This window comes from Sorex araneus, chromosome 2 (genome assembly GCF_027595985.1).
Source record: "Sorex araneus isolate mSorAra2 chromosome 2, mSorAra2.pri, whole genome shotgun sequence".
In the NCBI taxonomy this organism is placed as follows: Eukaryota; Metazoa; Chordata; class Mammalia; order Eulipotyphla; family Soricidae; genus Sorex; species Sorex araneus.
This window is the reverse complement of record NC_073303.1, coordinates 221,621,629-221,693,717: the sequence shown is the minus strand read 5'-3', so window position 1 is coordinate 221,693,717 and position 72,089 is coordinate 221,621,629. Positions and strand designations below refer to the sequence as shown.

The 72,089-nt window shown below is 37.0% G+C and overlaps 5 protein-coding genes across 5 annotated transcripts; 2 read left to right on the top strand and 3 right to left on the bottom strand.

Annotated features, from left to right (window-relative positions):
* Nucleotides 1–5,612: 5,612 nt before the first annotated feature.
* Nucleotides 5,613–6,545, bottom strand: LOC101552864 (olfactory receptor 6C74-like). Its single transcript, XM_004601861.2, has one exon. The coding sequence runs from the start codon at nucleotides 6,543–6,545 to the stop codon at nucleotides 5,613–5,615; it is 933 nt and encodes a 310-aa protein (XP_004601918.2).
* A 12,088-nt stretch (nucleotides 6,546–18,633) lies between these two features.
* On the bottom strand, nucleotides 18,634–19,575 carry LOC101553128 (olfactory receptor 6C74-like). Its single transcript, XM_004601862.2, has one exon. The coding sequence runs from the start codon at nucleotides 19,573–19,575 to the stop codon at nucleotides 18,634–18,636; it is 942 nt and encodes a 313-aa protein (XP_004601919.2).
* Nucleotides 19,576–37,819: 18,244 nt separating this feature from the next.
* LOC101540176 (olfactory receptor 6C76-like) lies at nucleotides 37,820–38,758 on the top strand. Its single transcript, XM_004601578.2, has one exon. It carries the CDS (start codon nucleotides 37,823–37,825, stop codon nucleotides 38,756–38,758), a length of 936 nt encoding a protein of 311 aa, XP_004601635.2. The 5' UTR covers nucleotides 37,820–37,822.
* A 5,317-nt stretch (nucleotides 38,759–44,075) lies between these two features.
* LOC101553394 (olfactory receptor 6C2-like) lies at nucleotides 44,076–45,014 on the bottom strand. Its single transcript, XM_004601863.2, has one exon. The coding sequence runs from the start codon at nucleotides 45,012–45,014 to the stop codon at nucleotides 44,076–44,078; it is 939 nt and encodes a 312-aa protein (XP_004601920.2).
* Nucleotides 45,015–64,212: 19,198 nt separating this feature from the next.
* On the top strand, nucleotides 64,213–65,163 carry LOC101553654 (olfactory receptor 6C2-like). The gene has a single exon (XM_004601864.2). It carries the CDS (start codon nucleotides 64,213–64,215, stop codon nucleotides 65,161–65,163), a length of 951 nt encoding a protein of 316 aa, XP_004601921.2.
* Nucleotides 65,164–72,089: the final 6,926 nt, after the last annotated feature.

Here is a 72,089-nt window from a genome sequence, read left to right as displayed (position 1 = left end):
AAGCATGATATTAGACAGAGGGGTTCCAGATTAGTGGGGCCCAGAATCAAAGGCAGAAAGCATTTATGAAACAGTGTTCTCTGATATAACTACCTTTTTATCCTTTTGCAGGGGTGGAGTAAAGGATCATAAATGATGATTCTTGGATAACAGGGTTGAGAGTTCAATGCAAGGACCTTGATACTCAGTTTCTGGAATACCTCAATGATATTCGGCATTTCAGGACTGCATAAGATGGTGCTCAGAGGCCTCTAGGGCTGTACCTGATGATGCTCAGGTTTTCCTATAGTGCAAGAATCGAACCCAGATCTTGTACATACAAGGTTCATGCTTTATTTTCCTGCCTCAGTATCATATCCTCTGGTATAATATTGTGATCATGCTTTTGGGGGAAGCATAAACTGAGTAGAAATTCCTTGTCTTTAGGCCTTTGTGGCAAGAGTAACTGCTCTAGTCTAATTCTGATTTGGACTCAATTTCAAAATAATAAATTAGGAGTCATGCTAGTAAAAGGAAAATTTGCAGAGAATATTGACTATGGGGTCATGCACAATAGTGAGGCTGAGTGGAAAATGGAAAAATGATTGCATCTGTATCTAAAAGCAGTCCAGGAATTGTTGTGGAAAGAAGGTAGAGAGAAGAGCTAAAGCAATCCTTGGGAAAAAGAAAATGGGTGGCATCACCTTCCCCAACTTCAAACTATACTACAAAGCAGTGGTAGTTAAAACAGCATGGTATTGGAGTAGAAACAGACCCCCGCCCTCTCCATGGGACCCTGGAGTCCACAAATTGCCTCCAGCTTCTACTTTAGCTCCTTAATGAATACAGAGTCATGCAAAAGAATCTTCAAACTGAACAGCTCTGAGCAGCTTTGAGCAGCTCACAGAGATGCCTCCAGACTTTAAGCCAGGCCAACTTCTCCAGGGTGCCTCAGATGGGGGTAGATGTCATTCCTCCACCTGCCCCCCAAGAACCCTGTCAGTCACCAACTTCCATAAACCAAGGAGAAATGCAGGTACGTGGGTTCAGTGATTGCAATCTCCAGGCCTCGAGGGATAGGAGATGGGTCAGTCCTTTTCATCCCCACGTCCCCATGAGACCCTGAAGGTCATGCCCACAAACTGCCTCCTGTTGCTGCTGACGCTCCTTAGTGGCCATGATCCAGAGACACAAAAGAATCACCAAACTGAGCAGCTTGCTGAGGAGATTTCTCCAGACCCTTATAATCTGGAATTTTGAAGTTCCAGGAGCATGCGGCTGTATTATGCTATTCATAACCAGCAATACAAAAGAGAATATGGCAGGGATGGAGTGGGGGGGACTGTCTACCATAGAGGATGGAAGTGGGGTGGGATGGATGGAGATACTGAAGTTCTTGGTGGTGGAAGATGTGCACTTGTGGAAGTTTAAGTGATCAATCGTTGTACGACTGAAACTTAAACAGGAAAGCTTTGTAACTATATATCATGGTGCTTAAAAGAATAATGATGTAGCACTGTAGCACTGTCATCCTGTTGTTCATTGATTTGCTCGAATGGGCATCAGTCATGTCTCCATTGTAAGACTTGTTGTTACTGTTTTTGGCATATAGCGATTTAATTACATATAGCGATTTAATTAAATGACAAAGTGAATTTAATAGATGTGGAAACGATAACAAAAGTTAAAAAAGGGTTCCCATCTGATCCAATATTGCACAGTTTAGCATATATCCTGCCCCGCTTTGCCAAACACAAAATAGTAATTTAAAAAAGCTATGTACACACTTATGTTTAGGGTTGAACTTAGTATAGTAGTTGGAACAAAGAAACAACCCAAATATGACACAGGTCAATATATAAAGAATTAGTATGTATTTCTATTTATTTGTAAGAAAAGATAAAATCTTCCAGTTTATTGCATCTTGGATGGAATTAGATGGTTTCAAGTTTACAAAAATAAGTCAGATGGAAAAGGGGAAATGCTGACAATTCCACTCCTCTGGAATAGGTAGGACTATAAACCATGTTAATGGGTGGTACCAAATTAGGTCTTAGGTTACAAACTGAGAGGACTCAACAATGATTTGGACTGGAAATGATATTATGTCATTGATGGAGGGTCTTGGGAACTTGGGGAGTCTTGATGTCTGGTAATTGTGTACATCAAGGTCATATACATTAATACTATAGTCAACGTGTTACCTAAATTATAATAACTAAAAGAATAACTTTTTAAATGGAGAGTGCAAAATATGGAAACACGATTGCTATGGGGTGATAATAGACAACTGAAACAAAGAGAAAATACTAATAACTTATTAGAAAAATGACTTTTACAAGAAAAATATAACAATGCATAGAGATAAAAAGAAATGAAACATATTAGTCAAAGATATATGTTTAGAAATATATATCAATATATTATTATCATGTATACTGTTACTAAACCGAAAAATAATTAAGTGAAATAGTATCAGATCCAGTTGAAAATTGTATTTAGCAGGAATCATTGGTAATTTTAATTGGAATTTAAAAAGTATTATCTTATATATTGTGAATATGCCTCAGTATCACTAGAGCGATGGCACAGTGGTAGGGCGTTCGCCTTGCACACAGCCAACCCAGATTCGATTCCTCAGCCCCTCTCGGAGTGCCCAGCAAGCTACCCAGAGTATCTCACCCACATGGCAGAGCCTGGCAAGCTACCCGTGGCATATTCAATATGCCAAAAACAGTAACAATAAGTCTCACAATGAGAGACATTACTGTTGCCCACTCGAGCAAATCGATGAGCAATGGGATGAAAGTGACAGTGACAGATCAAAAAGTATAAATATATCGAGAAAATTTCTGATTAGCAACACTAATAAGGTATCATTAAAATATTTTATTAAAGGTGTTATAATTTTACAGTCATCATTTACCTTTTGGCAAAATTGTTCTTTATTTGGTATCATATGGTACACAAGACTTGGAGTGAAATATCTGAGTAAGGCACAGCTGCTAATTTCATTAAGTTTATATTCCACATGTGCAAGAGATCATTTACAATTCAATAGTTAACATTGCTGTAATTTTATATATTTACATGCACCTTTATTTAATATTCACATAGGCTTATTTTTTAAAAGATAAGTGAGTCAAGTTAAAGAATGAATAGAATCATTCAATAAAATATGAGGTATTTGTAAGAAAACACGCAACCCGGAGATTCTTCTTCCAGCTATTTATTAAGAAACCTTCTCATGCAAACAGAAAAAAGGACGAACGAAGCATGGACTAAGGACGAACTAAGGAAAAGGAACCAGGGGGACACCCTAGCTAGGCAGCTTCCCTCCTTATATACCTCTAGCTGCTTGTTTTCGCCCACGTGTCTGCATCTGATAGGTTAGTTACAGCTTATGGGCGTGGCAAGACATCCTGTTTCCTTATTAGGAATGGTTTTCGAAGCACACAGGTGTTGTTTACCAAGAAAGGTGCAATTTACAAGCACAGTGCAACTGTTGTTGCAAAGCACGGTCCCGTGGAGGCTCTCCACAGGTATTAAATATAAAAATATAAAATAATTTTACCAGTATAATTAACATATATGTATTTATATAGGTCTCTTTTATGATCATATAAAGACATGAACTCATGCTGAATAAAAGTGTGACCTAAGAGAAGGTGGTCTTTCAAGAAAGATTAGAAGAACAAAAATTGTTTTTTTAGAATGCCATGTAATATCAGGACAGAGCTCCAGGTATGTTAAAAGGGAAGCTTGAGAGAACCACAAAATTTGATAATTCTCTATTAATTTAAATACAAATTTTAATAAACTAGGCATAAAATTTAGTGTATTCATAGGGTCAGGATGACTTTCTAGATCTTTTAAGATTACTTACTATTCTCACAGTTTTTTTTTATGTTAATCAGTACTAAATTTATTAAAAAGCAACCTAAAAAGGTATGTATGCCTGAGAGATATAGCATATATGCTAAGAGCCTTGCATACTACAACTCCAGGTCAAATCCCTGGCACCATGTATGTGAACCAGTACACCATCAAGGGACACTACTATAAGGTGGGGTCCAATCCTCTCTCCAAATTTTAAATAAATCATTCTTATTATTTTCAAATATATTTACCTATTCATTATATTTTTAAGGTTAGATGGACATTTAAGATGAAATATTATATTTACCTGCTTTATAACATTATGCTAATTGACAGATTCTTCAAATTAACTTTCAGGATAAAGCCTGTAGGATAGCATGGGGTTTGTTCTTTTAGCCTTGCCACAGGGAACTTCGTTTATCCTAAAGCAATGTCCTTTCTATATGGACACAGGAAGACAGTTAATATTATGCTTTGTAACTCGGAGCCCAATTGACTCCAATAATATTTACTCTTGGGCATCTGCTTTCTCGAATCAGTTGCCCTTAGTTCCTAGCACCCCCAAAGCAGGGTCCCGACAAGGGACGGATGGACACAGGGCAAGCTGTGAGGTACCCTGGCATCGAAATGGGCCAGGCCAAAGCGTCACAATACTCAACTATAAGTTGAGAGCATGGTCATAGACAAATGCTGTCATGATGCAAAACTAACGATGAGACTAGGACCCTGATAGGGTTAAGACTAACCTGACCTGAGGACTGTGGTCTAGAAAATAAATATAGTGAGATGTCCTCAGGAAGAACCAAACTTTAAGTTTGATACATCTCTTACTGTTCTCATACAGAATGACATTGCTAGAAATATTAGAAGTAAATTTATTACAATAATTTAAGTGGATTACTAGCTGAGGAAGGAAGAAAGGAACACTCCCTGACACACACTTGTTTGGATCCCACCCTTGAGCAGATCTCTTAGTAATTTGGAGTAATCTCCTTAGATGAGACTTTTGTTAATCTCCTGAAGAAATGGTTTTACCCTTCTTTGTTGATTTGTTGATATTCAACCCACCTTTGTGTCACCGCACTATGTGATTGCTATATAAACTAAGACTGTGGGGGAAGAGAGACAACACAGACAGAAGAAGACATAGCAAGGAGAGGACAGAGGCAAGACAGAAGCAAGGAGAAGACGCAGAAGAGGGGAGAAGACACAGGAGAAGACACAAGAGAAGAAACAGCAGAGAAGACCGAAGCGAGAGAGAAGACACAGAAGCAGAGACAGAGAGAGGTGGGAAGAAACCAGAGGAGAGATTACAGAGACAGAGATAGAGAGAAAGAAGAGAGCACAGCGGCACACACAGAAGCAGAGCACAAGGAGGAGCCATCCCGATCCGGTCCACACACAGAGAGCACCGAACTCGAGTGGTGCATTCGCAAGAGAACTGCCCCGAGAGCCAGAGAACAACCACAGAACACAACACACACACACGCACACATCATCAACCCCTCCCACGTGCGCGCCTTTGAATTTTTTGCAAAAGCCCTCTATACAAATCGAGGGGAAAGTCATTTTCTGATACACCAGGGGAAATTTTGGATATTTCTTACATCTGTCTCATTGTTTTCCTTCAATTGGCTACTTAACAGTGTTCAATCGCTAGCAATATAAAAATAATGGAATATGTAAAAGTGCATTTGGCATAGACTGCAATTTCAACAAGCTTAATACATTTTATAAAAACCTACACTATTATTTTAAGCACTAAAGAAATACCTCTTTACTGTATCCTTCAGGGCTTGTATCACTTGCTTGTTTCTCAGTGTATATATGAAAGGATTTAAAACAGGTGCAACTGAAGTGATAATGACTGCAACTCCTTTGTTTAAATCTACCCTTTCCTCTGCAGAAGGTTTAATATACATAAAAATACAGCTGCCATAAGACATAGAGACAACAATTATGTGGGATGAACAGGTAGAAAAAGCCTTCTTTCGCTGCTGTGCAGAAGGTATCTTCAGAACTGTTCTTATAATATTTAAATAAGAAGACATTATGAGTGCCAAAGTAAACAGGAGTGTGAAAATAGCTAAAATAAAACTCAACAATTCAATGACGCTTGTGTCTGTACAGGAGAGCTTTAGGAGAGGAGAATAGTCACATAAAAAGTGATCAATAGTATTGCCATCACAGAATTCCAACTCCAAACCCATAATAAGTCCAGGAGAAATTGTTAACAAACCAGCCAACCAAGAGGAAACAAGCAGTTGCATGCACACTCTGTTATTCATAATGTTTGTATAATGAAGGGGTTTGCAGATGGCTACATAGCGGTCATAGGACATGGCTGCCAGCAGAAAAAACTCTGATTCGCCCAAGAATATGGTAAAGAATAGTTGTGTCATACAATCATTATAAGTAATTGTTTTATCCTTAGTCACTAAGCTGTACAGGAATCTAGGGATACAGACAGAGGTCAATGATATTTCTAAGATGGAAAAATTCCGAAGGAAGAAATACATCGGTGTTTTGAGATGCAAATCCAGCAAGGTGAGCAGAATGATGACTAGATTTCCAGTAACACTCAATAAATATGTTGTAAGAAGAAAAATAAAGATTACAATTTGCCAATTTGGGTCATCTGTCAGTCCTAGAAGAATGAATGTTGTCACCATCGTATGATTTGCCATGATGAAATTCCTTTTACTAGTATTAGACCTGAGGGAAAAAAATAATAAAATCCATTTTAGAAATCATTTCACATGAGCTTAGGTATAAAAGTACTATGAGAAACCAAGTAATTAAATGAAAATATGTATTTTATTCTTATGATTTTAATAATTATATCTTGCTGTCTATACCTCAGATTTAGTATCACCTCCTTCCTGGTTCTTTTAGACTTTACAAATGAATGATTACTATCATTTTCTATTAGAGCATATGGAAATTTCAGTGGTTTAATGCTTTGTCCAAATTACTGAATCTTACTGTAATTTTACTGAATCTGTAAGAAATTCTTTTCTGAAGTTAGTTTAATTTGCATCTCAATTGCTGAAATTGTCTTCTGCTCAGTATCTTTTAGTAAGATATAACTTTCCTGTATCCTTTACTTAACATACAACTAATCAGGACTAAATTTAATTAGTTTTTTTAGTTAATGATTTATTTCTCGTTATCTTTAGGTTTCTTGTTGCTGCTATTAGAATTCTTAGATATTATTAGAATGTTTTATCTTTATAGTAATTGAAGCAACATGCTTATGAATATATTGACATTTATGTTTTGGGGTATTGCATCTCTATCACCAAAGTGCCTCCACAACTATTTTATGTCGTCCTAGTCCATATCTTCTTCTTTCACTAAATCCCCTCTTGCATAGGTTGGTAATCTCTGTTCCATAATCAAAGTTCAAGAGTTTGTTACCAAAAATATTATTCATTCCCTTGATTGATTTCTTTTCCTTTATTTATAAGCTATGACTGATATAATATTTGTCCCTTTTCTTCCAACTATGTTCTACCTACATTGTAGCAAACTGCAAGATTTTTACTCTCAAAATGAATATATAAATACTATATTAAAGTGTTATATAGAATTGAAATAATATATGCTTTCTTCGGTATTTGTAGCCACATCTGTAGAGTTTAGGTTTTATTCCTGGTGCTATACTCAAGGGATCACTCTTGAGGAGGTAGGGTGGCAGGCAATTGGAAGGTCTTAAAATGGTGCTCAGATGTAGGATAACATAGCCTCAGGTTGTTTAGGTTTATTGGGAACTTTCCTCTATGTTTATTTGTAACTTCTTTCTTTGTGTTCTATTGACTTTAAATATTGTTTTTCTCTTCTGCTTGAATCCTTTACATAGTTTATTCAGAGACCAGTCCTTTTGTATAGGCACAGGAAGACTGTAGCAAATGCTATGTTTTTGTAACCTGGGAGTCATTTGACTCTACATGATATTTTTCCTCCTGGGCATCTGTTCTCTCTCTGAGGTAAGCCTCAGCTGTCCTTACTTCCTAGCACCCCCAAAGCAGGGTCCCCGATGAGGGATGGGACGGACCCAGGGCAAGCAGTGATTTAAGTGCTACCCTGGCATCGAGATGGGCCTGGCCAAAATGCCTAATGCTTAACTATAAGTTAAGAACTTGGCCATAGACAGATACTGTCATGATCCAAAAAGTAATAACAAGATTTGGACCCTGTTAGTGTTAGGGATGATTAATCTGGCCTGAGTGCTACAGTCTGAGTCTGTGGCAAGATGTTGCCAGGAGAGCTGCCCTACAAGCCTCAATGTATTTCTTACTATGTCCATACAAAAATAACTAGTATTATGATGTTAATGAGTTCTTGGACTAAGGAAAGGAGAAAAACACCTTAAGAGGTATTTTGCCTGCTGGCAGTCAGGAAGGGCTTTGGAATGCCCCTAGGTAGTGTTGCCTTTGAACCTGCTGACCCTTAGGAAGGGCTTTCTTATGTTGATTTTGCTACTTGGTTGTGTGTAGCCTGGAGGGCAACCTGGAGAGAGACAAGTAGAGGGAGAGAATAGTAGAGGAGGATCCAGAGTGAGAAGAGGATTGAGAGAGTGAGAGAGTGGGGGAATGAGTTGCTAGGAAGGGAGAGCTGGAAAAGAAGCAGAGAGAGAGAGAGAGAGAGAGAGACTGGAGTGAATGGAATAAACAGAAACTGATCAATCAACCACCTTGGCCTCATTTCCTCCTCGGTCTGCCCCATGGCCTGGGCCACTCCGGCTGGGTGATCGGTCAGGACTGAACCCCCGAACCCTGGGGGAGGCCGACAGGGAGAGGTGCCAGGGTTCTTCCCCCAGTAGCCCCCAGCAGAAGTTTTTTACACTCAGGTTTGCATAGTTGAATGAATGTAAGGCAAATCATTTCCTCTCTCTACTATCTCTAATCCCTCCAAAATAAATTCACTAAACTCTTTAGTTTGGATAACATCAGTATTTTATTATGTAAGAAATATTTCCTGAAACAATAGCACAGTGAGTAAGGCATTTGCCTTGTACTCAGCCGACCCAGGTTCAATTCCTCTGCCCCTCTCGGAGACCCTAGCAAGCTGCCAAGAATATCTCACCTGCATGGCAGAGACTGGCAAGCTACTTGTGTCATATTCGATATGCCAAAAACAGTAACAACAAATCTCACAATGGAGATGTTACTGGTGCCTGCTCCAGCAAATTGATGAACAATGGGATGACATTGATACAGTGAAGAAATATTTCACATTTAATAAAAATCTTTTACTGGGTATAAAACACTGTGAACAGATCAATTTTTTTTTTTTTTTTGCTTTTTGGGTCACACCCAGTGATGCTAAGGGGTTACTCCTGGCTCTGTACTCAGGAGTTACCCCTGGCGGTGCTCGTGGGACCATATGGGATGCTGGGAACCAAACCTGGGTTGGCCGGCAAACACCCTAACATCTGTGCTATCGCTCCAGCCACTCAAAAATTTTAAAAGCTTGTTAAGAATAGATTTCATGTTATTCTCTGAGAGAACTTCTAGCATTTCAAGTACAGACATTGAAACATATCTTGAGTCACACAAACATTTTTAGAATTACTAATTTAACAATTTAGTCGACGGTCATAAATCTAAAATGCAATAGGTCATATAATTGCCTTCTACATGAAGCAACAAGATATCAAAAGTACTTACTTTACATGAATTCCACAAGCTTGGTTTGGTGATACATTATGATTTCTTTTTGTGTCACCAACAAATAAATTGTTATAAAGTATTTTTTAAGGAAAATATATATTTAAACTCAAACAGTTTCTTAGTTGTCTCACAATTAAAGGAGACAGTGTTCACATTAAAACACAGTAATAATGAATAATAAATTTCAACATCTATGTAACTCTCCTCTATCTATCTACCAGTGTCTCACCATTTAATGTACAGGTATGATTTCAAAAATTTTCTGATACCCCTACAAACTAAAATGATTAATATTTAAATTCAATGATGAAAATATGTCTTAGACATTTATTTAGAACCAAAATGATAGTCTTTTTTTCTTTTAAATTTTGAAAAAAATTCTGGTTTCACACCAGAGACTTTCATTCTTCTTCAGGTGAAAATCGTTTTCCAGAGTGACGATGATTCTACATAGCCACAGATTCATTGTTTTCTTCTAATACGGAAGAATGAATTTATTCACCCACAGTACAGGGTTTTGGGACTCTTGAGGAAGATAAAATAATTGACCCATTTCACATTAACTCTGAAAACAAAATAATAAAGTAATTAAAAATCTAGTTATAACATCCCTAGGGAAACAAGAATGCTGATGTGAGAATAAAGTTTAATTTCTGTAATGAGGAGTAAAAGAACTTAAACTAAATTTTAGGCTCTTGAAGACGTCAGTTATTTATTGGTAGGGGAAGGGGAGCAGACGTGGCAGTGCTCATGTCCTACTGCTGACTCTATGCTCACAGATCATGTCTTGAGGGATGCCTTAGCTGCTGGACTGTGTTCCCAGTTCCAGAGTGTTAGACCACGAATTGGTCCAGAGTGAAGAAAATTGGAGATGCTCAGCAGTTTATAAATGCATAAATAATTTGATCAAGTGTAATTATTTCTTATATTTTTGCACAAACTTCAAGTTTTTTAGCTTTGGTATGAGAAAAATCTGTAGATACAATAGAAACTGTTACTATATTAGAGTACATTAGTATAATAACCAGGGAAAGAATGACTTTTCAGATGACAATTTATTATATTCTATTATAGAAATGGAACTAAGTAAAAATTCTTTCAAAAAAACCCCATCTTTAATTTGATCAGTGTGCCTTTACAGCACAAAGATCATTTAAACTCTCATTAATCCAAAAGATTATTTAAACTTGCATTGAAAACAAAACTAAAAAGTGAATGTTTCAATCGATGCATTTTTAAGAAAACTATAATTAAAAGGTATAAAATTTGATGACTTGGAATCATCGATTCAATAAAACAACTTAAACTGGCAAGAGAAGCTGGAGACTTTTTTTGTGAAAAAAGGAATATTGGTAACTTACTATGATAAATGCATGTATGACATGTGTTTTCCTTGTTTGATTTGGAGGTCAGACACAGAAGGGCTCTGGTTTCATTTACTAAAGTGTTGAGAGTTACTCTCCAGAGGTCCCAGGGTACCACTGGGTACTGAGATCACACCTGCTGTTCCTGTGTGAATGTCATGAACTCCAATGCTTTGGGCCAACTCCCTTACATAGTATAATATGTAGTTTCTTTGTTGATTAAGTGTACATTAGAAAATACTTAAAATCAAAATGAAAACCAATTTTTAAAACCTTTTTGTATGTTTCTTTATTTTGGAGCCTCACCAGCTTGTGTTTGGGAATTTCTCCAAGCTCTGCCCTCAGAGATTCTTCCTGGAAGTGCTCAGGGGACAACATGTAGTGTCAGGTATCCAATTCACCTTGGTGTTGCCAGTAAGGAAAAAACTTTTTCCACTATGCTATTCCCCCAGCCTGTTTACACTCTTTATGTATCAACTATATCCTCTTCCCATGGATCCTGCAAAAAGCAGTGAAGGAGAAAATGTTTGTTCGGGTTTTGGTAAGAGTGTTTGGGTTTTGGCAAGAAAACATGTGTTAAATGAGGATTTTTTCCAGTGATACTTGAAGGCAAATAAATTGAGAACAGCAATGACAGATGGATTGAGAACCTTTTTGTCAAAATCTAGTGGTTCAAAATTAGCAGAATCATGTCAAAGCATATATCATTTAAAAAATATTTTAGTTACCATTATTTACAATTTTCATTGTCAATGGAGCTAGAGCGATAGCACAGTGGGTAGGGCATTTGCCTTGCACGCAGCCAACCTGGGTTCGATTCCACCATCCCTCTTGGAGAGCCCTGCAAGCTACCGAGAGTATCCTGCCCGCACACCAGAGCCTGGAAAGCTCCCCATGGCATATTCGATATGCCAAAAACAGTAACAACAAGTCTCACAGTGGAGACATTACTGGTGCCCGCTCGAGCAAATGAATGAACAACAGGACAACAGTGCAACAGTGCTACAGTGCTACTGTCAATGATAAGGATTCATGAACACAACATTCCAGTACCCAAACTTCCATTAGAGTGACTGTTGTCCTTCACTGTAGTCTAGTCCCCTTCCTCCCCCACTGCCTCAATAATCAGCTTCCCAGCCCAGCCTCTCACGTCTCACTCCCACTGTAAGTTCAGTTCTGTAGTTTAATGTCTAGATTCTGTTCCTTTGACTTACTATGCTTCTTTATATCACACGTATGAGAGATATCATTCTGTACCTGTCTCCTTCTGGGTGATTTTACACAGCATGATATCTCTAGATCCTTAGAAGTAAACTGCATGATTATGTCTTTTCTTATAGCTGAGTAGTATTCCATCCTGTATGTGTGTGTGTGTGTGTGTATACATTACCTTACTCTGTTATCCCATTGTTCATCAATTCACTCGAAGGGCTCCAGTAATGTCTCCATTTGTCCCAGCCCTGAGATTTTAGCAGCCTCTCTTTACTCATTTTTCCCAATAATTGGAGGCTCTTTTCATAGTCGGGAGAATGAGACCTGTTAATGTTACTGTATTTGGCATATCAAATATGCCACGGACAGCGCCAGTCTCTCCATGCTGTCAGGATTCTCTCAGTGGCTTGTCACGTTCTACGAGAGGCATATATATAGCATATATGTATATTTATACATATATATATTTCCCTTTATGATGATGTGTCACGTGGCCGCTATTAATTCACAGGGTCCAGGAACACGTTCATTCATGCATGAGGCTCAGCCCGAGCATGTGGAAAGGGGCCTGGAGCTTGGTGGCCGTGGGGTAGTGGAGGTCGGCTGCCTGGCTGGTTCCCTTGGGTCAGGGAGGGCTCTCACCGCCCAGTTCAGGGGCACCCCAGGTGTGGAGTCTGATGGCATGGTTGTGGGGGCCTCATTTATGCTCCCTTCCGAAAGAAGCAAAGAAGCAGCCATGAGTTCTGGAGGGTGGTCCATGAGGAGATTTTATATATATATATATATATATATATATATATATATATATACACACACACACATATATATACATACACACTATATATATGTATATATTGATGTATATATCTATGTATATATGAAGGAACCAGCAAAGGAACCCAGGTGTGCGGGACCTGGGGCAAAGATCTCCAAAGCTTCTCTGATCAGGACTGGGCCTCTTCCACCCAGATTCCCCATTTTCCAGTAGCTAGGCTGTCACAACCAAAAATTTCCCACAGTGCCGTGAAATCCCACTAACGGCCAACATTCAGAGAGTATAAAACCAAGCTCCCGGAGACCTGGGAGCCGACATCTTATAACCTAGTTCTCCCTCTCAGAGAACCTGGCAAGTTACCAAGAACTTCCTGCCCACATGGGAGAGCCTTGTAAGCTCCCCCTGTTGTTTTCATATGTCAAATACAGTAACAATGATGGGTCTCGTTCCCCTGACCCTTAAAGAGCCTCTAATGCTGCACTGCTGGGAAGAACCAGTAAAGAGAGTCTGCTAATATCTCCAGGCTAGGACAAATGGAGAGGTTACTGGGCCTGCTCAAGCAAATCGACAATATACTGGATAATAGTCATAGTGATAGTGATACACACTACACACACACACACACACACACACACACACACACACACATATATACACGTATATATATGTATATATACATGTATATATATACACATTACTGGGCCTGCTCAAGCAAATTGACGATCAACGGGATGATAATGATAGTGATAATGAGATATATATATGTATATATATATATACATACACACACACATACATACATACATACATATTTCTCCAAGTGCTACCTTCAGAGATTCTTCCAAATAGTGTTCAGGGGACAGCATGTAGTGTCAGGTATCAACTATAATAATAGTTTCTTTATCTCCTCATCTATTCTTGGACTCTATTTTCATGTCACACTTTTCACAATAGTCAAAATTTTGAGGAGTATGAGAACTGAGACTTTGGGTCTTGGGACCTAGAAAGTCGAGGACTAGAAAGAGGAAAGGTTGGGACTTTGGGGGCTTTGAGGACTAGAGGGTCTGGTGAGGTCTAGAAGGAGGACTAGATGATGACAATGACAGGAAGTGGAGGACTGTGAGGCTACAATGAGATGAGGAAGGAGATAAGAAGGAGAGGACTTTGAGGTCTACGAGGAGACTAGGATGAAGGAACACTGATGACCGGGGCTACGATCAAAACTACCACTAGGACTGTGCCATGATGGGAGAGATCTGAGTATGCCAGCGAGGAGAGATCAACAAATTGACTGCCGACCATCCTGAGGCGCTGTTCCTGTTTTTCCATTCCCCTGGTCCTTTCTCCATCCATCACAGTTGTGGACTGACCTGGGGAGGTGGTTTTCATCGCCAAATGCTGGAGTCTCAAGAGTTGCCATGCGCCTATGCACCTTTTTCTGGAAACTCACAATGACAGACTTGCACAGCTGTCTCAGATTATGAATAACAAAATTTAAGAATTAAAAAAAAAAGTATTTGACTTACCTTCACTACCTCAAAAAGGGTTTTTAATAGATAAAAATATGGGTAAAGCATGATATTAGACAGTTACAGATCAGGGGGGCCCAGAATGAAAGGCAGAATGCATTTATGAATTAGTGTTTTCTGACATAACTACCTTTTTATCCTTTTGCAGGGGTGCAGTAAGGGATCATAAATGATGATTTTGGCTAACAGGGTTGAGAGTTCAAAGCAAGGACCTGAGATGCCTAGATACTCAGGTTCTGGAATACCTCAGTGATTTCAGGGGTTTCAGGACTACATTGGATGGTGCTCAGAGGCCTCTAGGGCTTTACCTGATGATGCTCAGGTTTTCATATAGTGCAAGAATCAAACCCAGATCTTGTACATATTAGGTACATGTTTAATTACCCTACCTCAGCATCATATCCTCTGGCAGAAACAAAATAGTGATCATGCTTTGGGGGAAAGAGTAAACTGAAGACAAATTCCTTGTCTTTAGGCCTTTGGGGCCAGAACAATTGCTCTTATCTAATACTGATTTGGACCCAATTACAAAATAATACATTAGGATTCATACTAATAGAAGAAAACTTTGCAGAGAATATTAACTACAGGGTCATGCACAACAGTGTGGCTGATGGAAAATGGGAAAATTATTGCATCTGTTTCTAAAAGCAGTTCAGGAATTGTTGTGGAAAGAAGGTAGAGAGAAGAGATAAAGCAATCCTTGGGAAAAAGAAAATGGGTGGCATCACCTTCCCCAACTTCAAACTGTACTACAAAGCAGTGGTAGTTAAAACAGCATGGTATTGGAATAGAAACAGACCCCTGCCCTCTCCATGGGACCCTGGAGTCCACAAACTGCCTCCAGCTTCTACTTTAGCTCCTTGAATAGATATAGAAACATACAAAAGAATTTCCAAACTGAGCAGCTCTGAGCAGCTCATAGAGTTGCCTCTGGACTTTAAGCCAGGCCAACTTCCCCAGGGCGCCTCAGATGGGGGCAGGTGGAGAGACGACACCTGTCCCCCAAGAACCCTATCAGTCGCCAACTTCCATAACCCAAGGAGACATGCAGGTACGTGGGTTCAGCGATTGCAATCTCCAGGCCTCAAGGGATAGGAGATGGGTCAGTCCTTCTCATCCCCCCGTCCCCATGGGACCCTGGAGTTCATGCCCACACACTGCCTCCTGCTGCTGCTTAAGTTCCTTAGTGGCCAAGATCCAGAGACACAAAAGAATCACCAAGCCGAGCACCTTGTTGAGGAGATTTCTCCAGACCTTAATTATCTGGAATTTTGAAGTTCCGGGAGCACGGGACTATCTTATGCTTTTCATAGTAAGAAATACCATAGAGAGTATGAGGGCCCGGGGGACATTGTCTGCCAAAGACGGTGGAAAAGGGGTGGGATGGATGGAGATACTGACATCTTGGTGGTGGAAGATGTGCACTGGTGGAAGTCTGAGGGATCAATCATTGTAAGACTGAAACTTAAACAGGAAAGCTTTGTAACGATATATCATGGTGCTTAAAAGAATAATAATGTAGCACTGTCATCCTGTTGTTCATTGATTTGCTCGAGTGGGCATCAGTCACGACTCCATTGTGAGACTTGTTGTTACTGTTTTTGGCATATACCCATTTAATTAAATGACAAAGTGAATTTAATAGATGTGGAAACAATAACAAAAGTTAAAAGCAGGGCTTCCCATGTGATCTTCCCCTGCTTTGCCAAACACAAAACAGTAATTAAAAAAAACAATATACACACTTATGTTTAGGGTTGAACTTAGCATAATAGTTGGGACAAAAAATCATCCCAGGGGCCAGAGCGATAGCACAGCGGGTAGGGCGTTTGCCTTGCACGCGGCCGACCCGGGTTCGATCCCTGGCATCCCATGTGGTCCCCCGAGCACCGCCAGGAGTAATTCCTGAGTGCAAAGCCAGGAGTAACCCCTGAGCATTGCTGGGTATGACCCAAAAAGCAAAAAAAAAATCATCCCAAATATGACACAGGTCAATATATAAAGAAGTTAGTATACATTTCTTTTTATTTGTAACAAAAGATAAAATCTTCCAGTTTATTGCATCTTGGATGGAATGAGAGGGTTGCAAGTTTAGAAAAATAAGTCAGATTGAAAAAGGAAAATGCTGACAATCTCACTCCTCTGGAATACGTAGGACTATAAACCATGTTCATGGATGGTACCAAATCAGGTCTTAGGTTATAAACTGAGAGTACTCAAAGATGATTTGGACTAAAAATGATATTATGTCATTGATGAAGAGTCTTGGGCACTTGGGAAATCTTGATGTCTGGTAATGGTGTACATCAAGGTCATATACATTAATATTACAGTCAACGTGTTACCTACACTATAATAACTAAAAAAATAACTTTTTAAATGAAGAATGTAAAATATGGAAACTTGGTTTGCTGTGGGGTTATAATAGACAACTGAAACAAAGAGAAAATACAAATAACTTATTAGAAAAATGGCTTTTACAAGAAAAATATAATAATGCATAGAGATAGAAATGAAACATAGAGCCAAATATATATGTTTAGAAATATATATCATTAAATTATTATCATGTATACTGCTACTAAACAGAAAAATAATTAAGAGAAACAGTATCAGATCCAGTTGAAAATTGTATTTAGCAGGAATTATTGATAATTAGTTGGAATATAAAAAGTATTATCTTATACATTGTGAATATGTCTCAGTATCACTGGAGCAATAGCACAGTGGGTAGATTGTTCGCCTTGCACAAAACCAACCCGGGTTCGATTCCTCAGCCCCTCTCGGAGTGCCCAGCAAGCTACCGAGAGTATCTCGCCCACATGGCAGAGCCTGGCAAGCAACCCATGGCGTATTTGATATGCCAAAAATAGTAACGATGAATCTCACAATTGAGACGTTACTGGTGCCCACTCGAGCAAATTGATGAACAACGGGATGACAGTGACAGTGACAGATCAAAAAGTATAAATATATCGAGAAAATTTCTGATTAGCAACACTAATATGGTATCATTAAAATATTTTATTAAAGGTGTTATAATTTTACAGTCATCATTTACCTTTTGGCAAAATTGTTCTTTATTTGGTATCATATGGTACACAAGACTTGGAGTGAAATATCTGAGTAAGGCACAGCTGCTAATTTCATTAAGTCTACATTCCAACATGTGCGAGAGATCATTTACAATTAAATGATTAACATTGCTATAATTTTATATATTTACATGCACCTTTATTTAATATTCACATAGACTTATTTTTTAAAAGATAAGTGAGTCAAGTTAAAGAATGAATAGAATCATTCAATAAAATAGAAGAGATTAAATATAAAATATAAAATAATTTTACCAGTACAATTAACATATATGCATTTATATAGGTCTTTTTTTATGATCATATAAAGACATGAACTCATGCTGAATAAAAGTGTGATCTAAAATAAGGTATCTTTGAAGAAAGATTAGAAGAACAAATTTTTTTTTGAGAATTCCATTTAATATTAGGACAGAATTCCAGATATGTTAAAAAAGAACCTTTAGAGAACCACAAAACTTGATAATTCTCTATGAATTTAAATACAAACTTCAAAACTGTAGATGTAAAACTTAGTGTGCTCATATGGTCAAGATGACTTTCTAAATCTTTTAAGATAACTTACTATTCTCAAAGTTTTTTTAATGCACTAAGTTGATTAAAGAGTGACCCCAAAAAGTAAGTATGCCTGAGAGATATAGTATATATAGTAAGAGCTTTGCATAGTGCCAACTCCAGATCAAATCCCTGGCACCATGTACATGAACCAGTACACCATCGGGGGCACTACTATAAGGTGGGGTCCAATCCTCTCCAAATATTAAATAAATCATTTTTATTATTTTCAAATATATTTACATATTCATTATATTTTTAAGCTTAGATGGAAATTTAAGATGAAATATTATATTTACCTGCTTTATAAAATTATGCTAATTTTCACAGACTCTTCAAATTAACTTTCAGTATAAAGCCCTCTATTCAAATTAGGGGGAAAGTCATTTTCTGATATACCAGAGAAAATTTTGGATATTTCTTATGTCTGTCTCATTGTTTTGCTTAAATTTGCTACTTAACAGTGTTCAATCGCTAGCAATATAAAAATAAAGGAATATGTAAAAGTGCATTTGGCATAGACTGCAATTTCAACAAGCTTAATACATTTTATAAAATAATTAACTACTATTTTAAAGTATTAAAGAAATACCTCTTTACTGAATTCCTCAGGGCTTGTTTCACTTGTTTATTTCTTAGTGTATATATGAAAGGATTTAAAACAGGTGCAACTGAAGTAATAATGACTGCAACTCCTTTGTTTAAAGCCACCCTTTCCTCTGCAGAAGGTTTAATATACATAAAAATACAGCTACCATAAGATATAGAGACAACAATTATGTGGGATGAACAGGTAGAAAAAGCCTTCTTTCGCTGCTGTGCAGAAGGTATCTTCAGAATTGTTCTTATAATATTTAAATAAGAAGACATTATGAGTGCCAAAGTAAACAGGAGTGTGAAAATAGCTAAAATAAAACTTAACATTTCAATGACCCTTGTGTCTGTACAGGAGAGCTTCAGGACAGGAGAATAGTCACAAAAAAAGTGATCAATAGCATTGTCATCACAGAATTCCAACTCCAAATTCATAATAATAACTCCAGGAGAAATTGTTAATAAACCAGCCAACCAAGAGGAAACAAGCAGTTGCATGCACACTCTATTATTCATAATGTTTGTATAATGAAGGGGTTTGCAGATGGCTACATAGCGGTCATAGGACATGGCTGCCAGCAGGAAAAACTCTGATTCACCCAAGAATATGGTAAAGAATAATTGTGTCGCACAATCATTGTAAGTAATTGTTTTATCCTTAGTCACTAAGCTGTACAGGAATCTAGGGATACAGACAGAGGTCAATGATATTTCTAAGATGGAAAAATTCCGAAGGAAGAAATACATCGGTGTTTTGAGATGCAAATCCAGCAAGGTGAGCAGAATGATGACTAGATTTCCAGTAACACTCAATAAATATGTTATAAGAAGAAAAATAAAAATTACAATTTGCCAATTTGGGTCATCTGTCAGTCCTAGAAGAATGAATGTTGTCACCATCGTATTATTTGCCATGATGAAATTCCTTTTACTTGCCGGAGACCAGCTCCGGAATGAAGACCACCGACTCAGAGATGATGTGTTGACCAGCAGCTATCGAGGCTGAAGGCCCCGTTTATTCTCAAGCAAGCAGTTTTATATTATTTACATACCTTGGCCCAGGCACGTAGCCAAGTCAAAAGATGCTCTCATGAATTAGACATATTTTGTGTTTGTCTCAAGATGTTCTCATTAAAAATACCAAGTCAAATTATTCCCAAGGTTACTTAGGGCACGAAAGTATGTACGTGCAGGATGTGCCCTGCTTATCTTGCTGGTAGGTTTTACCTTCAAGGCCCCTCTTTCAAGAGGCCCTCTGCACAGGACTCTCCCAAGCCCCCAGTGCTGGTCATACAAAGTTCATTGTCCCACGCTGGTCTCTAGTCTCTAGTCTATGTGCTCCAAGCAATCCCACTACATTTACTAGTATTAGATCTGAGGGAAATAATAATAAAATCCATTTTAGAAATCATTTCACATGAGCTTAGGTATAAAAGTACCATGAGAAACCAAGTAATTAAATGAAAATCTATATTTTATTCTTATGATTTTAATATTTATATCTTGCTCTCTATACCTCAGATTTATTATCACCTCCTTTTTCATATTCTTATTTTCCTGGTTCTTTTAGACTTTACAAATGAATGACTACGATCATCTTCTATTATAGCATATGGAAATTTCAGTGGTTTAATGCTTTGTCCAAATTCCTGAATCTTACTGTAATTTTACTGAATCTGTAAGAAATTCTTTTCTGAAGTTAGTTAAATTTGCATCTCATAAACAAATATGTTTAAATTGTCTTCTGCCCAGTATCTTTTAGTAAGATATATGTTTTCTGTATCCTTTTCTTAACACACAACTAATCAGGACTAAATATAATTAATATTTTTTAATTAATGATATATTTGGGCTGGAGCGATAGCATAGTGGTAGGGCGTTCGCCTTTCACTCGGATGACTCGCGTTCGATTCCTCTGACCCTCTCAGAAAGTCGGCAAGCTACTGAGAGTATCTCGCCCACACAGTAGAGCCTGGCAAGCTACCCATGGAGTATACTATATGCGAAAAGTAGTAACAATAAGTCTCACAATGAGAGACGTCACTGGTACCCGCTCGAACAAATCGATGAGCAACAGTATGACAGGGGGAATGATATATTTCTCATTATCTTTAGGTTTCTTGGTGCTGCAATTAGAATTCTTTGATATTATAAAAATGATTTGTCTTTATAGTAATTGAAGCAACATGGTTATGAATGTATTGACATTTATATTTTGGGGTATTGCATCTCCATCACCAAAGTGCCTCCACCACTATCTTTATGTTCTCCTATTCCATATCTTCTTTCACTAAATCCCCTCCTGCATAGGTTGTTAATCTCTGTTCCATATTCAAAGTTTAAGAGTTTGTTATCAATAAATATTATTCATTCCCTTGTTTGATTTCTTTTCTTTTATTTATAAACTATGAGTTATATAACATAATATTTGTCCTTTTTCTTCCAACTATGTTCTACCTACACTGTAGCAAACAGCAAGATTTTTACTCTCAAAATGAATATATGAATACTATATTAAAATGTTACATAGAATTGAAATTATGTATGCTTTCTTTGGTACTTGTAGCCACATCTGTATTGCTTAGGTTATTCCTGGTACTATACTCAAGAATCACTCCTAAGGAATTGGGGTGGTGGGGAATTGGAAGTCCTTAAAATGGTGCTCAGCTTTGAACAATACTCAGTTGAATGTAAGGCAAATCATTTATTTTATTATCTCTCTATTCCCTACAAAATAAATTCACTAAACTCTTTAGTTTGTATATCATAAGTATTTTTATCATGCAAGTAATATTTCCTGGAGCGATAACAAAGAAGTAGGGTGCTTGCCTTGCACGCTGCCAACCCAGGTTTGATTCCTTCGTCCCTCACGGAGAGCCCAGCAAAATACCGAGAGTATCTCGCCCGCATGGCAGAGTCTGGCAAGCTACCCGTGGCGTATTCAATATGCCCAAAACAGCAACAATTCTCACTGTGGAGATGTTACTGGTGCCCACTGGAGCAAATCGATGAGTAACAGGATGACAGTGATACAGTGATGAAATATTTCACATCTAGTACCAAATTTTTTACTGGGTACAAACAGTGTGAACAAATCAAAATTTTAAAAAGCCTACTAAGAATAGATTTTCATGTTATTCTCTTAGAGAACTTCAAGCACTTTAAGTACAGACATTGAAACTTATATCTTGAGTCACACAAATATTTTTAGAATTGTCATTTAATAATTTAGTCGAAAGTCACATATCTAAAGTGCAATAGCTCACATACTTGCCTTTTACATAAAACAAGATATCAAAAGTACTTACTTTACATGAATTCCACAAAAGCTAGGTTTGGTGATGCATTATGATTTCTTTTTGTATCACCAACAAATAGACTGCTATAAAGTATTTTTTAAGGAAAAAGTATATTTTCTTCACTCATACAGTTTCTTTGTTGCCTCACAAAAATAGACTGTGTTCACATTAAAACACAGTAATAATGAATAATAAGTTTTTATTTATTTTATTTTATTTATCTATGTAACACTATCTACTGTGTCTCACCATGTAATGTACAGGTATGATTTCAAAAATTTTCCTAATACCCCTACAAAATAAAATGATTAATATTTAAATTCAATCCAATGAAAATATCTCAGACATTTATTTAGAACCAAAATGATGGTCTTTTTTTCTTTTAAATTTTGAAAAAAATTCTGGTTTCACACCAGAGACTTTCATTCTCCTTCAGGTGAAAATCATTTTCCAGAGTGACGATGATTCTACATAGCCACAGATTCATTGTTTTCTTCTAATACAGAAGAATGAATTTATTCACCCCGGGTACAGGGTTTTGGGGACTCTTGAGGAAGATAAAATAATTGACCCATTTCACATTAACTCTGAAAACAAAATAACAAAGTAATTAGAAAATCTAGTTATAGCATCCCTAGGGAAACAGGAATGTTGATGTGAGAATAAAGTTTAATTTCTGTAATGAGGAGTAAAAGAACTGAAACCAAATTTTAGGCTCTTGAAGACGTCAGCTATTTATTGGTAGGGGGAGGGGAGCACACGTGGCAGTGCTCATGTCCTACTGCTGACTCTATGCTCACAGATCATTCCTTGAGGGATGCCTTAGCTGCTGGACTATGTCCTCAGGTCCAGAGTGTTAGTGCATGAATTGGCCCAGAGTGAAGAAAATTGGAGATGCTCACCAACTTATAAATGCATATACATTTTGATCAAACATAATTATTTCTTATATTTTTGCACAAGCTTCTAGTTTATTAGCTTTGATATAAAAATCTGTAATTACAATAGAAACTGTTACTATATTAGAGTACATTAATATGATAACCAGGGAAAGAATGACTTTTTTTTTACTTTATTTATTTTTTTATTGAATCAGCATGTGGAAAGTTACAAAGCTTTAAGGCTTAAGTCTGGGTTACACAATGCTCAAACACCCATCCCTTCACCAGTGTACATATTCCACCACCGAGAACCACAGTAAACCTCCCCCTCACCTCACCAGAAAGAATGACTTTTCAGATGACAATTTCTTATAGAAATAGAACTGAGTAAAAATTCTTTCAAAAAAAAAATCTTTAAATTGATCACTGTGCCTTTACAGCACAAAGATCATTTAAATTCTCATTAATCCAAAAGATTATTTAAACTTGCATTGAAAACAAAATTAAAAAGTGAATGTTTCAATCGATGCATTTTTAAGAAAACTATAATTAAAAGGTATAAAACTTGATGACTTGGAATCATCAATTCAATAAAACAACTTAAACTGGCAAGAGAAACGAGATTTTTTTGTGAAAAAAGGAATATCAGTAACATAATATGATAAATGCATGTGATGTAGGCAGGTAGATAGGGAAAGGCCCTTGGCAATGAAACAGATTAACAAAGTCTCTGGGAAGGAGAATCCTGAGACTGACCCACCTTGTGGATACAGAAAATAAACCTGATAAGACCTTCAGCAGACCCTGAGGAGGTTGGACCCCTCCCCATGAAGTTCCTCAAATTCCCTCGACCTCTCCCTTAATCTGATTAAAATGTGATCCAGCCTAAAGAAGACCATCACCACTCCCAACCTCCCTGGTAACCTCCTTAGCAACGGACTTTTACCTGGGAAGAAGCCCCCACGTGGGGGCAGGTTGGAGAAACCCTATAAAGGCCACCTTGAACAAAGGAAGTGCGCGCATATGCTGCCTGAGCCCATGTGCTGCTTGTGCCCACGTGGCCGAGCACATGTGGTGCCCAAGCACATGTGTCGCCCGTATCCCCCCCCTTGAGATGTGTACTTTCATGCTTTCGAGTCCAGTGCTAGGATGTGTGTAGAGCTTCCTCCACCCTTGGAGAAGCCCGCGTTCTCTCTTGAGCGCGTTATTCCTACTGTTTTTTCCTTTCTACTTAACCCTTCCTCCTTCCCTCAGAACCCTCTAAATAAAATCTGTTACTTCACTGCTTGTCTACTCCTGAAATTCTTTTCCGCAAGCGAAGACAAGAACCCAGTAACTCTGGGTCCCGGGTGGTAGAGGTGGCTGGGGAGAAAGTGACCGTCTTTTTCCTCCCCGCTTCACGTAAGTCACCCATGGGACCCACCGACATCACATGTATGACATGTATTTTCCTTGTTTGATTTGGGGTCAGACACAAGTGCTCTAGTTTCATATATTAAAGTGCTGGGAGTCATTCTCTAGAGATCCCAGGGTACCACTGGGTGATGGAGATCACACCTAGTGTTCTTGCATGAATGTCATGAGCTCCAAAGCTTTGACATAGTATGGAGCTCATGAGTATCATGAGCTCCAACTTCCTTACATATATGATATGTGCTTTCTTTGTTGATTAATTACACTTTACAAAATACCTATAATCAAAATTAAAAAAACAATTTTTAAAACCTTTTTGTATGTTTGTTTATTTTGGAGCCTCAGCTGGTTGTGTTTGGAGATTTCTCCAAGCTCTGCCCTCAGAGATTCTTCCTGGAAGTGCTCAGGGGACAAAATATATTGTCAGGTATCCAATTCATTTCGGTGTTGCAAGCAAGGCAAAAACCTTATCTGTAGGATGACATTACTTTGTCCTTTTTTCCCCCTTGCCCCAAGGAGCTCATCCCGGTTTTTTCAGGAGTTTAGGCTTACCCCAGTCACACCCATCAAGGTGTTCCCAAGTCACTCCCATCCCTTTGTTTAGCTTGTAATCACTTCTATATACTCTCTTCCCCAAAACAGTTAATCCGCTTTCCCTTAATCTGACTCTGCTAATTTGTAAGGTCAGACCTTCCTAGGATACTGAATATTAGAACATTGCCTTTCTCCCCTCTTTATGCCTTTTGAATAATTTACTTTAAAGCAATGTCTTTTTTGTATAGACACAAGAAGACAATGTTATGTTTTTGTAACTTGGAACTTAATTGGCTTCGAATATTATTCCCTCCCAGGCATCTGCTTTCTCCATTTAAGCCTCAGTTGCCCTCAGTTCCTAGCACCCCAAAAGCAGTGTCACTAAGAGGGACGGGACGGATCCAGGGCAAGCGGTGAGTTATGTGCTACCCTGGCATCGAGATGGGCCTGGCCAAAGTGCCTAATTCTTAACTATAAGTTAAGAGCTTGATCATAGATAAATACCGTCATGATCCAAAAGTAATGATGAGACTAGGACCCTGCTAGGGATAGGAAAAGACTGATCTGGCCCGAGCACTGTAGTCTGAGATCGAGATGGCCCCAGGAGAGCAATTCTATAAGCTTTAATGCATTTCTTATTGTGTCCATACAAAATGATTAATATTATGAATTCTTATATGTTTGCTGGATGAGGAGAGGAGAAACAGACTCATGGGACTCCACCCTTGGTTGAGTCCTCCTGCTGAAAGGGAGTCAGTCCTAGGAGAAGCAGCCCCTGAGGGAAAGGAACCTCAACCCTATTGATGGTGACCACACCTATGTGTACAGCCCAACCCCCTCATGCTGGGGAGATTTAACTAGGCTGTAAGAGAGGGTTGGGGGGCCAGATCCAGAGATCCAGAGAGAGAGATCCAGAACTGGGAGAGATGCAGAGAGAGAGAGAGAATGAAATAAACTGATTGAGCAACCAGTTTGGCCTTCTTCCTTCGGTTGCCTGCCCTTGACCAACAGTCACACACAGCAGTTCCAGGGCACCGAACGAGGGCAGTGAGACAGAGCCACCCGGAGAGCCAGCAAGTACACAAGCCCCTCGGCGTGCTTTAGGTTTTTACACTTATCCACTATGGTATTTACCACAGCCTGTTTACTCTCTTTATGTATCAAATATATCCTCTTCCCATGGATCCTGCAAAAAGCAGTGAAGGAGAAAATGTGTGTTTAGGTTTTGGTAAGAGAACATGTCAGGTAAGGTTTTTTTCCACTGATACTTGAAGGCCATTCAAATGAGAAAAGTAATGACAGATGGATTGAAAGTCTTTTTGGCAAAAACTAGCAGCTTGGAAGTTGGCAGAATCATGTCAAAGCATATATCATTTAAAAAAAATTTAGTTACCATTATTTACAATTTTCATTGTAAATGTAGCTGGAGCGATAGCACAACAGGTAGGGCATTTGCCTTGCAATCAGCCGACCTGGGATTGATTCCAACATCGCTCTTGGAGGGCTCAGCAAGCTACTGAGAGTATCCTGCCCACATGGGAGAGCCTGGCAAGCTACTTGTGGCATATTCAATATGCTAAATAAGTAATAACAAGTCTCACAATGGTTACTGGTGCCTGCTCAAACAAATCGATGAACAACAGGATAACAGTGCAATAGTGCTACAGGGCTACTGTCAATGATAAGGATTCATGAACGCAACATTCCAATACGGAAACTCCATTAGAGTGTCTGTGGTCCTTCACTGTAGTCTAGTCCCCTTCCTCTTCCACTGCCTCAATAATCAGCTTCCCAGCCCAGCTTCTCATGTCTCACTCCCACTGTAAGTTCAGTTCTGTAGTTCAATGTTTAGACTCTGTTCCTTTGACTTACTATGCTTCTTTATATCACACGTGTGAGAAATATCATTCTGTATCTGTCTCCTCCTGGGTGACTTTTTACAACATGATATCTCTAGATCCTTTCATTTAGGAGTAAATTGCATCATTTTGTCTTTTCTTATAGCTGAGTAGTATTCCATCATATAAGTGTGTGTGTATATACATATGTATATATATACATATATATATCACTGTATCACTGTTATACAATAGTTCATCAATTTATTCGAGATGCACCAGTAACGTCTCCATTCGTCCCAGCCCTGAGATTTTAGCAGCCTCTCCTTACTCATTTTTCCCAATTATTGGAGGCTCTTTTCAAGGTCAGGGGAATGAGACCTGGTATTGTTACTGTATTTGGCATATCAAATATACCACGGGGAGCATGCCAGGCTCTTCCATGCTGTCAGGATACTCTCAGTAGCTTGCCAGGCTCTCCCAGAGGCATATATATAGTATATATATATATATATATATATATATATATATTTCCCTTTATTATGATATGTCGCATGGCCACTTTGCTGTCGCAGGGTCCAGGAATACATATTCATGTGTGAGGCTCAGCCAAGTATGTGGAAAGGGCCTGGTGCTTGGTGGCTGTGGGGGTAGTGGAGGGCAACTGCCAAGCTGTGTCCCTTGGGACGGGGAAGGCTCTCACCCCTCTCACCCGCCCCCCCCCCCATAGGGTACCCCTGGTGTGGAGTCCGATGGCATGATTGTGGGGGCCTCATTTATGCTCCCTTCTGAAAGAAGCTGCCATGAGTTCTGGAGGTTGGCCCATGAGTAGATTATATACATGTATATATATATGTGGATATATATGTATGTATATATATGTATATATCTGTGTATATTTGTAGGAACCGGCAGAGGAACCCAAGTGTGGGGGACCTGGGGCTGAAATCTCCAAACCTGCTTGGATCAGGACTGGGCCTCTTCCACCCAGATCGCCCATTTTCCAGTAGCTAGGCAGTCACACCCACAAATTTCCACCCCCCAACAGTGCTGTGTAATCCCATCAATGGCCAACACCCAGAGACTATAAAACCAAGCTCCCAGAAGCGGCCGCATGACATCTTATAGCCTAGTTCTCCCTCTCAGAGAACCTGGCAAGTTACCAAGAGCTTCCTGCCCCCAGAGAGAGCCTGGCAAGCTCCCTGTGGCATATTCATATGCCAAATACAGTAACAATGATGAGTCTCATTCCCCTGGCCCTGAAAGAGCCTCTAATGTGGCACTGCTAAGAAGGACAAGTAAAGAGAGGCTGCTAATATATCAAGGCTAGGATCAATGGAGACGTTACTGGGCCTGCTCAAGCAAATCAATGATCAACGGGATGATAGTGATAGTGATACACACACATATATATATGCATATACATATATATACACACACACACACACATATATACACATACACACACATACATACAAATTTCTCCAAGTGCTACCTTCAGAGATTCTTCCTAATAGTGTTCAGGGGAAGGCATGTAGTATCATGAATCAACTATAATAATAGTTTCTCTATCTCCCCATCAATTCTTGGACACTATTATCCTGTCACACTATTCACAATAGTCAAAATTTTGAGGAGGATGAGAACTGAGACTTTGGCACTTTGGGGACTAGATAGTCGAGGACTAGAAAGAAGAAATGCTGGGACCTTGAGGGCTTTGAGGACTGGAGGGTCTGGTGAGGTCTAGAAGGAGGACTAGATGATGACAATGACAGGAAAAAGAGGATGTTGATGCTACAATGAGATGAGGATGGAGATAACAAAGGAGAGGACTTTGAGGTCTACAAGGAGACTAGGATGAAGGAACACTGATGACCGGGGCTACGATCAATTTACTACTAGGATTGTAACATGATGGGAGAGATCGGAGTATGCCAGCAAGGAGAGATCAACAAACTGACTGCTGACCATCCTGAGGCGCAGTCCCTGTTTTTCCATTCCCCTGGTCCTTTCTCCACCCATCGAGGTTGTGGACTGGCCTGGGGTGGCGGCTTTCAGTCACCGAATGCTGGAGTCCCAAGAGTTGCCATGCACCTATGCACCTTTTTCTGGAAACTCACAATTACTGACTTGCACAGCTGTCTCAGAATATGAATAACAAAATTTAAGAATTTTTTAAAAAAGTATTTGTCTTATCTTTATGGTCTCAAGAAGAGTAAATATAAAGGTAAAGCATGATATTAGACAGAGGGGTTCCAGATCAGTGGTGGCCAGAATGAAAGGCAGAATGCATTTATGAAATAGTGTTCTCTTACATAACTACCTTTTTATCCTTTTGCAGGGGTGGAATAAAGGATCATAAATGATGATTATTGGTTAACAAGGTTGAGAGTTCAATGCAAGGACCTTGATACTCAGGTTCTGGAACACCTCAGTGATTTTAGGGGTTTCAGGACTGCATTAGATAGTGCTCAGAGGCTTCTAAGGCTATACCTGCTGATGCTCAGGTTTTCATATAGTGCAAGAATCAAACCCAGATCTTGTACATACTAGGTCCATGTTTTATTATCCTGCATCAGTATCATATCCTCTGGTATGATACTGTGATCATGCTTTGGGGGAAGAGTAAACTGAAGACAAATTCCTTGTCTTTAGGCCTTTGGGGGAAGAACAATTGCTCTTATCTAATATTGGTTTGAACCCAATTTCTAAAGAATAAATTCGAATCATGTTAATAAAAGGAAAATTTGCAGAGAATATTGACTATGGGGTCATGCACAATAGTGAGGCTGATGGAAAATGGAAAAATGATTGCATTTGTATCTAAAGGCAGTCCAGGAATTGTTGAGGAAAGAAGGTAGAGAGAAGAGCTAAAGCAATCCTTGGGAAAAAGAAAATGAGTGGCATCACCTTCCCCAACTTCAAACTGTACTACAAAGCAGTGGTAGTTAAAACAGCATGGTATTGGGATAGAAACAGAAACCCCCCCTCCCCATGGGACCTTGGGGTCCACAAACTGCCTCCAGCTTCTACTTTAGCTCCTTAATGGATACAGAGACATACAAAATAATCTCCAAACTGAGCATCTCTGAGCAGCTCACAGAGTTGCCTGTGGACTTTAAGCCAGGCCAACTTCCCCAGGGCGCCTCAGATGGGGGCAGGTGGAGAGACGACACCTGTCCCCCAAGAACCCTATCAGTCGCCAACTTCCATAACCCAAGGAGACATGCAGGTACGTGGGTTCAGCGATTGCAATCTCCAGGCCTCAAGGGATAGGAGATGGGTCAGTCCTTCTCATCCCCCCGTCCCCATAGGACCCTGGAGGTCATGCCCACACACTGCCTCCTGCTGCTGCTTAAGTTCCTCAGTGGCCATGATCCAGAGACACAAAAGAATTACCAAACTTAGCAGCTTGCTGAGATTTCTCCAGATCGTAATTATCTGGAATTTTGAAGTTCCGGGAGCACGCGGCTATCTTATGCTGTTCATAACAAGCAATGCAAAAGAGAGTATGGAGCGGATGGGGGCTGGGGGGTGGTTGTCTGCCATAGAGGCTGGAAGAAGGGTGGGATGGATGGAGATACTGAAGTTCTTGGTGATGGAAGATGTGCACTGGTGGAAAGTTGGGTGATTAATAATTGTACAATTGAAACTTAAACAGAAAAGCTTTGTAACTATATATCGTGGTGCTTAAAAGAATAATAATGTAGCACTATAGCATTGTCATCCCATTGTTCATTGATTTGCTCGAGCGGGCACCAGTAAAGTCTCTATTGTGAGACTTATTGTTACTGTTTTGGGCCTATTGAATATGCCACCTGTAGCTTGCCAAATAGAATAATAATAAAAAGGCAAAAGAAAAATAATAAAAAATAAAATTAACATTCTTAATTAAAAATATTATGGAGTTCATGCCTAATTCAATCAGCTTAATCATTCGCTGAGTAAATAGCAGTATTTCTACATTAAAAAAAAAAGAAAAGAAATAGATCCACACACCAATGGAATAGAGTTGAATATTCTGTCACAGACTCTCAAATATATGATCACTTAATATTTGATAAAGGAACAATATATGTGAAGTGGAATAAGGAAAGCCTTTTCAACAACTGGTGCTAGAAAAACTGGATAGTCACCTGCAAAAAAAATGAACTCTGACTTCTGTCTAATGCCAAGAACAAAAATCAGATCAAAGTGGATTAAAGACTTCAGTATCAGAGTCGGGCCCGTGCTCGGCTCCGGCCGGCCGGGTTTTCGGCCCGGGCGCCCATGCCCCTGCAGAGTCGGTGGATGTGGAACAAGCGGGAACCAGAGACAGCTTTAGGAATTGGGGTTCCAGCAAGTGCCTGCACCCATGTATGGAGACTGTGAATTAAGCCTTTGCCCCACGCCGGCTAACGGAGGAAATATGTAATTTCTGGCAGAATTTTCCCAGGACTTTATACAGAAATCCAAAACCGCGCGGACGCAGCAGCGTCCGCACGACTTAACATTTATAATTGTCATCAATGTGAAAGGGTTCCATTTGAACAGGTCAGACTTGGGGGGGAAACTCCAAATAATAACAGTAAGTTTTTGTTGAAATATTGAAGGTTCTTAATGTAACAGCCACCTCTGGACTATGAGCTAAGCAAAAGCCCCACGCTGGCCAACGTGGTGTGGAGTACACCATACTATGAGGCGCAGGAAGGGGGATGAGGGGGAAAAATTAAAAAAAAAATGGAAAAGGAAAAAGAGAAAAAAAAAAGAGAGAGAGTTATGTCAACTATAGTGAGTTTTGTGTTGAATTATGGAATATAATCAAGGTAAAGAAAAAATGAAGTGAAATTCATTAGTTATACAGTAGGGGGTAGGGGGTGGGGGCGGGGGGTAAACTGGGGTTTCTGGTGGTGGAATTTGGGCACTGGTGAAGGGATGGGTGTTTGAATATTGTATAACTGACATATAAACCTGAGAACTTTGTAACTTTCCACATGGTGATTTAATAAATTAAAAAAAAAAAAAAGACTTCAGTATCAGACCTGAATCCAAAAGGCACATGGAAGAAAATGTAGGCAGAACCTGCCATGACATTGAAGCTAAAAGCATCTTTAAGGATGAAACACCACTGACCAAGCAAGTGGAAAGAAATGTAAAAATGGGACTACATTAATCTAAGAAGCTTCTGCACCCCAAAAGAAACAGTGACCAAAATACAGAGAGAGCCCATGGAATGGGAAAGAAAATTTACCCAATACCCACCTGATGAGGAGTTAATATTCAGGATTTACTAGACACTAGTAGAATTGTACAAGAAAAAGTCCTCCAACCCCATCAAAAAATGGAGAGAAGAAATTAACAGAAGCTTCCTCACACACACACAAAAAGAAATATAGGAGCTGGTGCAGTAGCACAGTGGGTAGGGCTTTTTCCTTGCATGTGGCTGACCCAAGTTCAATTCCCAGCATCCCATATGATCCCCCCGGCACCTCCAGGAGTAATTCCTGAGTGCAGAGCCAGGAGTAACACATGAGCATTTCTGGGTGTGACCGAAAAAGAAAAAAAAGAAAAAAAAAGAAATATAAATGGAGAAAGGCACATGAAAAAATGCTCTACTCCACTAATTCATCAGGGAGGTGCAAATCAAAACAACAATAAGATATCATATCACACCACAGACTGGCACACATCAAAAAGAACAAAAACAACCAGTGTTGGTGTGGATGTGGAGAGAAAGGGATTCTCTTTTATTCCCTTTTCTTTTATTATTTTATTTTATTGTTTGTCATGCTAAGTGAAATGAGTCAGAAAGACAGGGACAGACATAGAATGACTGCAGTCATTTGTGGAATAGAAAATAACATAATATGAGACTCATACCCAAGGATAGTAGAGACAATGGTCAGGAAATTGCTCCATGGTTGGAAGCCTGCCTCATGAGCTTGGGGAGAAGGCAGCTGGAACAGAGAAGGGATACCTAAGTCAATGATGGTTGGAGGGATCATTTGGGATGGGAGATGTGTGATGGAAGTAGTTAAAGGACCAAACGTGATGGCCTCTTAGTTTCTATATTGCAAACCATAATGCTCAAAGTAGAGATAGAGTAAAAAGCAAATTGTCTGCCATAGATGTAGGGGGAGGAGTGGGATGGGGAGGGGGATACTGGGGACATTGGTGGTGTAATATGTGCACTGGTGGAGGGATGGGTGTTCTATCATCATATGACTGAAACTCAAACATGAAAGCTTTGTAAGTGTTGCTCATGGTGATTCAATTAAACGAAAAAAGAAGAAGGTAGAGAAAAGCAAAAATATGCCAACATCAAGTGATGGATTTTTAGAAGTGCTCTGAAGGATAGGTAGGGGTTGTCCGTTTGAAAAAGGTATTTACATGTATACTGGGCTGGAGCGATAGCATAGCGGTAGAACATTCACCACCTTTCACGCATCAGACCCGTGTTCAATTCCTCCACCCCTCTCAGAGAACCCAGCAAGCTACAGAGAGTATCGTGCCCGCCCGGCAGAGCCTGGCAAGCTACCCGTGGCGTACTGGATATACCAAAAACAGTAACAATACGTCTCACAATGAGAGACGTTACTGGTGCCCACTCGAGCAAATCAATGAGCAACAGGATGACAGTGACATGTATACTATTCTGAAAGAGTGTTTCTGTCACTATTGCTGGATTAAGTCTAAACTCACCAGTTCTCATAAGGGGATGCAGAGCTTTGAATTTGAACCATTTTGCTTTCTGTATCTCTCCTGCTCACCTCTCTCATGATATTCCCTTTCTCTTTTCCAATGTCTCCGTCCTAGCTAAGCTATTGAAGATGGCAGCTGAAGCCATATGGGTGATTTTTTTTGTACTGGGGGAATCTACTACGTAGTCAAGAGGTCAATATGCTAATGTCAGTTTTCTTTCTGATGTGCTATCACTATGTCTGATATTTGATTATTCATCCCAATATTGATAGAATCCAGAAAGGTAGTAGGCACAATTCTTTATGAACAAACAAGGCAAGAGTCCAGAAAACCACCATAATATTTGGTGGATGAAACCATACTTTAAACAACAAAGATTGTTACAGAATCAATGTGTATTGATTACTTTCGGAGCTGAACAAATATCTATAGACATTTTTTAGGAAAAGTCTCAGATGGGAACACAATTGCAACTTTGATTATATCTGGTTTGAACATACACACATATAAAAATATAAAAAACATATTTTACTTTGGGCTGGAGCAATAGCACAGTGGGTAGGGCATTTGCCTTGCACACAGCTGACCCTGGTTCGATTCCTCTGTCCCTTTAGGAGAGCCTGGCAACCTACCAAGAGTATCTCGCCTGCACGGCAGAGCCTGGCAACTACCCGTGGCATATTCGATATGCTCAAAACAGTAAGAACAAGTCTCACTGCTGATTCTTGGCCAAAAAGTCAGCACATGAATGTTTAAGGGAATAGAAAAATCAGTAAAATATTGAAATTTAAATTTTGTAATAAATACATATAGCACTATAGCACTGTTGTCCTGTTGTTCATCGATTTGCATGAGCGGACACCAGTAACATCTCCATTGTGAGACTTATTACTATTTTTGGTGTATCGAATGCACCATAGGTAGCTTGCCTGGCTCTGTCATGTGGGCTGAATACTCTCAGTAGCTTGCCAGGCTCTTTGAGAGGGAAAGAAGAATTGAACCAGGGTCGACCGCATGCAAGACAGATACGCCCTACTTGCTGTGCTATCAATTAATATAAAATTCTTTAAAATAAAAATACAATATTTAAATTTAATAAGATAAGCAGTTACTTAAATAGCCAAAGACTGAAAATACATGTCAAAAGACTGATAAATAATAAGCATCTAACAAAATAGAAAATTAGAGCAGATAATTTGCATGTGGGAAAGAGTTCTGATATACACGCTGAATAGCATTGATCATTAATTCTAACATATCTGTAACTTGTTATATTAGTAGAAAAGAATATGGGAAATATTCAAAGTTATAGCTTCAAAGAATATTGTAAGGAGGCAAAAATAACCTGTATTTTTCTTTTCTGAATCAGTTATGGAATATAAAGGAAATGGAAAAATATAACTAAGGGGAATTCCATGCAAAGAACATGTTTTTTCAATTGAAAAGGTGAAATCACAGGTAGAATATTGATAGAGATATTACTTATGGTCTCAGATGAAATTTTTTTTAAAAAAGAGAATGCGCATGACTTGGGAAGTCATATAAGACATTGATGTTTATGTTTCCATAAACCCTTGGAATGGCATCTCAAAGTATAAGATAAATTTCTAAAGTGCTGGATCTCAAAGTAAATACTGCTTAGAATTGTGCTTTGCTTATGAAGGTGTTATGCTGTATGGGAACAGGTATCAATTGGACCAGTAGTTCAGTGAGAAAACTGAGGATGTAGTGCTGCTAGGAACCTTATGTCTGGGGTATTAGCCATCCATGCTGGCTGTTATGCTGGGTCTCTCCAAGGTGGCACTTTGGTGATGATCAAGGGACCATGTGTTTCCAGGATCTACTAGGATTTATTGTATGTAAGGCATACTTTTGAACCCATGTTCTATCTTTCTCATGGTACATAATTTTCCAAAGTGACAGAAAACAATACCAAGGTTTTCATATAACAATCTCATGAGATTTTTGTTTAGTCAATCGCTCAAACTGTTACTATATTTTGATAATGTGCTACCTGCAAGTTATACCACAACTAAGTACACAGTATATTCTATTAACAAATAAAATATTTGAATGGAATAGTTTATGTCCTTCTGGCCTTTTCAAACTCTTGCTATTTTCTTCCTTTTCACAAGTTTACCTGTCTTGGACTCATATTGCCTTGGCAGATATTTATCTTGAATAAAAAATACCATTGAAAATATAAATTCAGAATAATTCATCAAGACAGATTTATTTTCACTATTCTTTGTACTTTATAACTATCTGGTATATTTAAAACTTATTTCCCAACTGTACCTAATTAAAATTATTCATTTATGTTTTAAGTTGCACTTATTAACACTACTGCTCACTAGAGACAATTTAATTGGTTTACTGCAATAGTCCTCTGTGACTGTTTTGAGGGGAAAAACAGATTAATTCAGTCTTTTTGTTCTAGAATAAATAGTTAAAAGCCCATTTCCCTACACATATGTATAATGTTATATAGCATGTATATACGTATATAAATATAAAACACTCTAACTTTCTTTCACAAAAGTTACTGAAAGTAAGTGAAATAACCTCTATTAGGTGTTCTTAGAACCTAACGATTATAAATAGTTATTTTTATGGGCATTTATGCTACTAAATGGTTCTCCTGTAAGGTCATAATTGTATTGATCAGTATTGAAATAATTTGGAAGTTATTTCAAGGCTTCTCTGTCTCACAAATTTTTATGTATTATTTTTTGATTCTCACTAATGCTCAGACCGTTAAGTTATTGAACTTTTCATAATTAACCAACAAAATAATTTTTCCCATTTTTACTACTGCTAAAGCACTAATTACACACTTTAATTTTTCTTTTATTTCTTTGATGATAACTTTGCTTACTTATATTACAGAAAAAAATGTAGTCTCTGGTTATGCCATTAAACAGTACATCTCTTTTCCTTGTTAAGCAGTTAAAATCTTAATGCCCATTTTGCTTTTGCCTCTTTCAGTTCCAGGTTTTCTAGCTTCCATCCTAAACAAGTTACATTCTAGGGATACAATTATTCAGTGAAAAATATAGCAATATTATCTAAATCTTAGATTTTTAGACTAAACGTAAATTGACTCTTCAGTGCTGCCCACTGAATGCCCACAGCATTCTTCACTGTTTCACCAACTCTTTCTTCATCACAAGAAGCAGGACTTCTTGAATTTTTTGCATTGTACCTTCTATTAACAGTTGTGATTATATCACCTATTATCATCTTTCCTAATTTATAAATAAATTTTCTATTGAACTTATTCCTCCATAGATTCCATTAACCTCTATGCAAACAGGACTTTGTCCTAAATCAAAGCAATACACTTACATAGAAAATTGAAAGCAGATAAAAGATGTAAAGTCTGTGAGATTCAGTCGGGGAAAAAATGCTGAATATTAAAACCTAGTTACAGTAAAAAATATTGTTTTGACTCATCATATTTCTGCCAGACCACATGGGATCATATGATTGTGAGTAAATGTTTTATTTCTTATCTCATTTAGTTATTCATTTTATAATCAACTTAAATTTTACATCCCTTAACTTTAACTGTCAGACAATTCTATAAAGCAGTTGATTACTATATTGAGTTTGTTCATTATTATTATTATTTTATTTATGGTCATACTTATGTTAATGTTCATTATCTATAGAAGCAAAAATGGTGTTAGTTTTTCCACACTACTATGCTTTTAGAATTCAGTACAACTTGGAAATTAATTTATAAATCCAATGTGAGTGTTTTTATACATAGTAGGTAAATTTGATCTTTTAAATATTAATTCTAGACTCACTAGATTATTTCTTAGTTGTATTTTTAGGTCAGAAGGATTCAACAAAAAAGAATGAAAACAAAGTTCTGTGAAAGAATTCATTCCTCTAGAGTTAACAGATGACCAAATATTAAATATTTTGATGTTCATATTTTTATTTTTAAGACATATACCGAATATAACTGGAAACCTGGCAATCATCTCACTTGCTCTGAGAAGTTCACTGCTCAAAACTCCCATGTATTCCTTCCTTACAAATCTCACTCACAACAGTCTGTATTCCTAGATTTCTGGTTAGAATTATAGTAGGTGATAGAACTATTTCCTTTAATGCTTGCTTGACTCCGGTCTTTTTCTTTTAACTTTTTGGCTCAACCAAATTTTTCCTTTTGACCACCATGTCTTATGATTGTTATGTGGCAATCTGTAAACCTCTGTATTATACAACAATAATAAACAACAGAGTCTGAAAGCAGTTTGTATTTGGTTTTTGGCTGGTTGGATTCCTTATGATCTTTCCACTTGTGATAATGGGACTGCAACTGGATTTTTGTGACTCCAAAATCATTGACCACTTCATCTGTGATCTTCTCCCATTTATAGAATCATTGTGTTTTTAATATATATTTAACCAGTAAAATTGTTTTTTTAATAGTAGCTCTAGACTCACTAGATTATTTCTTACTTGCACTTTTAGATCTGGAAGGACTCAACTAAAAAGAATGAAAAATCAAAGTTCTGTGACAGAATTCATTCTTCTAGGACTAACAGATGACAAAGACTTAAATATCCTAATTTTTATATTTTTATTTTTAACATATATTCTGAGTGTAACTGGGAACCTGACAATCATCACACTTACTCTGTTAGATTCACAGCTTAAAACTCCAATGTATTTTTTCCTTAGGAATTTTTCTGTTCTAGAAATCTCATTCACAACAGTGTGTATTCCTAGATTTCTGGTCAGCATTATAACAGGTGACCGAACTATTCCCTATAATGCTTGCTTGACTCAGGTCTTTTTCTTTTTACTTCTTGGCTCAACGGAATTTTTCCTTTTGACGGCAATGTCTTATGACCGTTATGTGGCAATCTGTAAACCCCTGCATTATACAACAATAATGAACCACAGAGTTTGCAACCAGCTTGTATTTAGTTCTTGGCTCATTGGATTCCTTATTATCTTTCCACCTGTGATAATGGGACTGCAACTGGATTTTTGTGACTCCAACATCATAGACCATTTCACCTGTGACTCTTCTCCTATGCTTTTGCTCTCCTGCACAGACACTGCAGTTCTGGAACTGATGGGGTTTGTCTTGGCAGTATTCACACTCATGGTAACCTTAGCGTTGGTGATTCTGTCCTATGCATTCATTCTTAAAACAATTCTTAGAATCCCCTCTGCTGAGCAAAGAAAAAAGGCTTTTTCTACTTGCTCTTCACACATGATTGTTGTCTCCATTTCTTATGGGAGCTGTATTTTCATGTATGTCAAAACCTCAGCAAAAGAAGGAGTGGCTTTAACCAAAGGTGTAGCAGTGCTCAATACCTCTGTTGCCCCCATGCTAAATCCTTTTATTTACTCCCTAAGAAACCAGCAAGTAAAGCAGTCTTTTAAAAAGTTGGTCAACAAGTGCTTCACAAATAAAATGTAATTGTGAAAAACATTCATGGTATGAACTTTACATGGAGCCTTATATGTAACACTGTATTGTCATCATTTTTTCATTTTTTACTAACATAAATTTTCTTTATTTTTATTTTCCTCTCCATCCTCCATTTATGCCATTTGTACTTTGTTAGTGAATGAATTACTGCTGTATTTGTGAGAATTTTACTGAACAAGAATGCCATAATTCAGTTCAACAATGACTGAAGTATGTTCTTTTGAGTATTAAAAGCTAAAAAAAAGACATGAAATCATTAAAAAATATTTATTTTTCTGTCCAATTATAAAAAATAATCTTTTGTTTTTTATGTGTTTTCCCCTGTAAATCCTTTTATAACATTGTAAATGTTTATTTATTTATTATGTAAATGTTGATTTATTTAGTTTTGTGCTTTCTGAATATTTCTTAAGAATGTATTTCACCCTTTGCTTTTATAACATTCTAATAATCACTTTTTGATCAAATTCCAAAGCTATTACTAACATAATTTTATATATTTGTAAACTTCTAAAAATAGCATAAAATAAAGTACATATTACAAACTACACTGAAGATGCTTCCATAAACTCTTCTCTTTTGATTTTTTTTAGTAATTAAAAACATATACTTTTGGGGCTGGAGCGATAGCACAGCGGGGAGGGCGTTTGCCTTGCACACGGCCGACCCGGGTTCGATTCCCAGCATCCCATATGGTTCCCCTGAGCACCGCCAGTGGTAATTCCTGAGTGCAGAGCCAGGAGTAACCCCTGTGCATCACCGGGTGTGACCCAAAAAGCAAAACAAACAAACAAACAACAACAAAAAAACATATACTTTCTATCTTTCAGGAAGTTCTTGAACTTTCTAGAACACCAATGATAACTTAAAGTAGTTATCTTTCTATTTATACATATGTATATCTATTTATTTGTTTTTTCAGACTTTTTAAAATAAAAATATTTTAATTACATTAATTTATTCTTAAAAATAAACCTTTGTTTAATATTCTTCTCTTTGCTTCTATTTTCCACAAGTGCAAAGCACATATGCTTCTTTAGTTACTATGAGAACATTTTTTCTTAATACTTATTCGAATTTTCAATGCTTCTTAATTATTTTTTAATCAAAGAAAAATTAATTTGGACAAGAGCCATAATACAGAATTAAAATGTGTGTGTTAGATGTGATGGACCCCAGTGAGAATCTCTGACATAATACATTGTCTCCCAAGCAATGTCTGAAATGATCCCAGAACACAAAACCAGAAGTTAGACCTGTGTACTGTCAGATGTGACCACCAAACAAGAAAAACACAAACTTGATTCTATCAAAGTTTCATGGAAACAAAGTTACACATAATTTTTTAAAAATAAGCAGATACAAATGTTAACAGAGTTTGCATGTCTAAATTTATATTCCATATTCTTAGATTTCTAAAATATTTAAATATTTTCTAGTTCCAGAAAGTTCTGTACAAGTTCCGAAACTAAATTTTAAACAATTTCAGACATTTAAACATATTAAACATCTAATTTGAAAACTATTACTGTGATTCTGGAATTCACTTGACTAAATAGAAATAAGGCTTATGATAAAATCTTTCCATTGTTGTAGAGAATAGTGGTATTATCTAGAAAACAAATTCTTTATTTTTCTTTTATTGCATTGAATCACTGTGAGATACAGTTTCAAGCTTTCATGTCTGAGTCACAATCATACAATGATCAAATACCCATCTCTCCACCAATCACATTCCCCACCACCAATCTCCCCGGTATACTCTTTCCCACCCTTTCCCTGCCTCCATGGCAGACAAATTCCCCCATACTCTCTCTCTACTTTTGGGCATTATGGTTATCATGTTTGGGCCTTCATTTACTTTCAGCACACTGCACTGTAGCACTGTTGTCCCATTGTGCATTGATGTGGTCGAGCGGGCACCAGTAAGGTCTCCATTGTGAGACATGTTGTTACTATTTTTGCCATATCGAATATACCACGGATAGCTTGCCAGGCTCTACTGTGTGGGTGGAATACTCTTGGTAGCTTGCCGGGCTCATGGAGAATAAATTCTAAGAATTTAAAATAATGTTTCTTTGTACTTTTATTCTAATCAGACTTTAAACAATAGTTTAAGCCTATCTATTTGGAGTAATGTGTTTTATGCCTTATTCTTTAAAAGATGATTGACTAATTCTTAAAGTAAATTTTAAAAATGCAATAATCTTTCATATTTGTGTCTTAGTAAAATTATGACTTCATGTGCTTTTTAAAAGAAGTAATTATGCTAAATTATTTATAATGGTAGCAAATCTAGTTTATTTAATTCTAACTGGAAAACATACTGGAATCTCATCAACGTCATCATAGACATGCATTTTTCAGTTATTCCAAATTGTTTTCTACTTTCTCTCTTTTTCCTAATTTATTAAACACTATGGCTTACAATAAAATATTGTTCATGATGGTTTGTTACAGACATTCAATATTCCAACACCAACTCCCCCACCATTGTTACCTTCGCTTCACGCTTATCTCTATTTTCTCAATCATTCTTCAAGTCTGTCTTTGTGGAAGGTCCACAGTGATTTATTTTATAGTGCTTATTACCGTTCAATTGCCATTGGAATAATCAAAAAAACATTTCCATAGAAAAAAATTTCTGAAAAGTATTGTATTTTACCATGGGGACATTAAGTCCATGTCTGGAGTTTACTAAGCTGTTGTTGCAAGTTAAGCCTTCTGTGTTAATTTTTTTTATTTAATGGAGATTTGTTGGCTTTTGTGTTACATTCCATCCAATTTGGTGCCTACAGAAGCACCATCCAAAATGTCAATTGATATTTAAAATACAGATAATATTACTGTGAGTCAAGAGAAAGTGTATGAATGGGTCAATATGGAAATCAACAAAATAGAAAACAATATGTGGAATAAGTATAAGTGTTTTTTAAATAATATTCAAATTCATGAAGTTTTAGTCAAATTAATGAGGAAAACAAAATTTACTAATGTTAGAGATTGATTCTTCTACACTTATTGAAGAAAACATGGAAAATTTGAAACATTATATTAACTAGAAGAAAATAAAATGGTAATTGTCTTTGAAAGACAAATATAATAAAAACTTACTAAAAGAAAAAATAGTGATGCAATTTCCTTATCTATTGTGAAAATTGAGAATATAATAGATCAATCCTTCATAAAGAAAATCCATATCAAGAGGTAAGTAGTACAATATTTAAGAGTAATAATATAATTTGTGTATATAATTTACCCATAATATATTAGAGTAGGGATACTTTCCAACTCTTTATCTGGGAAAAAATTATTCTGTGAACAAAACCAGAAACTTGAGGTACCAGAAAATTATTGTCTCATATCATTGATAAAAATATGCACAGATATTTAGGAATAGATGACAAGTAAATCAGGTAGTGTATAAAGTTTTAATTCACTTACGTAGTGTTTATTTCGTTTCATGGAAATAATCAAAAAGTTGGAATATGAATATTTGATAAAAACTATTGAGCAAGTATATCTAAAACGAAGACAACAAAAGCACATATGAAGTTGATGCAAATGAGGCAGAAGTGACCAGAATTGACAGCAGGTCTCTGTTCATGATTTCCAGGTTCTTCAATTTTTTCAAGAATGCTCAGACTCAGAGTTAAAAAGTAGAAACGTTTATGGGACAGTAGAAGAGAAAAAGAAAGGAGCACCCCAAGTGGGGAGGAACTTAGTATAGGACTAAGTTAAAAGTAGGAGTTTTGTGTAGGCATATATAAAGGCCCTTTGCATCAATGAACAAGTATCACAGGGAAGTGGCTTCCTGCTCACACTCTGAGAATCAGAGGTCTCAGCCTGGGGACTAGAGTACCTGAAATTAATCAGTTTGGCCTATATGAAAGGAATAATAGTGAAGCCGAGGAGTTGAGCCCTTGGAATAGTGGCTGCAGTGGGGTGTGGGTATAGAAGCAGTTGGGCTACAACAGAGTGGGTCCCCTCTGCAGTTCTACATGAGTTTCAGCTGTTTGGCTTGATCTCCTTGGAGATTAAGTCATGAATCCCTATAGGGCCAGTAGCACTGTAGCACTGTCGTACTGTTGTTCATCATTTGGGCACCAGTAATGTCTACTTGTTGTTACTGTTTTTGTCATATCGAATACCCATAGGGAGCTTGCCAGGCTCTGCCGTGCAGGCAGAATATTCTTGATAGCTTGCCAGCTCTCCGAGAGGGATGGATGAATCGAACCTGGGTTGGTTGCGTGCAAGGCAAACATCCTACCCACTATGCTATTGCTACAGGGCCAGTAGGTGAGTCAAAATGGCGGCAGCTGTGGAACATGGATCTATTTGTCCTTTCTCCATCCCCACCCCTACTTTCCTTCTCTCCCTTCCTTCCTTCCTTCCTCTCTCCCTTCCTTCCTTCCTTCCTCCCTCCCTCCCTTCCTTCCTTCCTTCCTTCCTTCCTTCCTTCCTTCCTTCCTTCCTTCCTTCCTTCCTTCCTTCCTTCCTTCCTTCCTTCCTTGCTTCCTCCCTTCCTCTCCCAGAAGTGCTCAAAGTCTAATTCTTGATCTGTGCTCAGATATCACTCCAGGCGCTGCTCAGTGGACAATATGCTGTGCTGGAGATTAAATCTATAGCAAGCACAGTGTGAATTAAACACTAACTCCTGTACAGCTCTCCTGTTTTAAAACAAGCTCTTCATGAGTTCAGTAAACAGCTAATAAGTCATGCTGATGATTGTGAAGACATTTCTTTTTCTTAATATTATTTCCAAAATCCTGTGGTATTATATTTATACAACCCTGCACATTTTTATAAATGAAGCCTAAAATCTTTATTCAGTTTTAATTTATTTTTAATATTACTTTGCTGTTGCTGTTTCCAAATTTCATTTGAATCACAAACTTATATTTTAAAATTGGTAACTTTTTGACCCCAAAACTAGTACAATTATTACAGAATGTAACATCTATACAACACATGCATTTAAAAGTATCACTGCTTTGATTTTTCCCTAGATCATTGAAGTAATATGTATATAATATATATTATTTATCATGTATTTATATGTACATATCAGAAATTAAAACATGCTCAATTACTCTGAAATAAATTTTACAGTTTCACAGTGGGAAAATGCTCCATGAATAAGTTTGGTTTGAAATTAAAAAAAAAAAATTGAGAGGTGTGATTCAGGCGCACCTATAATAATTGTAAAAAAGAAGAAAGAAAAGACACATTGAATTAAGTCTAAAGTTACAATCAAATAACTGGGAGAAATTTCTTTTTTTATTTCACTATATCACCAAAGCATTTATTTCTTTAAAAGAAAAGAAATTCTCTTTATAGAGTCATTAAAAGCTTGCTTCACTTGCTTATTCCTTAGGGTATAAATGAAGGGATTCAACAAGGGTGCAACAGAACCGTTCAGTACTGCAACAGCTTTATTGATGGCCAAATCTTCCATTGAAGAGGGCTTAACATAGATGAAGATACAACTTCCATAGGCAATAGAAACTACAATCATATGAGATGAGCAAGTAGAGAAGGCCTTTTTCCTTTGTTGAACAGAAGGAAATCTCAGAATTGTCCTGATTATATAGGTGTAGGATAGAATTACACATATTAGAGTGAGAATGAGGGTAATTACAGCCATAATGATTACCATTTGTTCAATTATCCATGTATCCGTGCATGAGATCTTTAGGAGGGGGCTTGCATCACAGAAAAAATGATCAACAGCATTGGAGGCACAGAACTCAAGCTCAAGGCCCATGCTGAGAGGTGGGAGAATGACCAGCAAGCCTGATACCCAACAGGAAAGAACTGACATGGAGCATACCCGATGGCTCATGATGGTCATGTAATGAAGGGGCTTACAGATAGCAACATAGCGATCATAGGACATGGCGGCCAGGAGAAAAAATTCTATTGTTCCAAAGAGAATAACAAAAAATAATTGAATGATACAAACATTGTAAGTAATGGTATTATCTCCAGTTGATATGTTATATAGGTACCTCGGGATACAAGCAGTTGTAAATGAGACTTCTAAGAATGAGAAATTTCTGAGAAAAAAGTACATAGGAGTTTTAAGATGTGAGTCCACCAAGGTGAGGGCGATGATAGTCATGTTTCCTGCTACACTCAGCATGTAAGTAATAAATAGAAAGATGAAAAGTAGGATTTGCAGTTGCGGGTCATCTGTTAATCCCAGCAAGATGAAAGTTGTTACTGTTGTGCGGTTCCTCATGATTAACTTTTATTTTTACCAAGCAGCATGTGAAAATAAAATGAAAAAGTCTTGAGGATCTGCAATTTCATATTTTGTGACAAAATATATAAAACTCAAACAATTCAGTCTACATTTATTCTTACTTTCATTATGTCAATATTACTATGATTCCGATCCCATTATGATTTTATGCATGAGAAGCAAATCAGTCCCCACATATTCATGGCATTAACAACATTTTTATCTTAGATCATTCTGTACCTCAATTTCAGATAAATGTTGTGGATTTTCTTTCATCTCTTTCTCCTGGGGCTCAAAAGTGATTCTCAGCCAACAAGTACCATGGGTTTAAATCTAGGGACAAAAAATGTGCTCTTCAAACCTGTGATGCTGGAAATTACCTAAATAATCTGACAGTGTTGAGGAGCATCCAGGCTACACCTGACAATGCATGGATGATTATATAATTCTGGGGATCAAACAAGGTTCAAATGCAAGCCGCTTGCCTTAATCCCTGTACTACTACTCGACTCTATAAATATAATTATAGCTTAATAATTTTCATAAATTTAATCATTTTCAAATCATCTAGATGAAATAAAATAATAAATGCCATATTTAAATTTTCTTTATGCAAGACAAACTCCTGCGATAGGTTGTATCCCAATAATGAATTTCCATGAGTGGTTGAATACTATCCAAAGACATTTCTCTGAGAAACAAGCCACTAATGATAATGACAAAATAAACAGAATTTGAAACTTTCATAGTCTCCTTATCATTTTCCAGTAATGTGCTCACTATTCTCACAAATCATTTATAAAGATTCAATAGCATTGAGTGTTTTATCTGTTATATGGGACATATTCATTTTTAGTATATTTACAAAAATTGATATCCTCCTGTGAATTCATTCTATTTCTTATGTAATAGAAAGTCATCCCATTTCTTTTGATGTCCATGAAGCTACATAGTATTTAATCTCCCTTAATATATCTTTTAATATTTTACAATTTTTCATTATGTTTTAATTATTTCAAATTTCAAATTTAATTGTTAAAATTGACATTAGTGATTTAATGTTTTCATTTTATTCCTACTATACTTTGGCTCCCCTGTACATAATCTGATTTTAATAATAACTCCACACTGCTTTTTCAATAAAAACAAATAGGTACTTTTCCAAGTACCTATTTTTGAACCCAGTATCACAATCTCCCGTCTTCCATCTTATTTTTAATTAATTAAGACATATTTCAAATGGAGTCTATCCTAATCTTTCCCCTAACTTTATATGCATCTTTTCAGTGTTCTAAAAAGTCTTATTTTTTGTTGATATAAAGTATAGCTATTTCCCTCTGTTGTATTATCTTATGACCATTATGTTTTTCTTTGATATTATTATTTAATATGCTCTTCAGGTTATATCACTACTTGCAATTAAAATGCTATTTATAAGATGCTTTTAAAAAAACAGAGCTGCTTTAAATAAAGATATTGCAACAGCATATCCAATTAGATGCTCCGCATATACCTCACAATGTAAATGTTTAAAGGGAAATAGATGCTTCCACTTCAATCCAACTCATAATCCATTGGCAGAATTTTAAAAATTACTGGAGTGATAGCACAGTGGATAGAGCGTTTGCCTTGCATGCGGCCAACCCAGGTTTGATTCCTCCATCCCTCTTGGAAAGGCCAGAAAGCTACTGAGAGTATCCTGCCCGAATGGCAGAGCCTGGTAAGCTACCCATGGCATATTGGATATGCCAAAAACAGTAACAACAAGTCTCACAATGGAGACGTTACTGGTGCAAACTCGAACAAGTGATGAACAATGGGACTACAGTGCTACAATATTATTTCTAATAATTTAAAATTTTTTAATTTAATATTATTTTTCAGCTCACACTTATGTATGTAATAGTGTTACAATTATGCTTTATCTTTTATTTGTGGTTTTTTTTTTTGCGGGGTGAGGAGGAGGAAGTGGACTCCCTTCTGTACTCCAAAATATTTCTGGCTATGAGCTCAGGAAATGACCCCAGGCATGGCTCAAGGCATGATATGTTCTAAGGGTATTTGAACTTCAGTGGTCTTCCCCACCCAAGGAAAGTGCCTTATCTTCTAAATTGTGTATTTGGGTCAATGTACTAAAAATGAGACCAGGGTTTCCATTATTAAGATTCAGATATCTCCAAAAGAGTTCTCACTTCAGATGTGGAGAATTTTGCATATGGAGTAATTTCTATGAACAAGGAGTAGAGAAGGGTGTGTTCAAGGCAGCTGTTTCTCTTAATAATAAAGGGTCAGGAAATTCAATGGAAAAAAATTTCTATAAAGGACTTTCAAAAGGTTACCGAGTAAGTAGTCAGAATTATTTATTGACTACCTTTTCAGTTATTTGAGTCTATTAAAATTTAAATTAAAAAACCGAAGAGAGTAAATTGCACTCAATCATACAAAATAGCTTCTACACTATGAAACATTGTGTTACTATTACGAATGATATTCTGAAAAATGATATAAAGTGCTCATGCACCATACACTGGACAAAAGCTAACAACAGGTATATAGGGAACTCAGAAAACAACAGCAAAGAACAACAAACCCCCTTAAAAAAATAGATAAACACCTCTCTAAAGAATGAATACAGATAGACACATTAAAAAAAAACAACTCTGTATCTTAATTACCAATGAAGTAATAGGCAATTCATCAGTGAGATGCCACCTCAGAGTTCAAATGAGGGCTTATATCAAATAAATTTTAAACAAGTTTTTCCAGAAACCCTGATTTTTGTTGCAATGATTCAAAGTTGTACGTTGGTTGAATCTTAAAGGAAAACAATGTGGAGGGATTTCTCAAATAGAAAAACGAATCTACTATGTGATTCAGAAATTCTAGTCCTATTTATTTCTAGAACACTGATATCATAAGTAAAAAAGATATATGCTCATCTGTGCTAGTGTGCTGCGTTTACAATAACAATATCTGAAAACAACTCAAGAGCCCAACAGCAGATAGAGGAGGCAAGAGAGAGAGAGAGAAAGAGAGAGAGAGAGAGAGAGAGAGAGAGAGAGAGAGAGAGAGAGAGAGAGAGAGAATAGACCTGGGATTGATACCCAACACCTCATAGAATCCTGAGTTTTGCTAAGATTAATCCTTGATCATAGAGCTGAAGACAAACCAAAACAACACTGGGTGTAGTCCGCAAATCAAAACAAATAACAGGGGGCTAGAGCAATAGCACAGCAGGTAGAGCGTTTGCCTTGCACGCGGCCAACCCGGGTTTGATTCCCAGCATCCCATATGGTCCCCGGAGCACCACCAGGAGTAATTCCTGAGTGCATGAGCCAGGAGTAACCCTTGTGCATTGCCGGGTGTGACCCAAAAAGAAAAAAAAATAATAGAAGTGTGAATAAAGCACTTATGTTCATGAACACAATAAAATGTAATTTAATAAGTTATAAGGAAAGAGTACCATTTTTATTTTATTTAAAAATGGTTGAAATTAGAGTGTGCCAAACTTTAGCATTCTTTTATAATTTTAAATTACAGCCTATGTAGCACTGTAGCACTGTTGTCCCGTTGTTCATGGGTTTGCTCAAGCAGGCACCAGTACCATCTCCATTGTGAGACTTGTTGTTACTGTTTTTGGCGTGTTGAATACACAATGAGTATCTTGTCAGGTAATATGGACTGGAGTGATCGCACAGCAAGGAAGGGGATTTGCCTTGCACACGGCCGACCTGGGTTCAATTCCTCTGCCCCTCTTGGAGAGCCCGGCAAACTACCCAGAGTATCTCTCCACACGGCAGAGCCTGACAAGCTCCCCGTGGCATATTCGATATGCCAGAAACAGTAACAACAAGTCTTACAATGGAGACATTATTGGTGCCTGCTCGAGCAAATCGATGAGCAACGAGATGACAGTGATACAGTGATACAGTGATTATGATATAGAAAATGTAAAATTATGGTAGCAATGAATAACCATCTTTTGCTGCGATACTTGTTTGGGTATATTGGTGAATCTATCATCTGTAACATGTGTCCCATTATTGCTATTTTAATTGGAGTGAGTGTTTCTGGAGTTTGGAATTTGAGACACTAAAAAGAATTGCATCTGAAGATGGAGGCTAAACATTGGTAAAAGCAGTTAAAATTATCTATCATTAATAATCCATGCATACACAAAATAGGTCAGTCCTTCAAATCTATAGATACTGGTTACTTATAAACATATTATTAAAAAGAAAATTATTTGACAAGAAAACAAATGTTCAATCAAAGTGGGTTAAAGCAAACTCTCAAAATTATTTACTTGACTTGCTGCCTACTTTTAACTTTATAAAATTTTATTTGATTAAGACATAAAATTCAACCACTTTTCCATTTCATTTGTTCTTTGGAAACACAACAGGTCTATTGTGCTTTGCTTAGTTTTTGGTTTAGAATCACACCCCGAAATGCTCTATGGCCTATCCCAGAATGTTGTACTAGAAAGATCAGGATATTTCTGGAATCAAACCTGACATGAAGCGTGGGCCCAGAACTTTGACCTAATCTATCCCAGCCATAACATTGCCCTTCATACTCCTTTTAAATTCTAGTGTTTCATGAATAAAAACTAGAATCCTCTCATTTTCCTAATTTTTCTAATTTGTAGAATTTATTCACTGAGAACCTTTGTTAACTACAAGACAGAGTTATGATAAAGGACAAATTTGTTCTCCACATTTGCCAGCCTTACCTCCTAAACTCTCTTTTTTTAACTGTGCCAGATGAACTGACTTGTGACTTGATTGTGTAGATGCTCTCTTCTTGTTTGAGAGGCTAACTCTTCCCATAAAGTGATGCTACTCTGGGCCCTTCTTTTTCTCCACCGTACAAAGAACAGCAATCCACGAAATTCTTTAACAGGGCCTCCTTCTCTCTGGCCACTGGGAAACCTGAAAAAAGCTATTCAGTGGCCTCCAGTGTTCTCACTAGCCAAACATAGAGCAACACTTTGTATCATAAAGCTGCTTTTAGGGACTGGAGCAATAGCACAGCCGGTAGGGCATTTGCCTTGCACGTGTCCGACTCGGGTTCGATTCCTCCATCCCTCTCAGAGAGCCCAGCAAGCTACCAAGAATATCCCTCCCACACGGCAGAGCCTGGCAAGCTACCCATGGTGTATTGGATATGCCAAAAGCAGGAACAACAAATCTCATAATGGAGATGTTACAGGTGTCCACTCGAGCACATTGGTGAACAACGGGATGACAATGCAACAGACAGTGCAATAATATTAGTATAATACTAAGAACCTTAGGTGCATATTAATATTTGAAATGCACCTAGACATTGTGGAAGGTTGTTATCAACATTCAACATCCTCATGGAAGAAGACACACTTCTTCCATGAAGTGATACCATCAATTTGGGGACAGAGAAATATTTGAAAGGATTGAACACCAGATTGCCTGCAGGAGGTCTGGGGCAGAACCCTACACCATATTTCCCCCTAACACAAAGCCAGGAATAATCCCTGAGCATTATTGGCTATGATTCTAAAGATAAAAAAATAAGCAACAAAACCAAAAAATATTAATTGAATAGACAAACAAGAATTCACCTGTTTTATATATGGACACTGCAAAACCCTAATCTTTTGGAAACCCATACAAGATAAGTAAAATATTTATTGGCTTAATTTCTCAATATTATGAATTTGTTGAAATAATATCCAAAATTTTGCATAATATTCAGAAAGAGGAAAATTTTCTATTTTTAATGTCATAGGTATTGTTATTTCTATACCAATGATAATTATTTACACTATGAGTGCTGATAATGTTTTCATCTGAAATTGACTTCAAAGGTTCCAACTATATGTTCATCACTAAATAAAATGATATCTTTTCAGGAGACATACATCAGCTTTTTTTTGTTAATGAATACCCTTCCAATCATTCAAACCTTGAATAAATTATGTCCTCCACATATCTGAGTCTTCTGAATCTCAGACAAAAGTAAATTGCTCTCTTTTTCTATCCATGTGTCTTAAACTCTTGTATGATGCAATGGCAAGGCCAAATTATTGACCAACCTCTGAAAAAATGTCACAGGAAAATACGCACCAGTAAATAAATACAGGAGCAAAATTGCTGAAAATTCTAGAAATATGATACTAAGTAGAGTAAAAATGGGACAACAAAAACACACAAATAAAACTACTGGTGAATATTTACTAGCAACAGCCTGTGACATACACTTACCTCACAGTTAAACACACATGATCCTTTAAGAAATTGAGAAATTGTGGACAGTTTCCTTTGACAAGTAGTTTCTTTGCAGAAAAATGATCCTTTTGTAATCTCTCACCCTGAACAACACTTTAAAAAAGGAAAGAAAATATAGTTCTTAGCTTTTAAATTCCTGATGGTTCATAATTCTTCAACCAAGTTTCTCTATGCAGATCCCGGGGGTTTTTTGTTAGTTTTGTTTTGTTTTTACTTTTGTTAGATAACAATAAACTAGTATGGGTTCTCTTTTTTGCAAACAAATCGGTCACTAATAACTTACTATGTTTATTCTTTGCCTTATTCTTTCCTTTTTGATCCTGGGGTTTAAAGTAGAATAAATGTCTTTCCAATTATTTCGGGGCTAGCAAAGATCATAATTAGAATAAACAAAAGTAACAACTAGAACTGCTATCCTACCGTTTCCTTGTTGCCATCTCCTGTTTCATATCTTCACCTGACTCTGCAAATGCAGCAACCTAAACCTGCCTTAGAGACATATTCTTTGCAAAGATGATAGTTCTGTGCAGTGCCCCTGAGCAAGCAAAAATTACCTTCTTACAGGGCCATCATTTCCCCCTCATTTTTATTACCTCTCTTTTGAAGAAGACATTTTTATTTAAATGACTGGTTTCATGGATGGATTAAATATGTATGTTTTATTTATCTTCATAAAGGTTCATTTTTATTTATTTACATTTTTGGTTTTGGGACTATACCCAGCAATGCTCAGGGGTAACTCCTGACTCTGTACTCAAAAATTACTCCTGGCAGTGCTCTCAGCACAATATGGATGCCCAGAATCGAGTCCGAGTCAGCTACCTGCAAACAAAAGCCCTACCCATCTATTATCCTTATGGATAGTATGTATTGTATGTTTATTCTTTTAGAAAAATGATACATTATGAGGTTTTCATAGTACCCACAAAAGAATTAGATGTATATTTTTACATTCTTGACGTTTATTTCATGAGTGATTGCTTATAAATGAAAACATATTTCTTAACTATTATCATATATATGCAAAGAACTATTGAAGAATAATAGCTTATCTGTTAATATTTTTCATACTGAAAAACTGAATTGTGACTATATTCCAAAAAATTTAAAATCAACAGATACTTTTTGTTTGTTTTTTTTGCTTTTTGGGTCACACCTGGTGATGCACAGGGATAATTCCTGGCTCTGCACTCAGAAATTACCCCTGGCAGTGCTCAGGGGAACATATGGGATGCTGGGGATCGAACCCAGGTCGGCCACATTCAAGGCACATTGCCCTACCCACTGTGCTATTGCTCCAGCCCCTGACCAACAGATACTTTATCTCCTCAAAGGGAGAGTAGTTCACATTCATCTTATGCTACTTACTCTTCTGTTTATGTTTCATGGTTTCAGCAGTTTGCTTCTTACTCTGTCCAAGTGTGTTGGTTGAAATACATGCTTCATTAGTGGTCTAAAAAACTCAGGGAACTAGATTTACCTCTCCAAGAAATTTCTGGAGAATTCTTAGTTCTTCTATTTTCTCATTTTCATACATAAAGCATCTTATTAGAAACTCTTTGTTTAAACCTTGGAATCATTCTCCTTTGCACCCTATCAAAGAGAGTAAGTAAACCTATTTTTTTGTAGAACCCAAAACCTTCCACTGGGTTTTGGAAAAGCTCTGACTTTTCCAAGCAGGGGGTGACTTTGCTACAACCAAGTAATGATATCTGTGTTGCTCTGCTCTCTCTCAGTTGGTGCTCTGAAATCACCTGAGAACCTAAAGAACTCTAGTTACTGCGTCGTGCCACTAATTAAACTATTGAGTAAAGAAATCTCTTGGTGCAACTGAAATAGAGTGCATCAGGGACAGGTCTGTCCTTTGAGACAATAAGATGAGTAACAACATCAAAAACATTCAAGTTCCCCTGCTTGGAAAGAGAAAAATAAACTGCACAAGGCTAAATAAATTTCCTACTATACTTTGTAAGGGGCTGGAGCGATAGCACAGTGGATAGGGTGTTTGCCTTGCACTCGGCCAACCCAGGTTTGATTCCTCCATCCCTGTTGGAGAGCCCGGCAAGTTACCGAGAGTAATTTGCCTGCACGGAAGAGCCAGGCAAGCTACCCATGGCATATCCGATATGCCAAAAACAGTAACAAGTCTCAAAATGGAGATGTTACTGGTGCCTGCTCGAGCAAATCGATGAACAACAGGACGACAGTGCTACAGAGCTACTTTCTAAGAAGTATATTTTCATTTCAGTATATTTATTATTTTCACAACAATAATGATATTTTAATAATATTTTAAGATATTTTAATAATAATAATGTTGTGCTTTCTTTAATCTCCTATAAATGCTTCTAACATATTTGTTACACCTGCAAATACATGCTGAGAAAAATTTCTTTGTGGATGACTTTTATGAATTTATATATTTGAGATCAGACATTAATCTCTATTTTTAGATATAAGAAAAATATGTCAGGCACATATTCACCACCATTTTTAATTAAATGTTAGTAATACATGGGGGAAACACGAGCACAAAAATGTATAAAACTGTAACTGTACCCTCACATTGATTCACTAATTAAAAATAAATAATTTATTTTAAAAAATAAATGTTAGTAATACGATTAAAATAATGTGTAGTTTGTATTTTGATGTACAAAATCACTGCACAGCACACCTAATTATAATTCATTCTAGGTCTTTGGATACCTGTAGAATGACTGAAGTATGGTAAGGATGACTGAAATGTGGTTCAGCCAGTTATCATATTTTAATTATAACAACATAGTATACTTACACACGTATATACACATACACACACATATATATATATGTATGTATAAATTCCACATATATGCTCAATAGAATTTTAGTTGGCTACAAAAATTAACAAAATCATACAATTTGCTGCTGCTTGGATGAAGCTGGATGGTCATAATGCTCGTGAAGTTTGTCAGAAAGGAAACAGAGGGAGAGTTACAGAATAATCTCTCTCATATGTTGAATATAAAGAAACATAGTATGGGAATAATAAATGGGCAAAACCAACAGAATCTTACAACTAGACTATAGGACTGAGCTTACAAAGGATTAATGATGGGGACAGTTGGAGGGTAGGATCTCTGAGGCAATGGTAGAGGGAAGCCGATGCTTTTCTAGAGACTCTGGTGTTGAAAGGTTGTATGCATTAAACCTTATAATTAAAAGCATTGTAAATCACAATGCTTCAAATAAAAAGTGAAATAAGAAGTCAAATAAATTTTGATATGCTTTACTATCTGTAAATGTATACCTTGCATATATATATGTATATATATATATATATCTCACTTGTATCACTTGTCACCCCGTTGATCTTCCATTTGCTCAAGTGGGCACCAGTAATGTCTCCATTTGTCCCTGTTGCATGCTAGTGTAGCCCAGTGGCATTTGTTCGCTACAGGAACACGAAGAGCCTCAAACTGTGTTCGGGGTTTTGACGAAGAAGTCTGACCATCTTGACATGATGAACTCAGACAGTCTGTTACCCTGTTCATTCCATTCTAGGCCATGGGTCCCAATGTAGAGTTCTTCGGGCGACCTTTTCGGTCCCATCTTGGCATTGAAATCACCGACAATGATCTTGTCAAAGGTGTGGTGTCTTTATAGAACTTCTCCAGCTTCATGTAGAATTTCTCAATTTCTTCTTCATTGTAGTCGGATATTAGTGCATCGACGACGAAGATAGAAACTGCCAGCAGTGAGCCCCATCTATTCAAGTGTAATCATCAGATTCCGGTTGTTAGGCATTCAAATGAATTAATGTTCATGGCCAAGTTCTTGTTGACAAGGACACCGACACCACTGACACCTCTATTGTCGCATTTTCCGAGGAACAGTTCTTCTCCAATATATATATTAAAGTTTATATATTAAAGTTCACATTAAAGTTTCCTGGGCAAAAGCTGCCATGGGTTTAAAAAATGTATAAAGGTATGGCTTAATATGTTGTATAGGTATCAAAAGTAATACCCAGAGTAAAGTAGATTTAAAAGGGTTATTGGAAACTGAATCCTCCATGATTGGATCAGACAGTAACTAACTGGTAGTAACTGAGCTTCTGTGAACTGAAAAAACCAGTAGTTGACATAAATAGTTCTTCATTTGGTTACATTTTTAGCTCCACTTTTCTCCTACTCTCCTACTACATATTCTGGCAATCATCAACATACAAAAAAATGTCATTACATTTAATGTCAATTCACACAGTATTATCTACCTTTATTCCTCACATATTCACATTGTATTTGACTTTTTCCCACGAGTGTCCTGGTCAACCAGTTATGGATTTCATAATGTCTCTGAATAAATAAACTTTTTAGTTTGTTCTTGTTTGGGGGAACACCAACATCCAGCAACGCTCAGGGCTCTGCATTCAGGGATCATTTCTGGTGGTGTTTGGGAGACCATATGTGATGTCATATAATACGGGTCAGCACTGTGCAAGGCAAACACTCTACCTGCTATACTATTGCTTGGGCCACTAAATATCCATCTTTCCAGGGATCTGGGAGGGGCTTGTGGGTCCAGGGTCCCTGCACAGAATGGAGACAGAGCAGACTTGGGCAGGCTGCAGGTGCCACCCTTGACATATCTAAATGACAAAAATAGGCTAGTTTTCTGGTTCATGGCAGTGAGGTGTATAGGGTTCCAGCATCACTTATCATTAGGGAAGTCCAAATCAAGATGACAATGAGATACCATCTCATACCAGTGAGAGTGGCACATATCAAAAATTGTAGGAACAATTTGTATTAGCAAGGATGTGGTAAGAAAGTAACTTGTCCACTGCTGGTGGTAATGTTGTCTTCTATGACCCTGTTGGAAACAGTATGGAGAGTTCTCAATAAACTTAGAACCGAACTGCCATATAATCTAGCAATTCCACCTTTGGACATCTATACCAAATATATAGACACATTTTCTCAGAAGAACATATGCATAGTAGTATTCACTGATGCACTAAACTAAAATATGGAATCAACCTAGGCATTCAATGACAGCTCAATGGATTATGAAGATGTGGTATATATACACAATGGAATACTATGCAGCTGCAAGAAATGATGAAATCATGCAATTTGTTGCAACAAGGTTGGAACCAGAAGATATCAGGACAAGAAAGACCAACACAGAAAGATCACACTTATCTGTGGAATATAAATACCGGATGAGGAAACCTATTGTAGTCAAAGGGGAATTCTTAGATAATCCTTGACACCAGTGTTTAGAGAGAAGACATGTCACTGAATCATGTTAATCACATGTATCAATGTGTGATATATCTTAGAAACAAAACAGAAGTGACAAAAATAATTAAAAATGTAAGTTAATCTTCTATAGTTATATAATTCACAATTTATGTACAGTTGATTCTCATTATTTTAAATCAAAAATAGGAAGTCATAACTAACAAATGGTAGTCAAATTTACTACTATAATCTCTATCTCTGTCCCAGAACAAATATTTTAATATTTTTGGAATGATAGACATTTATTCTTAAATGTGATATAAAAAATAACTGAATAAGAAATGCAATGTTTTAAAGTGGCAGTGGGGAGGCCAGATCAAACTTCGCCCCAGAGCAGCACTGTAGCACTGTCATCCCATTGTTCATCGATTTGCTTGAGCGGGCACCAGTAACATCTCCGTTGTGAGGTTTGTTGTTACTGTTTATGGCATATCGAATATGCCACGGGTAGCTTGCCAGGCTCTGGCATGCTGGCAGGAGACTCTCAGTAGATTGCCAGGCTCTCTGAAAGGCATGGAGGAATTGAACCCAGGTTGGCCGCGTGCAAGGAAAATACCCTACCTATTGTGCAATTTTTAGTGATTGTACAACTTTGCTCATTGCAGCACTAAGTACAATAGCCAGGATATGAAAACACATAAGATTGAATAAAGAAAACATGCTGTATGTATACTCAACAAAATTACTGCACAAGAAAAGATGAAACTTTGCAGTTTGCTGCAACTTGGATGGAAATTGGAGGGCAGCATATTAAGTAAAATAGCTCAAAAGGAGAGAAAAATTCCAATTTTAGCGAAAGCACAGCGGTTGGGCTTTCGCCTTTTACTCGGCCGACCCGAGTTCGATTCCTCTGCCCCTCTTGGAGAGCCCGGCAAGTTACCGAGAGTATCGAGCTCACGGGGAAGCCTGGCAAGCTACACGGGTGTATTGGATATGCCAAAAACAGTAACAATAAGTCTCTCAGTGAGAGACATTACTGGTGCCTGCTCGAACAAATCGATGAGCAACGGGATGACAGTGACAGTGACAAAAAACTAAAACAAAGAAATAGACAGTACCAAAAGAAGACAAACACTAGACCTTGACCTTGACCTTGATTGAAAAATTGAGATTACTAAGGAGTGAGGAAAGATCAGGAAGAAATAGCTAAACTGAAGTCGTGTTAATGACCAAGGTGAAAGGTCTGAGGAACTTCGGTGGTGATGAAGGTGCAGCCACCTTATAAAAAACTTGAAAGTTAACTCTAGCAATCATGTTACCTAAAGTATAATGAAAAGAAAATAAATGTTTTCCCTTCTGTGCACCCTCCAATTCACTTTCAGTTCATGATCTTGAGTAAAATCCAGCACTAATGCCAATTAGTGTCCACTTAAAACCATCAGTTGACCCATTATTTAACATGCTTTAACCATTTGACTGTTTCATTGATCAGGATCATGTGAGTTTATAAAGAGTCAGCTATATGGTTCTAGACCAAGTGCATCTGTTAATTTAAATGTTCTCATTTTAGCTTAGTTTACCTGGGTGAGTGAGTATACTGCACTGATATTTACAAGTTTGAGAATTTGTTTCTCATACTAAAAATTCCCAGGGATTGTAGGTAACAATTGTATTCATCTAATTATCTCCAATTATTTACTGTGAGGTAGAATTGGTGGTTGGAATCTACAACCGCATAAATATAAAAAGAAACTGTTCTTGGGTAAAGAAAATGCCAGGTACACTTCACAATTTAATTGTGTGGATAGTATACCCATCTATCAACATAAAGGCCATTATAAGATAAAGTTCACCCACAGGCTGGGGATGTGAAGCAAGCTGTAAAGTCCACTACCTCAAAAGTGTGTATCCCGGTGCTTCAAATATGACACCATGCAGCTTCCGAACACTGCTGTAACCCACAATTTCAGGAACAACTTCAAAACCGAAAGAAGACTGATGTTACAATTGTAAATTCATAACAAAATATTCCAGCCTTGCCCAAATGACATTATGACATAAAATGTGGATTTTCAATTATATTCACAAAAATCAACTGTATAAATCAGAACTTAACTTTAATCATTAATAAAAAATTACTAGTACATTTTTATATGAGCAATGGGATGACAGAGACAGTGATACACTGATACATTTTTATAGAACATTTTTTTACAGATTATTCTAAAGAACTGTATTCATTTTATCACTCCTGTATTATTTAGGTCTTTCTTTTCAAAGTTTATCACTACATTTTTTTTTCTGTTAGTCACTGTCAATATTTGGGTCCACATAATTCCTCTAAGACCTTACTGGCACCCGCTCGAGCAAATCGATGAACAATGGGATAACAGTGATACAGTGATTTATAAAATAATGGCAAAGGAGCTAAATATATGCAATGGAATATGGAAAGATTCTTAAACAAATACTAATGAGAAAAAATGGACAGTCACATATAAATAAACTAAATTAGAACTATACATCACACAAATTTCCAAAGGTTAAATCAAAGTGTCTTAAAGACCTTGAGAAATATCAAGAATCCATAAAATATATCAACAAATCATAGGCAAAATTCTCCAGGTAAATCAACCTGCAAGACATTTTCAACAACATGATTCCAGAGGCAAAGGCACCAGAGACAACAACAAAAAAACAAATGAGATACATTATTTAAAAAAATTCTTATTTTGAAAGTAGATAATTCAAAACAAGAATACAATAGTGAGTTTTAAGTGGATTAGAGTCCTCCAGAAATTAATCTATGTCTTAGGAAGTGTTGTGTTTAGGCAGAACAAAGAATATTGCTATAGTTATTAAAATAAAATGAAATTAAAAAAGAATATTGCTGCAATCCCATTCACAATCGTGCTCCAGAAAATCAAGTACCTTGGAATCAGCTTAACCAAGGAAGTAAAAGACCTCTACAAAGAAAACTATAAAACGCTACTCCATGAAATCAAAGAGGACATGAGGAAATGGAAACATATACTCTGCTCGTGGAGAGGGAGAATCAATGTTGTCAAAATGGCAATACTCCCCAAAGCATTATACAGATTCAACGCGATCCCTATAAGGATACCCATGACATTCTTCAAAGAAATGGATCAAGCAATCCTAAAATTCATATGGAACAACAAACATCCACGGATAGCTAAAACAATTCTTGGGAAAAAGACGATGGGAGGCATCACCCTCCCCAACCTCAAACTTTACTACAAAGCAGTAACAATTAAAACAGAATGGTACTGGAACAAAGGCAGAGCCGTAGACCAATGGAACAGGGTGGAATATCCCTACACACAACCCCAAATGTATGATCATCTAATCTTTGATAAGGGAGCAAGAGATGTGAAGTGGAGCAAGGAAAGCCTCTTTAGCAAATGGTGCTGGTACAATTGGACAACCACATGCAAAAAAATGGGCTTAGACCTTGACCTGACACCATGCACAAAAGTCAGATCAAAATGGATTAAAGACCTCAACATCAGACCACAAACCATAAGGTACATTGAAGACAAGGTCGGCAAAACCCTACACGATATTGAAGATAAAGGTATCTTCAAAGATGACACGAAACTAAGCAATCTAGTAAAAACAGAGATCAACAAATGGGACTACATTAAACTAAAAAGCTTCTGCACCGCAAAAGATACAGTGACCAGAATCCAAAGACTATCCACAGAATGGGAAAGGATATTTACACAATACCCATCAGATAAGGGGTTGATATCAATGGTATATAAAGCACTGGTTGAACTCTACAAGAAGAAAACATCCAACCCCATCAAAAAATGGGGTAATGAACAGAAACTTTACCAAGGAAGAAATACGAATGGCCAAAAGACACATGAAAAAGTGCTCTACATCACTAATCATCAGAGAGATGAAGATCAAAACAACCACGAAATACCACCTCACACCACAGAGACAAGCACACATCCAAAAGAACAAAGCAACCGCTGTTGGAGAGGATGTGGGGAGAAAGGGACCCTTCTACACTGCTGGTGGGAATGTCGACTGGTTCAGCCCTTTTGGAAAACAATATGGACGATTCTCAAAAAATTAGAAATTGAGCTCCCATTTGACCCAGCAATACCACTGCTGGGAATATATCCCAGAGAGGCAAAAAAGTATAGTCGAAATGACATCTGCACTTATATGTTCATCGCAGCACTGTTTACAATAGCCAGAATTTGGAAAAAAACCCGAATGCCCTAGAATGGATGACTGGTTGAGGAAACTTTGGTACATCTATACAATTGGAATACTATGCAGCTGTTAGAAAAAAGGAGATCATGAATTTTGTATATAAGTGGATCGGCATGGAAAGTTTCATGCTGAGTGAAATGAGTCAGAAAGAGAGAGACAGAAATAGAAAGATTGCACTCATCTGTGGTATATGGAATAACAGAGTGGGAGATTAACACCCAAGAATTGTAGAAATAAGTACCAGGAGGTTGGCTCCATCATTTGGAGGCTGGCCTCACATTCTGGGGAAAGGGCAACTCAGAGAAGGGATCACCAACTATAATGTAGTCGAAGGCCATTCGGGGGAAGGGTGTTGCAGGCTGAATGAGGGCTAGAGACTGAGCACAGTGGCCACTCAACACCTTTGTTGCAAACCACAACAGCTAATTAGAGAGAGAGAACAGAAGGGAATGCCCTGCCACAGTGGCAGGGTGGGGTGGGGGGAGATGGGTCTGGGGAGGGTGGGAGGGATGCTGGGTTTACTGGTGGTGGAGAATGGGCACTGGTGAAGGGATGGGTTCTCGAACCTTGTATGAGGGAAACATGAGCACAAAATTGTATAAATCTGTAACTGTACCCTCACGGTGATTCACTAATTAAAAATTAAAAAAAATAATTAAAATTAAAAAAAATAAAAGAATATTGCTATCATATGCTTTTCCTTTCTTTTCAAATATATAAAATGACCATGTAATTATATACATGCTTACATTATTATGCAACATAAATTTTCATAACATGTATTTTAATGTGAAATGGACATTAGAAACAATTATAGATGAAATAAACTATTTTGGTCATTAAAAAATCTTGTATGTATAACTGAAAGTGTAGTGGAAGATTGAATTGAGATTGTGTTTTTTCCTCTAATTAGTAAGACAGGAATTTGACTACTTTCTGATACTGTTGTTTTATTTTATTGTCTCAAAGGACAGAGTTCTTGTTTTGGCTGCTTTGCTAAAGTTCATTATGCAAAAGTTTAATTAGGGATATGAGAACCCAGGAGACCAGTATTCAATACTGGATTTGCTTAGGTAATCCCAAAGTTCCTCCAGAAGATTAAGCAGAAACATAAATACCATTATTTTTGTTGTAGAAAGTCAACTTCATGCTGAGAAATATCAGAACTCTCCACAGAAAATAAAGTAAAAAGCCATTTGTTCACTATTACATTAGGTTTTCCTCTTTTCATGTTGGGGAATAAGGAAAAAATGGCTCTAAAATATATAATTAGGAAGGCTTTAAAAAGTGGCCTTTTATAATTTGAAAATGGGAAAGCTGGAGATTTCAACACCCCTCAGAAGATGCCTGGAGAGGTAAATATAGTTTAATGATCCTGTTGGATCACTACAGATCTCTTAACAGAATAAACACAATCAGGAATTTCCAAATAAAAATATGAAAAAATGATCAAAACAGTAAGTATCTTAGATAAATATGACACTCTCTCCCTTATGAGAGAGGAAAGTATTTGTTACTAATGCCTAATACCATGATCCATAAACAGAAATAAATTTATCCGCTGAAAAACATATATACTAATTAAAATGAAACATAAGCAAAATGAGACTCTTACAGAAAGGAATACAATTATAAATTTATTTATCCATTATATTTTTTGAAATGCTGTCATAAATATACAAAAATATAATTACCTATGGCATAGGAATTGTGCTTATTAAAACAGGTGTGCCTATTATTGATATTCTTGGGGTTGGAAAATTTTTAAATTAGGTTCATCTTAAACATAAATATACATATACAATTCTTGATAAAATATTTCCATTTTATTTGTTTGTTTGTATTGGGTACCATACCAGGTGAGGGTCGTAGTTTACTCCTGGCTGTGCACCAGGAATTACTCCTGGTGGACTCAGAACCATATGGAATGTGAAGGATGAAATCCCAGTTGGCCATGTGCAAGGCATGGCTGTACCATCACTCTGGTCCCATACCCTAAATTTAAATCTACAGAGGTATCTTACTCTGTTCTTCAGGATGTCAAAAGCTTTTAGGACTCTGAGAAACCTAAAACAATATTTTTGACATGTATAATTCATCACTCTTATGAGAATTACACAATATAAAATAAAGAAATTAAGCACAAGCACTTGTGAAGCAGAAGATGAAACATTTTACATGCCATCAAAGTGAAAATAAAAGCATTGAAACAAAGCCTTAACATAAGTAAAAGAACAATTAAATGAGAAGTCTGTTTAAAACTATGTATATGTGCATATATATATCTTGTTTAAGAGATAATTTAGAGTGATAAAATTTACTTGAATAATGTTTGAACTTAATTAAAAATCTAGTGACAGTGCAAGTCATAATAAGTACAAAATCTGATAGTAACTTTCAAAGCAATTATCAAATGCTTGATGGTGTTTTGCAAAGGAGTGGGATTGAATTGCTGGAGGAAAAGATTACTCTTAGGAGGGGTAAGATGAGAAGGTTATAACATTAATGACTAGTGATAGGAATTTAAAACGTAAAGAATGAAATTCCACATAGGTGTAAGGGATAATATGAGTCAAAGTTCTTGACTTCTATTCACTGGACTCTAACTCAGTTCCCCATCATCAAATAATCTCCTGAATGTCACCAGCAGACAATTCTGGGTCAGGAATAACTCCGAGTACTGCCTGTTGTAGGACAAAATTCCATACAGAGTATCATTCTTAGGAATATTAAGCTCAATTCTTCTTTCAAGGACAAAATCACAGTCAACAATTTAAAAAAATAACTTTAACATATAAAAGGTATACTTGATAATTTGTAATATCTTGATAATTTTTACATGCTAGATAAAATATCATTTATCAAATCATATATCAGTTTGGAAAAAGGAATATGATGAAAGAATAATGGGATAAAAAATCTCCTGGATATTGTTGGATAATGTTTTGTTATTGTTCTTTGCTTTTTTCCCAGGAAAAAATAAACACACTGACTGTAAGGAATAAAGAGAATTCATGTTGCTAATTATCTCATTATATCTTATATATAAAGTTTATTTTAGATAAAGAATGTTTTAGTATAATTTTAAAAATATATAATAATATAAATATTTATAAATAAAGCTATATTTTAAATAAAATGCAAATATTGATGTAGAAAGAATGAACTAAAAATGATGAGAACTTTTACAGTGACACAAATGTTGAAAGGTTTGAGTTTTATATATATACATAAATTTTATATATATATAAACATATATATATATATATATATATATAAAACATTCAAATGACTTTTCAATAGCTAGAATATTGTTCCTGGAGAAGGGAAAACAAATGTAGACTAGTTTATTTGACTTTTATATGTTTTACTTTGGATCAAAATGTAAATGTCTACCTCCTTGTTTAATACTTTTTTTTTGGTAGAATCCAAAAGAAAAACATGAGAAACCGCACAGCAGTAACAACTTTCATCTTGCTGGGACTGACAGATGATCCAGAACTGCAAATCTTACTTTTTATCTTTCTCTTTATCACCTACATGCTGAGTGTAACAGGGAACCTAATAATTATTGCCCTCACATTGGTGGACTCACATCTTAAGACACCTATGTACTTTTTCCTTAGGAATTTTTCCTTCTTAGAAGTGTCATTTACGAGTGTCTGTATTCCTAAATTCCTACACAGTTTATCAACTGGAGATAACACCATTACTTACAATGCCTGTGCGACTCAACTATTTTTTGTTTTTCTCTTTGGAGCGACAGAATTTTTTCTCCTGGCAGCCATGTCCTATGATCGCTACGTGGCTATCTGTAAACCTCTTCACTACATGACCATCATGAACAATAGGGTATGCACCATATTAGTTTCTACCTGTTGGGTGTCTGGCTTACTGGTCATTCTCCCGCCTCTCAGCATGGGCCTTGAACTTGAATTCTGTGACTCCAACGTCATTGATCATTTTAGTTGTGATGCAAGCCCTGTCCTAAAGATCTCGTGTTCAGATACATGGCTCATAGAGCAAATGGTTATCATTGTGGCTATTTTTGCACTCATTATCACTCTAGTGTGTGTAATTCTCTCCTATGCATGTATTATCAGGACAATTCTAAAATTTCCGTCTGTCCAACAAAGGAAAAAGGCCTTTTCTACCTGCTCCTCACACATGATTGTGGTTTCCATCAGTTACGGAAGCTGCATCTTCATGTATATCAAACCCTCTGCAAAGGAAGAGGTTGCCATAAATAAAGGAGTGTCGTTGCTCACTAGTTCTGTTGCACCTTTGTTGAACCCTTTCATTTATACCTTAAGGAATAAGCAAGTGAAACAAGCTTTCAATGACTTGATAAAAAAAATCAAATTTTTCTCAAGTGACTCAAAATTTGGATGAATAAGAGCATACTAAAATATGTTCTCCACTACTCAAGTGGATCTAGATCATATCTTGATGCTTTGTTCCTCTAATTTTGTAATTTTTAGACACATAAAGTCATTTTATACAACAATCTCTTCTCACTTATATCATATTTCATTTTGTTTTAAACCAAAATCATGAAGAGATTTTTCTTCTTTTAACTATAAAACATATTTCAAGATAATTTGACATGTATTCAATTAATTCTGTTTTTTAAATGATCTAGAAAAAGATTTAAAATAATTTTATTTATGAATTCATTCATTGAATACAAGATAATTATGTGGTCTAGAAACATCACTGTTATCCCATTGCTGAATGATTTGCTCGAGTGGGCACCAGTAACATCTTCATTGTGAGACCTGTTATTACTGTTTTTGGCATATCGAATACACCACGGGTAGCTTGCCAGGCTCTGCCATGTGGGTGAAATACTCTCAGTAGCTTGCCAGGCTCTCTGAGAGGGGCAGAGGAATCGAACTCGGGTCGGCTGCGTGCAAGGCAAACACCCTACCCGCTGTGCTATAGTACTACTATGTATACGGTGACTGATTACTTTGAATGCAGCAGACCCAGTTTCAAATTCTGGTATCCAATATGATCCCCTTATCACCTCCAGGAGTGATCCTGGAACAGTATCAGGTGTAGACCCAGAGTACACTGGTTTGACCCTCCAAAATAAAATAAAAGTTCCGTTATGTAGTATTAATAGTAATCCATTCCTTAAATGTTAAAATTAAAATTTATAGGTTCTGTATAAATTTTAAAGAGAAAATTGTAATAGATAAAGAAATAATTGAAACCAAGCAAGGTATTTCAGATTCATTGTGAAAATTATGGACATGAGAGATAGTATAGCAGGTAGGGCATTTACTTACTGAGTGTAACAAAGAACCTGATTATTGTGACCCTCACATTGGTGGCCTTACATCTTAAGACTCCTATTTACTTTTTCTCAGAAACAATTCATTCTTAGAAGTCTCATTTACAACTGCTTGCATTCCTAGATTTCTGTACAGCATGTCAACTGGGGATAATGCCATTACTTACAATGTTTGTATCATTCAATTATTTTTTGTTATTCTCTTTGGAACAATAGAATTTTTTCTCCTGGCCGCCATGTCCTATGATTTCTATGTTGCTATCTGTAAGCCCTTTCATCACATGACCATCATGAGCCATCGGGTATGCTCCATTTAATCCTTTCCTGATGGGTTTCAGGCTTGCTGGTCATTTTTCCACCTCTCAGCAAGGGCCTTGAGCTTGAATTCTGTGACTCCAATATTGTTGATCATTTTAGCTGTCATGCAAACCCCCTCCTAAAGATCTTGTGTATGATACATGGCTAATAGAACAAAAGGTTATCATTATGGTTGTGATTGCCTTCATTATCACACTACTGAGTGTAATTATTTCCTATGCATACATTATTTTGTCAGGACAGTTATGAGATTTCCTTCTGTTCAACAAAGAAAAATAGCCTTTTCTACTTACTTATCTCATATGATTGTAGTTTCTATTGTCTATGTAAGTTGTATCTTCATTTATGTAAAGTTCACTGCAAAGGAAGGTGTGGCAATAAATAATGTAGTTTCAGTTCTGAATAGTTCTGTTGCACCTTTGTTAAATACATTCATTTATACACTAATGAGTAAGTAAATGAGGCAAGTTTTTAATGTCTTTGTAAAGAGAATCTCTTCTCTTTCAAATGAATAAAATCCTTCATTATTCAGAGTGAAATAAAAAGTTTTCCAAATATATGATTATATCTTATCAAATTTAAATGCTTTATATCATTTCTTCAATCATGTATGTACATTTAATTTGCATCCTAACCTCACCTTTTCAAAAAAATTTTCACTTTAATCAACCTCATACTTGGTGTATTTTCTCATTGTAAAACTATAATATAGATTTCAAAACTAAAAATAATTTCAAAGAAATCAATCATGTAGGGGCTGGAGCCATGGCACAGCGGGTAGGGCGTTTGCCTTGCACGCGGCCGACCCGGGTTCTAATCCCAGCATCCCATATGGTCCCCTGAGCACCGCCAGGGGTAATTCCTAAGTGAAGAGCCAGGAGTAACCCCTGTGCATTGCGGGGTGTGATCCCTCAAAAAAAGAGAAATCAATCATGTATTTATTGCTAAGTGTGAGATTTAAACTTGCAAAGCTTTCAGTAGAATACAAAGTAAAGTGGGTCTAGAGAGAGACACGTAACATTAGCTAAATGCAAATTTCTTTTTCTACGTTCTTCCCTTAAAGATCAATAAAGTATCCATACACTATAATAGCCTCTTTTATGTAATTAGAAGAAATGGGATATTGCTAGAAACCAACAATTTTCTTAGTTTTAAATTATATGTCCAAACATAAAGTCAGGAGATTAAAATGGTAGCTACAATATTTCCCTCATAGCAGAAAACTCTATAACACGTTAGGGAAAAGAAATGTATCTCACACTGTATGAAACATTACTTTGATATGTATCAAAGACCTATAGATTTGACCGGAATACATAACACAGGTTGGAGCAACATAGGCAGAACTCCCTAGGTGTTGGGGATGGACTGAGCTGTCAGGGAGAGCCCACGTAGACTGAACTACAGACAGGAACACTTTCCCCCTTCAAGCTGCCTTCAGAAAATAATTTCAGTATATTGAAAGGGGCAGTTTTCCTTCTCTCACAGAAGCCTGGCTGGTCTTTGACAGGCAGATCTCTGGGGTTAGCCAGGCCTGACCTTTGAGATTGCAAAATGCAGGCTCTGGCCCAGCCTAGTCTTTGGGATGTAAATCCAGGTGCCTGTAGTCCAAGAAAGGTTTCAGTTTTGGTTTTGTATCTTTTCTGTGTCAGTTCTGTATCTCCCCCCCACACACACACACCCGAGGCTACAGGCCTACAGGTACAAGGAAACAATATGTTTCTGCTGTCTCAATGTTCTTCCTGTAACTTCTTTTGATGCCTTTGGTGACTTCACTGTATTGCACCTTTAGAGTACCATGATCAATAAAAGGAGACTATCGGGCTCTCTACCTTTGTCTAAGAGTCAGAGAGAACCTAGATTCTCCATGAAACACATTTCTTTCGCGTTCCTTGTCTCAGTGCCACACGAATATTCACGCAACACCAAGGATTTGGAGTTCCAGGATATCTTCAATGACTTGATTGCTAACGACAAAGTTGAAAGGAAGGTCTGAGATACTTTGGTGATAATGGAGGTGTAGTCACCTTGTTCATCAAAACATGAAGGTTAACTCTAGCAATCATGTTACCAAAATTATAATAAAAAGGAATTAAAAATATTTTTCTTCCTCCTGTCCACCTTCCAATTAACTCTTTAGGTTCATAATATAGAATGAAAACAGTACCAACTCCATTAGAAGTGTCAGCTTAAAGAATCAATTGGCCCACTATTTAATGTATTTTCACCACTCATGATCTCATTAATCAGATCAGGTGAGTTTATTAAGGGTCGGTTATATGATTCTGGACCAAGTACATCTGTTAATTGAAATGTTCTCATTTTAGTTTAGTTTGCCTGGATGAGTATCACTGTTATCCCGTTGCTCATCCATTTGCTCAAGCGGCACTAGTAACATCTCCATTGTGACACTTGTTGTTACTGTTTTTGGCACATAGGATACGCCACAAGTAGCTTGCCAGGCTTTGCTGTGCAGGTGGAATACTCTTGGTAGCTTGCCGGGCTCTCTGAGAGGGGCAGAGGAATCCAATCTGGGTCGGCCACTTGCAAGGCAAACACCCTACTGGCTGTGCTATCGCTCCAGCCCAGATGAGTATACTGTTCTGATATTTACAAGTTTGAGAATTTGTAGCTGATGCTAAACTTCCCAGAAATTGTAGATATCAGTTATCCAATTGTTTTACAACTGTATTGATCTAAGTATCTGTCATGTACTGAGAGGTAGAACTGGTGATTGGAAACTACAACTGCTTAAATATAAAAAGAAATTGTTCTTGGATAGGGAAAATACCAACCACATTTCTATCAGCACTTTACTTCAAAATTGTAATTGTGTGGCTAGCATACGTATCATTGACATGAAGGTCATTAGCAGATAAAATTCACCCTAAGGCTGGGGATCTAAAGCAAGCTCTAAGGCCCATTACCTCATAAATATATCTGTGCTTCAGATTTGATACCATGTGTCTGCTGAGCACTGTTGGAACTTCACAGTTTCAGGAACAATTTCAAAAAGAGAAAAGAAGGCAGAAATTATTTAGAGAATGACATTATTACTGTAAATTTATGATAAAAAGCATTGGTCTTACCTAACTGACATTGTAGCACTGTAGCCCTGTCGTTTCATTGTTCATGAATTTTATTAAATTGGTCTGAAAGCCTATCCTTATTCTATAAATACACTTTCTTGAGTATAATAGTTTTATCGCTGTGTCACTGTTGTTCCGTTGCTCACTGATTTGTTCAAGTGGGCAACCAGTAATGTCTTTGTCTCTGTCTATTCAGGGGCAGGGGAATGAGACCCATTATTGTTACTGTTTTTTGCATATCAAATATGCCACGTGTAGCTTTCCAGGCTCTGCTGTGTGAGATTCTGCATTGCTCTCTTCTGGGAGCTTTGTTTTGTAGTCAATAGTTTTAAAGTATAGTTTAAAGTATAATTTAAAGTTGGGTAAAGGGAATTTTTCCATCTTTTATCCTAGAAGTGTTTTGGTAGTTTGGAGATTTTATTGCTACATATAAATTCTCAAAACATAATGATTATATATGCGGGGTGAGGGGGACACAGGAATTACTAATGACTGGTTCAGGGAACCATATGGGGTCCCAAGGTATTGAATATACTATGGGTAGCTTGCCAGGCTCTGCTGAGCAGGCGAGATGCTCTTGGTAGCTTGCCAGGCTCTCTGAGAGGGGTAGAGGAACTGAACCTGGGTCAGCTGCATGCAAGGTGAATGCCCTACTTGCTGCGCTATCGCTCCAGCCCCAAACAAAGCCACATTATGTACCAATATTAGTATTTTACTCCTCAACAAGTTGCAAAAATTAAAATAACATAAAAATAAAATTTACAAACAAAATAATGATAGACATAAGAATAATACTTTGGGACCAGACTCTTTAAGAAAAAATTGTGCATGAGAGATACTACAAGTGGGCAGTGCACTTCCCTTGCATGCCACCAGCCTTGGTTTGATCCCTGGCACTCCTGGGTCGGCCAGCAGTGATCTCTGGTCACAGAGCCAGGAATAAGTCCTGAGCAGTGGTGAGTGTGGCCCAAAAACCAAAAAAAAAAAAATACAAAGAAAAGAAAAAAACAGAAAATAAAATGAAATCAGCAATTTAGAAATGAAAATACTAAAGGAGGTTGGGAATAAACAGAATTCAAAAAATGGGAATACCTTCCCAATAACTGTCACTGTTACTGTCATCTCATTACTCATTGATTTGCTCAAGCGGGCACCAGTAACATCTCCACTGTGAGACTTGCTGTTACTGTTTCTGGCATATCCAATATGCCACGGGTAGCTTGCCAGGCTCTGCCATGGGGGCGAGATACTCTCGGTTGCTTGCCGGGCCCTATGAGAGGGGCAGAGGAATCGAACCAGGGTCGGCCACGTACAAGGTGAACGCCCTACCCGCTGTGCTATTTCTACCCACTGTGCTACTTCTATTGACAAAGTGAAAAAAGAGAACATAGTGGCTGCTAAAGGAATATTTAAAAGTGACTTCTGGGGCTGGAGATTGATTAAAGAGGTGAAGGTGCTTACCTCCGTGAGTCTTATCCCAGTGATATCCCTAGCACTGCATATGGTCCCACAAGCACTGCCAGAAGCAGCACCTCTACATCACTACGTGTGGCCCCCAAATGAAAATAAACAAATCAGAACAAAATTAATTCTAAAATTATTATGATTAAATTCAGTAATTATTTGAATATATAGAAGGAATGTTGAATTTGCAGCTACACTTTCTGAGTAATTATTTCTATTGACATACTTTTGAAATATAACTGCCATTTAAAATATTTTATTATTGCTCAGGTAAAGTGGTTATGGTACATAGTATTATTAATGTTCATATTTTGATGCATAGAGTCACTGTGTGCCCCTCATCATTAATGTGCAAAGACCCTCCACCAGTTTCTTTGATTCTCTACTCTGCACCATCCTTGTACAACGTCTGTCAACCTCCAACACCCACTCACTTCCTAATCTCAGTTCTGTCACCAGAGTCCAAAGTTTAGGTCAATTTGTCATCGTCTGTTATTTTATTTTCTTTGACCACACATATTAGTAAGGTCATATTGCAGTTTTTCTTTTCCTCTAATTAATTTCTCTAAAATGACATATCTTAGTTATATTCAATTGTAGCCAATGGCAAGATTACATCTCTTTATGCTGAGTATTATTCTATTGAATGCATTTGCCGCTTTTTCTTTTTTTTCTTTTTTAAATATTTTGTTGAAGCTACAAGTACCAAATTTTATTTCTTTACTTTAAGCCAATATTTAGAGAGAAAAAGTATCATTTTATTATAGAGATCATGGTTTAACCAAAGGAAAAGTATATTTTTGTTTCTTGAATGCACTATTTTCAATAAGATGAAAAGAATAAACTTTGCATAAATAATATTGCATATATTTCTACACATATCATGATTATGTAGATCAAAATAAGAAAAACATTTGTCTTCTGTTTTCTTTTTAATTAATTTTTTAGTACAAACAGGTCATAAATGACATTTGACATAGTAACTCTTGCTATTTTTTCTCATGGCATTTTGCCTCATGAGGATTTTAAAATTAATGATTCTTTGTTATAGCACATAGAACAATTTTAATACAATTTAACTTGCTTTAATGTATAATAATTATAGTTACAGAATGAAAATATATCATTAGATCAAAAATAGCGTGTAT

What these genes read in the sequence shown, in the direction of transcription:
- LOC101552864 (XM_004601861.2), bottom strand. Translation starts at nt 6,545, where the DNA reads ATGGCAAATCATACGATGGTGACAACATTCATTCTTCTAGGACTGACA.
- LOC101553128 (XM_004601862.2), bottom strand. Translation starts at nt 19,575, where the DNA reads ATGGCAAATAATACGATGGTGACAACATTCATTCTTCTAGGACTGACA.
- LOC101540176 (XM_004601578.2), top strand. Translation starts at nt 37,823, where the DNA reads ATGAAAAATCAAAGTTCTGTGACAGAATTCATTCTTCTAGGACTAACA.
- LOC101553394 (XM_004601863.2), bottom strand. Translation starts at nt 45,014, where the DNA reads ATGAGGAACCGCACAACAGTAACAACTTTCATCTTGCTGGGATTAACA.
- LOC101553654 (XM_004601864.2), top strand. Translation starts at nt 64,213, where the DNA reads ATGAGAAACCGCACAGCAGTAACAACTTTCATCTTGCTGGGACTGACA.